The sequence below is a fragment of the Streptopelia decaocto genome (genome assembly GCF_964273445.1).
Source record: "Streptopelia decaocto genome assembly, chromosome: 5".
Classification (NCBI taxonomy): Eukaryota; Metazoa; Chordata; class Aves; order Columbiformes; family Columbidae; genus Streptopelia; species Streptopelia decaocto.
In genome coordinates this window covers 30,988,691-31,042,631 of record NC_138659.1, presented here as the reverse complement: position 1 = coordinate 31,042,631, position 53,941 = coordinate 30,988,691, and the positions used below count along the sequence as shown (strand labels likewise).

General features: G+C 41.7%; 1 long non-coding RNA gene across 1 annotated transcript; it reads right to left on the bottom strand.

Annotated features, from left to right (window-relative positions):
* Positions 1-18,608: 18,608 nt before the first annotated feature.
* On the bottom strand, positions 18,609-53,474 carry LOC309439590. Its single transcript, XR_014184034.1, has 5 exons — positions 53,364-53,474; positions 47,320-47,457; positions 44,221-44,330; positions 20,880-20,989; positions 18,609-18,697 (listed from the first exon to the last, which is right to left on the bottom strand). It is a non-coding gene; the product is annotated as an uncharacterized lncRNA (long non-coding RNA).
* Between the last annotated feature and the right edge of the window lie 467 nt (positions 53,475-53,941).

The window sequence follows — 53,941 nt, the reverse complement described above, 5'->3', positions numbered from 1 at the left end:
ACCCCTCTGTAGTGCTGAGTATTATGATAAGAAGAACTGCAAGAAAAAGTTACTCAGGAGCTTACAGAAGCTATGTTGGAATTTTGTCTTGTGTTTACTTAGCTTAAGTGTTTTTCAACACAGAACATTCATTCTTTTAAATCAGCTCCACAGTCATTAAGTGCATCTACGGACCTCGAGAGGCATATAAAAGGAATATTTTCACTTTCAAGACAATGCAAACCCATGATGTCCATAGGAAAAGCATGGCATAGCCAGCTTTTTTTACATAAACTGCTTGAATTAACATTGCTATAGGATCATTATAATTGCAACACATCATATTCTTAACAGAAGTTGCACTAGATCTATATTCATAAATGCGCAAGTCCTCATCTGCTTGCTCTAGGAAGCCAGGACTATCTCATGGCTCTTTCCCCAGGATGCAGAACAGGATTCCATCAGTTCAGCCCAGCTCTGGAGAACAATGTTTTGCATCAAAACCCAAACGCTGCGCAAAGCTGCCATTGAGGCACGGCCTTCGTTAAGTGCCTGGTTGATCTGGAACAGCTCAACTTTGTGGATGTCTCTGCAGAATGGGCTCGAGAGACACGAAATGGGTGGAAGACAAAGCCCAATCTGCTCGGGTGTGTGTTCCCTAGAGCCAACACATCCCACAGAGAAAGGCGTCCCGTTTCTAGGACTGCCTTTGGACATTTGACAGAAGGAGATGACGTGTCGATGCTGTATAGTTTTGGGATTCTTGAGATTTCCCTATGTACAAAGTCTTCTTTTCTTACATAAATATTGCCAAAAATTAATAAGAAAACTCTTAATAAGGAAATAACAGGTGGCCGTACACAAAGCTGCTTGTGTCATTAGGTCTTCTGCGTCAGGTGAAGTATTATTTTCATGAATACTGGATGTATATATTTAATAAAGCAAAGGCAAACCCTACTCCACCAAAGCCTGTCCTGGAACAGCAGCAAGGCACATGTTTCCACACAACTAATTCACCTCCCTTTACAATTAGTTTTATGTACAATCCGCTCTTGTATTCCAAACACACAGCGTCTCTTTCTCAATATCTGGTTTTGAACACACACCACATATTGAAATCAGCAACTGATAATGTCATGAGCTATAGTATGTATAAGGCTTTGGGTTTATTTTAAACAGAAGCAGAAAAGACTGCATAATATCAGATGGAAGCATAAAACGAAAGGAACGGGGTCAATATATAATGGGGTCACTAACGGTCTTGGAGGGCAGATATGTGAGGTTGAGTTAGATCTTGCAAATAAATGAAAATGAAAGATTTAAAATGAAAGCTTTAAGACAAAAAGCCATAAAAATAAACACATGAAAATACTGATTAAAGGAAATCCAGACCTGTTGTCTCACTGCTGCTCAACCTGTGGCCCATTAGTGTCCCCAGGATATCAGGCAAGTGGTTTCAAAGCCACTACACAGCAAAACAAACCCACGTCCACATTTCCACACGTGTCTGCAAACAAACAAGGAAACCAGAGGAAAACACAGGAACAAATGAAACCATTCAGGCTGATTTTTCAGCTGGCTGTAAATGTAAAAATACAGCATGAACTGCATTAATATGTTGGTATTTTCCCCCAAAAAAGGTAAGTAGTGCTTTTTAAAAGATTGAGAATCTCCTTCCACTGTGCACCAAGGATGGAATTGAGGTTCAAGGTGATATAGGTACAGCCCCCAAAAGTAAATGAACATTTTGCCTCGGTTAGCAATAAAGTGATGACATAGATGGAGCAAAGATGCAGCAAACTTGTGGGGTTGGGGAGGGTCACTGTATCTCCAGAAAGAACTGGATGGCTCAGGATATTGTAGTAAAAATGAGACCACACTTCACAATACGAAGTCATGCACATACACACGAGGAGCAGTTATAAAACTTCCAGATGGAGATAAGAAAGAGATAAAAAATTAGTCACTTGAATGTATTAATCTGAAAAAATATGTCTACAAATTGCTAATGTTGTGCAATGAAAAAAATGAAAGAGCAAATCTAAATATTGGCGTGTTACAAGCAGTTTTCCATGAAAAGCATGGAAGTACTGGGACCGTTGTACTGACACTGTCAGACTTCATTTGTATACAATTTTAGTCATATGAACTTACAAAAAACGTTCCAAATGAAAGCAAGAACAGGGGAAGGCTTGAAGAAAGACCACAAAAGGAGTCAGCTCACAGAACCACAGAATCCCAGAATGTCAGGGGTTGGAAGGGCCCTGGAAAGCTCATCCAGTGCAATCCCCCCATGGAGCAGGAACACCCAGATGAGGTTACACAGGAAGGTGTCCAGGCGGGTTGGAATGTCTGCAGAGAAGGAGACTCCACAACCTCCCTGGGCAGCCTGGGCCAGGCTCTGCCACCCTCACCAGGAACAAGTTTCTTCTCATATTTAACTGGAACCTCTTGTGTTCCAGTTTGAACCCCTTACCCCTTGTCCTATCACTGGTTGTCACCGAGAAGAGCCTGGCTCCATCCTCCTGACACTCACCCTTTAGATATCTGTAAACATGAATGAGGTCACCCCTCATTTACATTGGAAAAAGTTGTAAAGAAAGAAAAATCAAAACAAACAAACCAAACAACCTAAAAACCAAACCACAAACAGAAGGACTGAAGGAAAGAAATCCTTCTTTAGGTTTGAGGTCATTAAGAAGACTGACAGGTCATGAAGGGAGTCAACAAAAGGTCAGTTAAAAACAGAGCCTTGGCATGCATACGGATATGGATATGGATACGGATACGGATATGGATACGGATATGGATATGGATACGGATACAGATATGGATACGGATATGGATACAGATACGGATATGGATATGGATACAGATATGGATACGGATACAGATACGGATACGGATATGGATATGGATATGGATATGGATATGGATACGGATACAGATACGGATATGGATATGGATACGGATATGGATATAGATATGGATTTTTTTATTGTTCTCAATTCTCCATTTCTAGGTTCTGCCAGTTAGAACATTCAGGCATTTTCAACTTCAACACAAGCAGCATGAACACATGTATCTCTCACTATGAATTTATCATGTTAAACACAACGGGCACAGAGTAAACCAGCATTCTCTTTTCTGAAGAAAGGATGTATTTTATTCTCAAAGACTATTTTTTTTCAGGAACTACCTTAAAGATTTCCACTGCAGGAGTTAAATAACCTGGCAAGAGCAATGACCTGCCATATGACTTCAGCATCACTGGGATTAGATATTAAGTATGAATAATTACAGCCATACAATTTTCCTCTTTATTACCCAGATAGCTCCCTTATGCAACACAAATCTAAATAAATCTGAAAACAGTGACTCATACCGATCTACCGTGCACTAAACCCCATGGTATGTAACCCCATTGTTCCGATTTTAATAATTCCATTCACAGCAATCTTTTGTTCCTCTGCTTTGTCAGTCAACCCACTTTAATACCCAGAGAGGCTGTTAAATCTGGTAAGCTGATTTTTGCGGGGCTCATCTTGTTCCAAAAGCTTATTACACAACATAGTGGTTCTTTTCGTGGTACACGCTGATGGAGAATGGATACGTTGCTGGAGCATCAGGCTGCTCCAACCAAGGGACAAGTTCAGGTGAACAAGGTGCATGTTCACCGGCCACAGGTGGTACCCAGCCTCTGTGTTTCACGTACTTTTGCAACTTTGACTGCTTAAGGAAGATTATTTTCTTGGCAAAACATTAGCATGGGATTTATTGTTAATTGTATCAATCTACGTAACGCTCTTTTTGGTAAGGACAGACTTCAAAACTGATCCAGCACAAGTCACCACGTCTACTAAAAGCTCCTTTTGTGAAGCATTTCTTAGGACAGGCTACAGGATAGCGCCTGAAATTCCAGATTTCTGCATACTGTTCTCAGCCCTGGGCCCTGGGTGAGACATTTAACCTCTTTGTGACTCAGGTTCTTTACTTCTCTGCTAAAGATGGCAACAGCAACTTGAGATTTTAATTACTCTTCTCAAGGTACCTCAAAACCAAAGTCTACCGTCTTACATCTCCAAGCAAATGCCAATGAAAAACTCAGCAATGAGTTTCCAGACACCGCATTCCCCAGAACAGAACCCGTCACACTGGAGGGGAGGTTGAAACTATTGGGTTTGTTCAGCTTTATGAGAAGTCTAAGGCGAGATGTCTACAAACACCTCATGGGAAGGTGCAGAGAAGATAAAGCCAGATTCTCTTGGAAGTGCACAATGATATGGAGAGAGGCAACAGACACAGGTTGGAACGTGGGAAATTCCAGATGGCTTCCAGAGGTCCCTTCCAGTCTAAATTATTCTGTGATTCAATGACAAATTATTCCTTTCTTCTTAGATGAATATTCCAGGAAGTCAAAGAGCAGGAAATGTTCATTTGTGCCAACACACCACCTCTCTCCTGTCCCCAGGCCTTTTTCCTATATTTTTTGCCAAACACCAAACAACCTTCTCTAGGAAAAAGTCCAAGATAACTTCAACTTTTCTCCTTTAACGGTGATTAATTCATTACCTGTTGAATAGCATTGTTTGTTTTCCCACTTCATATCGTCAGGCAGAACTCTGAATATATAGTGGGAATCCAGACTTTTTTGCAAACAGTGAGAACAAAAGCCACAGACCCAAGGATGTTCATACTCCGATGATTTCCAAATATAGCACTAAATTCTGTGAGTTGGGCCATTCGGCGTTCTCACCCTGGAATTACGTTAGTTACTGGCAAGAAGTCACAACTCACCCACACTTACTGCATGCATTTGAGGTGCTATTTGCCAGCAGAGGTGTTTTAATTACCTTTTGAACCTGGTTAAACAATAATGAAAATCATAATAAAGAATAAACACAAGAGAAGACAGACTTGTTCATTTTCTTGGATCAAGGTGCACTGATGGTTTCATTTTGCAACAGTCCCAGTGCTTTCAGATGATGCATTTACATTAAAATAGTCTCCATTGTCTCTCCCTTCCCAGAACTCTCATCTATTGTATAACTTGTTTCATTTAGAGATCTCAAAGCGCATTTTATTCACGAAGATACTGAACAAAACAAGCAGTCAAAGAATTTGCCAAAGTCACAATTTGCAGGTTGTTGTTAAAACAACTCGGTACATCCAATTCCCTGCTACTGAGCCCATTCCTCCTCTCACCCAAGTAGCTGCCTCAAAATGCTGCACATCTAGGAATATTGTAACTAGGAATATTGTAACGTAGCAAATCGTTCTTGCTTCAACTAATGGAAGAGAAACTCAGTGCAATTCAAATGGCTGTGAAAACAAAAATGCCATCAGCAGCGGCTCATACAGGTTTAGATTATCTGCACTTCTATATTCAAAGCAGCATTATGAGTATTAAGGAAGAGAAAGAACTGGGAATGTTCCCAAAAGTTCGCTAAATCCTTTTCATCCCAAAATGCAATTTCTCATGCATATCTACACGATGAGCTCTGTATACAGAAAGGACATGACTCTGCTTTCCATGATCATCAACATGCTTACCAGAATTTTTCTCCCTGTTTGCACCAAGCCATTAAAATGTGAGACAGGAAACATCGTGGGCAAACACAGGGGAACCTAACAGAGAGATTTGCTCTCTCCAGTTTCTGTTTGTGCTTCTCAAGCTCACTCCGCAGTTAGAATTATTTTTCCAGATGTTAGATGATATTTGAATAATTGATCTTAGTTTTATAGGAAGATGGGCTCACAATTCCGTGACATAGATTTACTTCTTTTTTTCCCCCTTTAGTTACTTCCAAGCTCCTCCTAAAGGGTATTAGCTTGATGGTTCCAGCTGATAAAGTTATCCTGTTGACACAGCAGGTCAGACGCAGACATTGTCCACGCCAATGGGTCTGTGTCCCACACTCCCCCTTCCACCAAAGTGGAAGGGTTGATGTTGAAATGCCTCATCACACACCCCATGTGCTGTGAATACTAACGAGGATTCCAAATGTTTGTCAACTGGTGGGGCAGAGTCACCACAAGAAACCTCCCCACAGGGTTGCTGGTCCTTGGGCACTGCTGACTTGGGCAAGTCTGATGTAACGATGGAAAGTCTCTTTCTAATAACCTGCCTCTTCCCACTGTCTTCACAGATTTAAGTGACCATGTTGTTCTTTCAAAGCCCTCAATTTTTCTTTTTCTGTTGTATTTTTCAAACTCGATAGCCCACGGTGCAGTAGCCACATGCAGCAGAACTGTCCTCCCCTATCCACACCTCTAGAAAAGTTCTATGAGGTCTTTAAAATCTCCTTGAACAGTGATCATAGAATCATACAATCATAGAATCATTTTGGTTGGAAGAGACCCTCAAGATCATCGAGTCCAACCATAACCCACCCTGGTACTGCCCCATGTCCTGAGAACCTCATGTCCGTCTGTCCAACCCCTCCAGGGATGGTGACTCCAGCACTGCCCTGGGCAGCCTGTTCCAATGCCCCACAGCCCTTCGGGGAAGAAATTGTTCCCCAGATCCAACCTCAACCTCCCCCAGCACAACTTGAGGCTGTTTCCTCTGGTCCTGGCGCTTGTTCCTTGGGAGCAGAGCCCGACCCCCCTGGCTCCAAGCTCCTTTCAGGCAGTTGTAGAGAGTGATCAAATAGAAATAGAAGGAATCAAAGACTAAACTCCATTAGGAAGGACAGAAAGACGAAGCCTTTCTGCTGCTGGTTGGAAGGTAACACCAGCACTGAGCTGAACTCAAGGTCCAGCTCCTAGGAAGTCAGGAGATCAACATGTGTTACAGGGCTATAAGAGATTCTCCACTTGTAGGAAGCCACCTGGTACCTGATGAAGGGGTTTCGCTCTTCACTGCTCCCAAGACCTACAAGAAACTTTAGGGGATTATCCAGTCTTTTATTTTACTTTCCTATTTTTCTCATCTAACAGTGGCGATCTGTCCTCTAAGCAGAATGTGTGTGGCATGGGAAGCTCTCAAAGAAGCCCGTGAGTTCCCATCCCACAAGCTCTTCAGCACAGGTAGATTAGTGGAAATTCAACAGAGACACCAGGACTTTGCAAAATCTGATTTTTGTCCCAAAGCTTCTCAAGAAACCTGTGCTGTTTACAGACGGAAGGCAACTACATCAGTCCTAACAAAAGCTGACCAGACCACTTCATCTGTGAAACTTCAGCCTTTTTAAAGACAGAATGATGGTTACTTGTCACAAATCACTTACACCACAGGGAGGAAAGCAGGGGGAATCTGGCTGCTGCGACTCCAGTTCTTCCTCGAGCGAGAAGGTGCGAGCAGGGGGAACGTCGCCTGTAAAACCATGGAAACAGGTCAGCCCTCAATCCTATTAGCAAGTCTATTTCTTTTAAATAAGAAATATCTTCCTGATTCCACCTAGGGAAGAGGACTGAAGCAGAAGAATATATTAATATAACTCTACATTTCTTCCCAGCTAACTGCAAAGTAAGCTTAGAATTGTTTCCTGCCACGCAGAAAACAATACTTTGGTGGCACTTGTGCCTTTGTCAGTGCCATTGTTTTGCATGTCCATGTGTTTGTGTATATCAATATTAATGAAATAGAGGCCAAACAGGAACCGAGCTCTCGCTGGGAACTGCTCCTTCGTGGCATACCCAGGGAAGCAGAGAATGAAACATTCAGCAACCCTGCAAAAATCACTGGAAAACAAACACTGCTATCTTCTGTTGCGTCTGTCTTTTGTATAAAACAACTCTGAGGAACTAAACAGGGGTGTTTGCGCTGCTCTCAAGTGAGGTTTCTTGTTGGCATTTGTCTTTTGTTTTGTTTTAAACTCTAACTTGATTTAAATACAAGAACAATCCAAAAAGTTATTCTCCCCGAGGAACTTATAAAGCAAACTTGCTTTTCAATACCCAGGGAATTCACTGATACAATTCTGGCTATATCAGCAAATATTTAGGAAAGATTTTACAAAGTAACTCTGCAGGCCTTTTGTATTGCAGAATAAACCTACTCTTATGATTTTCTTAAGAAGAAGCGACTATATCTCAACAGGCAATATTTACAGGGGAAAACTGCATTTCTTGCGCTGTGCAATGAGGCCGTATCTGTTCCGCTGTGTGATGGCCTTTCTGAGGCCACATGAAATGCTTTGTAACTTGCATTGGAGAATTGCTGGAGCTCCAAAGTCACTGGATTTTACAATGCTACACAGACCAACTTTGCCAAACTCCTCTGCTTTGCTGTTCCATCTTTTACTTCTGTTTCCCATCTCTGGCGCGTACGTGTGCTACAAATCGTTGTGCGGCTGTTGTGTGCGCAGACATACCTGATCTGTATTTAGCCATTGGTACCAGAGGTTGAGAAACCACATATATGTGTCCTGTGATGTCCAGAGCTGTCTTTTTTCTCAAACCAGTTTTTTTCTCAAACATATCGCCGCTGCCTTTACAGCAGAACATTAAACACACAGATAGTGTTATTATATAGAAGGGACTCCATTTCCCATACCTCAGACAGGAAAAAATGTGCTTTCTAGGGATTAAAAGAAGCAATTTATTAAAAAAAAAAAAAGCAACTTCCTAAAGGGGAAGTGGGTTGTGTGGGTTTTGTTTTATTTCTAAAAGGCTGATCGAAATTAAGTGCTGAGGCGCTGATTTTGAGAGCGACCAGCTTGCTTCATGTGAGGCCCTTTCTGAGGGCTCTGGATGAACCCGCTGTTTAAAAATCTTTCTTTAATTCTTGCTGTGACTAGTTTTGTAACGATGACAACACTGTCCCATCTGTATGACAGGATCCTGTTATAGTATCCATCTGGTAACTAAAGGATTACTTCACCAAATCTTACATTTCAAAACCCATGAAGTGGGAAACATGTTAACGCCGGGCGGTTGGAACGGAAGGACACAGGACAGCAGAAGAGCTGGAAACTTCCTTGCCCAATGGGACAGACCATCAGCACACACTGAGGTTTTGAGATGGTTAAATGGTTAAAAATGAGCCATTACTCCATCTTTTGTCACATTACACCTCCCTTCTGGCTGAGCTGGAGGGACCTGTGTTACCAACACCTTAATCCAGAGCTCTGGTTTCAAAGAGCTGATGGGCAACACCTAAAGCAACAACAAAGCAGGTCTGGGGAAATGCTGTATTTTAAATATTTCCCCATTAACTGTTTTGTATGAAATACAGAAACCTGAACTCTGGCTTTCACACTTTTTCTGTTCCCATACTTACACAAAAAGGACTCATTAGTGAATTTTACAAGGGGATGAAAGCACCCACAACGAGGAAAGGGATTTATTACACTTTGAAAAGTCATGGGAGGAGGAAGAGAAGCAGACAGAAAGGGAGAGTAAAACAGTTTTAAAGAGGGGCAATCCAGTGACTTTTTGTATCACTTCTGTGGAATTAAAATTAACTTTTAATGTTTCTCAAAGACAAATGAGATAGGCTCTATCCAAGCAGCAGGAAGGTTTAGATCTGCCCCGTATTTGGTATTAGTTCGTCTCTAGTAAGTGAAGCTCTGTGAGAGATGAAGAGATAAAGGAAGAAATAAAGGAAGAGAAGGGAAGGGGAAGGGAAGAGATAAAGGAAGAGGAAGGGAAAGGGAAGGGGAAGGGGAAGGGGAAGGGGGAGGGAAAGGGGAAGAGAAAGGGGAAGGGGAAGGGGAAGGGAAAAGGGAAGGGCAGGGAAAAGGGAAGGGAAGGCGAAGGGAAGGCGAAGGGACGGCGAAGGGAAAAGGAACAGAAATGGGAAGGGAAGGGAAGGGAAGGGAAGGGAAGGGAAGGGAAGGGAATGGAAGGGAAGGGAAGGGAAGGGAAGGGGAAGGGGAAGGGGAAGGGGAGCGAAAAGGAACAGAAAGGGGAAGGGAAGGGAAGGGAAGGGAAGGGAAGGGAAGGGAAGGGAAGGGAAGGGAAGGGAAGGGAAGGGAAGGGAAGGGAAGGGAAGGGAAGGGAAGGGAAGGGAAGGGAAGGGAAGGGAAAGGAAGGGAAGGGAAGGGAAGGGAAGGGAAGGGAAGGGAAGGGAAGGGAAGGGAAGGGAAGGGAAGGGAAGGGGAGGGGAGGGGAGGGGAGGGGAGGGGAGGGGAGGGGAGGGGAGGGGAGGGGAGGGGAGGGGAGGGGAGGGGAGGGGAGGGGAGGGGAGGGGAGGGGAGGGGAGGGGAGGGGAGGGGAGGGGAGAGAAAGGGGAAGGGGAAGGGGGTATGGGGAAGGGGGTATGGGGAAGGGGGAAGGTGGAAGGGGGAAGGGGGAAGGGGGAAGGTGGAAGGGGGAAGGGGGAACGGGAAAGGGGGAAGGGGGAACGGGAAAGGGGGAAGGGGGAAGGGGAGGGGAAGGGGGAAGGGGAGGGGAAGGGGGAAGGGGAGGGTAGGGAAGGGGAGGGGAGCGGAGGAGAGGCAAGGAGAGAATGAGAAAACATCCTCCAAAGCTTTAACACCAAGCAGGATCAGCAAACAGCCCAGTTTGGGGCACACAGGAGTGAGCCAGGTCAAAAGCAGCCTGCTGACAACGTGGTGTCCACCTGGAAGGCTTGGTGACTTCCCCAGCCAACTGTTCCGAGACTTGCAATCCTAATTCACCTGAAAAGTCAAGCCTGAGGGAACTTCAGAGTTCAAGAGGTTGATTCCATCTCAAATGCAGAAGTTGAAAAAAAAATTCTACTAGCCAAGGTACTTTGAGTTGTAATCTCATCAGGTGGCACAAACTTATCACCTTGTGTCACTATTTCTTACTGAAATTAGTAGAAATGTTTTGCATCCAGCTACGATGCCATAAATCTCTATTTTAAGAAGAAGAAAATAAATAAATCTAGTTTCCATCCATAATTAAACACATCGTTGGCATAACCTGCCTCAAAAATACTTTTGTTCTCAAAAAATTTATGAAGAGAACATCTTCCCTGTAGGAATAGTTCCCCCCATCTGCTCTTCCTTGTAAAGTGAAGGAGGTGAGGGAGAGGAATAAAAAAATTGACCTGTGACCACCTTTGGATGGAGCTTTCTGGCACAGAAATGAAGTAGCGCTGCTTCCAAGGCAGACTCGGGACCCTATTTCTGAACAAACTTTGCAGTCCAGGTACATTCTTTTCACAATTTTCATGCACAGATGTTATATTGAGTGGTCCGCATGTTCTTTGATCTTCAAAAGGAAATAAATAGAACGAGGACTTCTCACAGTTTGCTGGCGGAAGGAATCTTATCAGCTTTGTGGGATACAACAGTTGCAGAGGTACCTAAAAATAATGTGGGCTTCACTGATTTTCTACTTGAAAAGCAGTGAAATGTTGCCCTGCATTTAGGGCCCTGGGTTGAACGCATCTCCTCTCTTGGCTGCATCTTCTTGTTTTCTCCAGCTGTGTATCATAAATATTTTACATAATTGGTCACGCTCCTGCCATTCAGTGAAGGTGAGATACGGGTCTACCGCATTTCCTTTCGACTCATCTCCTGATTAAGAAAGTCATCAAAAAGAAAGCTTGCTTGAATTAGTAGTGGTTTATACGGATTTAGAAGAGCCACATAATGCTCAGCATTACAAGAAATGGTCTCCCCTTCCTTTCTAATACCCTAATTTCCAAACACTCACAGGCAGCCAAAACAGCGAGTTGAGCATGCCAGCAATGCTGCTGTAAATCCCTGGCATCGCACATCAATACGCTCTTTCATGTGAAATTAAAACCTCCTCATTGAGCATCAGTGGCAACAAAAGACGGGCACTCGAACAGCCAAAGGAAAAACAGCAAACGGGGAGAGAGGCGATTGGAACAAATTGGACTGAGTTAACCTGTCTGCTCAACTCGAACCAAAGGGCAACTGGAGAAAAACATTTTCTGCTCGTCTGCTATCGTATCAAGCCACAAAAAGTCCCAGGAGGTTTATGAGCAGGTCCTGACCAACCGCAGGTGACGTTTGATGGATTTTGCTGTATTTAAGTCAGTTTTGATGGTAAAGCGGCTTGACATTTCAAACTAAAATGTATTATAGAAATGTTAACAATATTAAGATCAGATGCTTGATTTATTATTGGTTTCAATGAAATGCCCTGAATTCTACACGCATTAACATGCAAACCCCTTTGACTGGAGCGCTGTTTCCAATCACAACCAGTTGATTTCTCCAGTATGTAGGTGAGTCTCAGGATAACACTTTGACTTGGCTTAAGCACCCACCCATCTTGCAATGTCAATTAAGTGCTGACAGTCCTCAATTATAGTCTAGTTCTATGGCTGTGCTTGTGTCCCCAGGAAAAAAAAGAGGAAATTAGGCGAGAAAAGGACCTCCCTGTTCATCAAATCCAATCTCCTTTTGCCACAAACAGTATAATTATTATATAACCCCTTCCATAGCGCATCAAGTTCCCTCAGTCCTCCTCCCGGGAAATGTAAGAAGCTCGTTACTCTGTTTAGGAGCCAATTTCCAGCTTAAGCTTGGACAACTCACAGCCTTTTGCTCTTGTGTCAACATCTGCGTTCGGCTTTATAGCTTTTCCCCCTCTGTTACGTACCCCCCCGCTCTCTCTGTACCCCCAAACCTCTGGGAAAGCACCAAAGGGCTGCTCAGCTCGTTCCAACAAAAAGAACCACAAAATAAACCCAACAGCTCTAAAGACCAAACCAGACAAAAGCAGGAAAACCGGAGTTTTACTGCTGGAACCTGGTGGTGCCACAGGCCACAAAGGACACGGGCACCGAGCAGGATTCGCTGACCCTGGTCTGTCTCATTAATATTGAATCTGCTTGAAGGCTAAGAGTATTTTCCTCCCTTTTTGGCCAGGGTTGTGCCAGGCACAAGGAAATCTTTGCTGCTGCTTGTGCTCGGGAAGAGGAATCTGCAGGGCAGACACCGTTAGCGCTCCAGATCTTCACCAGAGCCGTGACGGATTTGCTGTGAACGTCTGAAACATCAATTACATCCTCAAAACAGTATGAAATGTCCCAGTGGCACTTTGGTGCCCAAAGGTGGAAAAGAAATGGACATGGGACAAAAATCAATGTAGCGATGTGCTCTGGGCTATAGCGGGGGAAGGTAATTTCCCACATTTGAAGAAAATAATTCCAGGAGATGAAAAATCACAACTTTTTTTCCTTCATAAAATCCACAATAAAAACAGAGCATATTAAGCAGAAACGAGCCTACCAGAACTTGTGAATAACTTGCATTCTTCCACTGGAGCCCAGCCAGTTACCCTTGGAAAAAATTCCTGTTTACTTTGTAGTGAATGTGAGAGACACACAGTCTGCCAGGAGCTGCTACGACAGTAAAAACACAGCCAGGGGCTGTCACAAGTGAGGAAATCACAGAGAAAGTTAATTTGTTAACTTCAAGGACAAAGATTAAAATAATATCCATTTGGTTAAAAGTTATTTACTTTATCACATAGAAGACTTGAGTTTACATGAAAGCTATTCTAGTTCAAAGGCAAATTTCAGATACTTCTTCAATAGCTCGCTTGTTTGTTAAATTTTAGTAGATTTGCAAAGAAAACTTCTATTCTTCTTGTTCTCAGCTTGGCTGAGATGAGTATTTTGCACTACAGCTGCATCTTTCTCCCATAAAGCCTCATTAGGAGTGCAGATGCCGGTGTCCTTGCTCAAGGCACCCCCCAAAATCTTGGGGGATGATTAGACACATTTGTACTTCTGGTTCTTCAGCAGTTTACTAAATATATAAATTATGTCCAAAACTGTATGCCTGTCATTTCAGAAATCCCAGAAAACACATATTTCCAGTACCACAAGCCTGAATTCTGAAGCCTAATTAAGACAAGCTCATTCAAGAGAAAAAAGAGGGCAATGTGTAGCCCTTACAGCTCGTGCATTTTTGTACCATAAGTTTAGGTTTGTTCTTTTTTGATCTTCACCAAAGGTGAATGCATTTTTAAATCAGCTTCTGTACTTTTGTGTACAGTATTTTTATCCCTCCTTTCTCAGTAAAGCTTAATGTAAACCATAAGCTGAACATAAATGCACTTTCTCATGTGCATATACGTTCTTAATTCATCTTCTCATTTAACTTCTCTGTCTTTTATAAGCAACTTTCCTCTTCTCCCACATAGTAATCACAGGCTTATGATGTACAGATGGCTGCTGTCTCAAAGCAGCCACGTGCACCCCAGCTGTCATAACTTCTTTCTGGCTCTGATATATTCTCCTATTGTCTATCTCATCCCTTTAAAGCACATTTTCGAGGCTTTGTTGTTTTGCTTTATTCTCAAGACCAAGAGCATGTTTAAGTCTTTTTTCCTGAACCAGAATCCAAGAGCTGGTGATCTGATAACCTTGTGACGGTAGTAAAAACAGGAGACAAATCTCACCTCAAAGAGACACTTGCGCATATCTGGCCTTGTCAGAAACAGGAAATACCAGGACTCTTACGTAAAAGATTTCTAACTTAAATTTCCAGACCCAAGGGGCTGGAACAGCTTAAATACGGTTCAGATAAACATCCAGAAGTTCTGATGATTATCCAAACTCTTTGAGAATCTGGACGTTTGGAGGTTCTACCTTGAGAACATCCTGGAAGCCGCCTGCACCTTGGAGCCAGCAGCGATAAGGCCGTGCCCTTCGGAATAAAATCTCTGTTTAGAAGTCAAGTAACTTTACTTCGACTTTGGAAATGAGGCCAGTTTAATTCTCACGATGATTAACCACCCAGAGGCTCAATGCGGTTTGGCTAATCCATGTTAAAATCACATTTTTAGCTCATTTAGATTATTGCTTAAGTGTTCCTGCAAAGGCGAGTCCTAAACCTCAGCAATATTAATTGGCCAAAAGAAAGGAGGCCTTGCATTTAAATAGTGTTTCTCCATCTGCTTCGTAACATCTTAACTTGGAAATCTGTTCAGCATAGCGTGTTGGAGCATCAAAAAAAACATTTTAGGCTGCGACAGGCAAAAAGCTGGGGGTTTTGGTAAAATTACTCACAAAAATAACAAAGGAAAGTATTTTCAGATCTGGATCTCTGCAGACAGCCGGAGGATTCAGGGGAGACTGGTGAGTTGGGGGTACATACAAATGTTCTGTAATAAGTGGGTGAAGGAAAATTCACTGTCTCTGGCTCCTTGCACTGCTGCTTACTGAAAAAAAAAGAGCCTGAATTTCCATTCGGTCTCAACCACCGATTCACATAGATTTGGATTTTACCTTTAGAGGGCAAAAGTCTAGATGCATACAACTCATCTTCCTCACGCTAGCTCTGTTAGCAAGAAATAACACATTTTTGCCAAGAACCTGACCTATTTTCTTTCAGCTTACTAGTCGTAGCACTCACAAACCTCTGTGCCACCACCAAACCGTAGACACACCAACCCACCTCTTTATTCCCACTTATTTCATGGACTTCAGACAAGGGCTTTTGCATTTGCTGAATACTATTTACAGGCCCAGACCGTCAAACCTGAATCCAAATTGCTCAACTCCAAACCACCTCTTGCCAGCTATTGCTTTTAATGAGCTCAAAGCAATCAGCAGCTCTGCTCATCAAAACCTCCAGAACGGCGTGTCTGACCAAGCCTTTGCCTATTTTTCCCCAATTAGAGTAATTGGTCTCGTAGGGGATGTTGATTCTTCCTTCACACCTTGTGCCTCCTTTCCCATGGACTCTCATAGCATTATTCAAAACATCCAAACCTGTCCATCACATCCCATAACCTCGTATATCTCCCAGATCAGTGACCACCCTTAAGTAACCCTAATTACTGGTTATGTCACTTTCTAGCATTTCTTCAGAAAGAAACAGCATTTATGCTTCTCGTAAGTCAGGATTTTATACACCAGCCCTGCTGGATTTAATATTTTCTCAAAGACGATTGAGAGGAGCAAAACTCTATTTATAGAAAAACTCTTAGGGGGTTTTAACGGGCTCTCACGCAAAGCCATTGTTTTGCTTTCTTATTTGTTGTCCCTGAGGAACTATAACCCCCAGCTCTAAATTGCCCACTCACATCTATTCACATGCGGCAATGAATTCCAAGACACCGCAGCCGGCTGCTAGTGCCAAAACGCTGTACGGATGTCTACTGCCAACTGGAATATTTTAACTTCAAAGGAAAAGATTAATGAAGATTATGGAAATGATGCTCAGTCTCTGCATTTCCACTGACCCGTTTTTCCCCCCACGTATCACACAATGATTTGTTAAACTACGTGTTAGCAGATCCACTGTGAATCCACCGCAGTAGTGGCTTTTACAACTGTGGAGACAGGAGGAAATGGGCAGAGAGAAAACACGGTAACTGTACTTTGATAAGGTATCTAAACACATGAAAGTCAATTTGATCTATGAGATCAGCAATGACAATGTCAGCAATATGCAAACTTTTTATCTTATTTCAGTTCTTCAAAGTATCTTGAAGTTTTGTGACACATTTATTGCATTGATGCCTATTCTATCTATCCCTATCAACCCCATCTTGACCTACGTTACCAAAACATTTATTTAAAGACATGAAGCACGTGCCAAATCCCAGTTACTTGCAGAGACTTGGCACAAGCCACCTGGGGACATATTAACCATGTCCCTGGGAGCATGATCATCTAAGCACTTTTTCAGCTGGATGGCCAACCAGGTGGGTAGACTGTAACTCCTCTTCTGTGTTTCAATGAAAAGTTCTCCCTTCCATGTAACACTAAAAGGGTTTCATTTAGTTTTTCAGTGTATTCTGGAAGATGCTGGTCGAAGGATGTTGGAATCATTCAGATGTGCAAATGTCCTCCATGTGCCATTCAGTGAAGTCAGCGCTGATTTTGACAGAATATTTAACACAATTCATGCAGCTGATTTTATCACTGTAGTGATGTGGAAGAGTTCAAGACATTGTGATAGAAAAATCGCCTGAGAAAATAATTCATAACTAGGTTTTGGTGGGTTTTTTCCTTGTTTGATTGATTGGAGGGGCAAGAGGGTTAAGATCAGCTGTAAACAGAGCAAGCATTGTTGCCACAATGGGTGGAAACCTGCAGGAAAAGGTTGTGGGAAAGTCTTTGTCAGGGTTGCCATATACCCAAGTAATTTGGTTTATAACCAGTCTCTTAGATATGCTAAGTTGTGAAGGAAAAGTGTTGAAAATGTTCCATCAGTCATTTCCCCCAGGGCCTGTTTATTTTCCTCACAATATCAAACTCGACAAACCAGATTGTTTGGCTGAGCCAGGCAGGCAGCAGCCAGTGGTGATGCAGCGTGGAAAGGGAAATCCCCCTTTCCCTGCCTTAATTACCCATACCTTTGATTAGACCAACCCAACAGGACTTACTCAAATACATCGGACGTAACAAATACAGATAGCTCATTGTACAGAACCACCCCTCTTCCAAACAAGTAGAATTGGGGTGGTGTTCACATTCACAGTACAGGATTTGAAAAGCTACTTACGGTCCTTAAATAAAAACAAAAAATAATAATAATTACAAAAAATTTTAGTTATCTAAAATTAGGTATCAGTCATCTCATCCTTAGAATCAAAGTCTTCTTAGTCAGTAAATGAGGTTACCCAGACTTTGCTGGGGTGATACTTTGGTTCTATTTTGTTTAAATGTAGATGTATTTGCATTTCAAAACAACTCTTTAAGTCTTATTGCATATTGATGCAATTGCAAATACAGCAGAGAAGTTTAAAAAGAACTTTTTGTGCTGACATCTATTTTGGAGGGATTTTCAGTGCCAGACAATGTGCCCATATTGGGTAAGTGTTTTTCTTTTCATCTACCTGGTTTCAAGTAATATTTTCTCCAGGATATGTATGCAGCATCTTACAGATAAGAACAGTTACAAAGGTATTCTCAGTGCCAGAGGAAAAAGATGATCAATCCATTGGAGTTTCTCAATAGCCTCCTGTCTACCTAGTGGGCACAAAGTGAAGATTTCCGCTAGTACAGAGACAGCCACGTTATCTAGAGCTTCCTAAACATGTCCTGTGCCAGCCGGGGGGACCCAAAGCTCGATCACGGTGTGATCACAAACTTGATACACTAAGGCAAGCCGGCTTTTAATTTCTGGCACATAAGAATCTGAATGAACAACTTTTTTGTTCCTTGCCAATCAAGACTTACGTGCCCTGCAATTACAATTGACAACAGATGGAAAATTGCAGTGACTAAACCCCAGAAGCTGGTGCTTTTCTAATTTTAAATTAGTAGTTTAGTGGATTAAGGTTAAACATTTGCCTATTGCTGGATCACCCTGAAAGTATGTTAAACACTGGGTTAGGGAACAGCCCTGTGAGTAGCTGAGCAAACACAGAATCTGGAACCAAACCTTGGTTCACGGGTACAAAAAGAGCAGAAAGACTCAAACTCCTACACCCACAAACGAGCTTCTCTGTGTTTTGTTAGAAGCACCATGTAACCGTATGCAAAAAAAAACATGCTCATGAATGTTTTGCACATGCAAATCCAGCCCAGCTGAAGAGCTGACTTGGATTTTGGTCTTTAAAGGCTGAGGAATGGTTCTGATTCCACCATAAGATGGGGAGAGGTATGGAAAGCCCAAAGAAAAGCCGGAGAGATGGCCTGCGGATCCTGCTGCCAGGAATCCATATAAAAGTGGAGGCAGATCCTGGATGATGCACCCAACTCCCTGCCAGGGCAGCAGCCACCCCGTAAAGTAACCAGCAAGGCCACAGCCATCGTGGCTGCTTATTACTTACAGTGAGCAGAATTACAGGAAAAGTTGCCATGAGCTGCCGCATTTCAAAGCAGGACTGATAAGCAGGAGCATATCTGCTGTTTGGCAACCTTCAGAACAGAGGGAAAGGAAACATTTTAGGTCAGGTGAGGGAAAGAGGAACTGAGAGGACAGGAGCAAGATGAAAAGGTAACAAAGTAATCGAGGTATAAGTCTAAAACTAGAAGTTCAGGGGCTTTTGTCATTCATAGCATCAGAATTTCTTTTGTCTTACGCAACTCTCAGCTGGATTTACAAGATGCAAGAGGGAAGTGTTGGAAAGGAGATAACCCCAGCCATAAATAACAGAGAATAAAACAAACAGGAGATTTCAAGGCTTTGCTGATTCAGTAAGAGGCATGAAATTCCTCTCACTGTTTAAACACTTACTCAAAATAGAACTATTAAGAGCTAAAAGTAAGTGTGTTAGGAAACTAGGGTATGCTGACAGTCCTCATTGATCTAATACTCTTGTTTAATCTTTAAAAAGTGTAGGAACGGGAATGTGCAAGCCCTACATTGCAAAGCCAGCATCTGCAAACCTTCATTCAAGGTTCCTAATCGCTGTCTGATTCAACCAGACACGTGGCTCTTTTTATTTCTTATTCGTGCGTATTCAGGCACAATGACTGGTATTATCACATGCCTGGGGAATGGCCTTTTTTTCAGGGAGGTGTTGGCTGATTTCCATTTTGTTTTTAGGAGGTCAGTGGTTTGGGACCGGACTGAAACATTTCAAAGACAGCACAAACAGTTCTTTTCTTTCAAATGAACCTCAGGGAAAAATAACGGTCTGGCCATTGCACAATGTTAAGAGTTACAGCCCGACTTCTGCCAACACTTTGATCCATGACTTACACTAAGGACAATACAATTCCACAACCCTCAAGGTGCAGTTCAGCATCTCGAAATGATCAGAAATTGCTTTGTAGCTCCAAGACCAAAGGCAGACGCTGTTTCCAAGCATGTACGTGTAATACAAGGAAGACAACGAGTGGTACAGAAATAGTCTTCAGAGCCTCTGGATTAATTTTAAAGAGTACAGCAATGCTCTGCAATGCTCTAGGTCATTGGTTTTATATACAAAATTGTACTGTGCTTTAATTGCACTATCTGTGGCAAGTACATAAGCAAAACTCCCTAGGAAGACACTGCAAACACAAAGACAAAAGGGGATGAACAATGTTTTAAGCTCTCTCCTAAAACAACATGATACACTAGATCCACTAAAATACAGATCCAGGCATGTCTCTATTTCACATCAAGATAATGATACCCTAAAACATGGATAATGGCACTAATTTTCCCATGGCAGAGAAGATAAATGTCTGTTAACAATGAACACGGTAACCTCAAGAGACACTGAACACGGTAACCTTTCGAAAGACACTGAGGTGACCCTGGTAGGGCTCTGACTTCCAATGCTGTTAAAATTATTTATTATAGACACTATGCTATTAAACCCCTTTGAGTTACCCAAACAAATCCCCTAATTTGTTATTAGGTCACTAGAAGGAATTAGACCACCGGGATGTTCCTTACTTTAACTGACAGCCAAGCAAATAACTCGGGGACAGATTACTTCACCAAGGGGTGGAGAATGGCTTTAGGTCATCAGAAAGGCAAACACAGCATCAGGAGTGATACCTGAGACCTTAGCAAACCTCCATCCTGCACTCCTCCCCATGGGTCTTAAGCCATCGTCACTCAGCCCTTGGCTCACAAAACCTCCAAAACCGGCGGCAGAACAGAGTGAATTTCTCTAGACGAGCACTGGGAGCAGAAGAAGGAACCAAATACATCTCCCAAGGTTTTATGTATTTCATATGTGCAGCAATTTCGCAGCTATAATTTTGTAAAAGCTATCAGACTGTTTGCGTATGTGCTAAGCTCTAAAAACTCCTTTCTGCAGCCAAACTACGGACTACTTTCGAACACAAAGCAGACGTAATTCCCAGAGATTAGGAGAGATGGATTTTCACCACCTTCACAAGGTGTCTCTCTTGCTTTCACCAAGATCATGTCTGGCTTTTCCACTCATGGATCACAACACTCTCCTCCTCACACTGCTACAAACAGCATTACAACACCCTAGTGTTACTACACCCTGGTGTTACTACACCTTCCAGCTACTGCAATTTTTTTGCTCCTCAGCTTTTTGAACGCAGAATCTCAGCTTTCATTGAAAAAAACCTACTGTAGCCTCATTGTTGGAGACGGGAGCTTGAAAACTACAAAAGATATCGGACTTACATTGTTGTTGACTTTGCAGTCATAACTTGTTAATCATCAGCAACAGGCTGCAGAAGTCCTTCTCCTCCATGTAGGGAAGCTGATTTCTGAGTTGGGCATTGTGACTGCACCTGCAAAAACATACTTTCTTATAGTCATTGGTTTTTTTAAAAAGGGGAAAGTTAGGAGTGAGACTATGCGTGTTATTTCTAAATGGTTTAAGCCAATTTAAATTCTGTGCTGCAAAAAAGGCAGGTACCCACCTCTCCCAATTCCTGCCCTCAGAGCTGCCCCAAGTCAGTAGATCCATCTGCTAATTAACAGGGAAAAAAAATATATATATATATATATATAAATGTATTTCCAGTCAGATCAACTCCCTCATCTGGCTGGCAGTGAAGTCACAGAATCCTTAGTGCTGCTGCTCAAGGAGAGGTATGACTGGCGATTTTAGAGAGAGCAAACTCCAGATCTATTAAGACAATGGTGACAATGTGTGTTCAGTGCATCCCAGAAGAAAAGTGACTTATTTTGCTTGAGCTGAGTCCGGAAAGAATCCATTGGTCTCCCTCCCCTGAAGAGGAACACATTAAAAAAAGGATATATACCACTGAAGAGAAGCATTAATGTTTGAGATATTCTACATGTCATTTGGAGACACAGAGCCAGGGAGTATCTGGGAATGAGAAATAAATGTGATGTGGACTAAAGAGTGAAGTGGGAGGAGAGGCCTTTGGCCATAGGCACGAAAAGTACTAAACAGAATATGTCAGGAGAGAAAAACATCTGAAAGTGGGCCCTGCAAAGATAACACATGCTGGATAGAAAACTACATGTGAGGGTGCAGCCCCAGCTCCTACCCAGCCTAATGGATTTACTCAGTGTTTGGGAACAGCTAGCTCAACTTGAAACCGGCCTTTATTTGTCACGGACTGAAATTATCCACTCAAACAACCAAATATATTTGATATTCTCTACAATTCTATTCCATTTGTATTCTATAAAAGGGTTTAGGACTTCTTATAAAAGCCCAGGTTTCAGAAAAACACAAGCACAGCCCTGTATCCCTAGAAAATAAGTTCACAATATTTCCCAGTGTATTCAGTGAATATTATTGCCAGCACTGTGAAATCTCTTTTCTGCAACTTGAAAAACAAACAAACAAAAAAAATCAGGCATAACCTAAAATAGGAAGAAACAAAGGAAACCACAAGCACACACAACAGCCTGGACTTCCTGCTCCTTCCTCAGCACCGGGTTTGTGTTTCCCCTCGCCGCTGTTCAGATGTCGGGAGAGGTCAGAACGTCAGCTGTAAATCACCCGCGTTCTCAGGCAGCTGAAGGTGCAATAACTCACTGCTCCTCTCTGCATTTGGGAGCAGCGAGCACCCTTTTTTTCCAGCTGTGTTTCACTAACTGCAAAAAGATGCCTGAAGAGGTCTAGGTATGGTCCTACTGGTATCGGTAGCTGATCTCCAATTGATTTCACTGGAGAAAGACCGAATTCAAAATACAGTTTTGTATTCACCCCATCCTTCCCTCGCTCATGCAAGAGCATCCTGTTCCTCAGCGGAAAGTGGAGCAGGCCCTGTGGGCAGAGCAAAGAAAACACAAATCCTCTGGGGGAAAGGGGAAGAAGCAGGGGAAAAGAAAAACAAAAAAGAAGGGATTTTGGGTAGCAGAATAGGCAGGGATAAAGGAGTCTGGTGTATTATCTGTGCAGCTGTGACCACATCATGTGTCATTTGTAGCACACATCCCACATTTGACTAACAGGAGCTGTAGTCATTCTTCTCCTGTACTTTTGTTAACTCTGCACACAGCAAACCCAGCTCAGGGCAACATAGAAAAATGGGACTTATATATACCTGGACACAACTTTTGGTAGTTCCTAAGGATGTACCTGACTTGGTCACAAATTTCTTCCCCATCAGACAATCTGTAAGATCCCAAAGTCCAGCGACTCATGCCGAAGGGTTAACAAGTCCTCAGCTCTCTTGCTTCTATCTATAGAACACAGAGCATTTCAGTCACCAATGTAGTTTCACTGCAATGGGTAGAAAGAGGTGGCTGGTTCTTCAGCACCTTGTGTTTTAATTGCTTGCAGAAGGTCCTATCATGCTAAAAAATATTGAGCAATTCACCTACTTGAATATAAATGCTTATTCCAGGTAAATAAATGCAGCAGGCAGGTAAGTAACAGTTTGATTTCATCAACATCACCCTCACCAAATTATTGAGTACTTTACCTTGGAAATTGTGTGGGTTTAGCTGGGCCTGACACACAACTGCAGAAGTTGGATATCAGCCTCGAGAAAAAGCAAGTCCATATGTTAGATGACTCGGTTGCTTTTTAGGGATGCACAGAAACCTTTCAACATCTTGTGAACCAATATTTCTCATGTTGCACCAGAACAACGGGAGACTGAGTTTGCCTGCAGCAACCCACAGAGAATTCTCCTTATGCAGTGGCTGGTTTTGCCTTGTTTAAACACCGAGAAAACAGTCTGATGTGATTTCAGACCCCTTCCCCTTTTCCACCACTAACCTAGAGCTGTTTGTGGATCCAAAGGAAGAACACACAACATGCACTCAACCACACACAGCTGAACTGCCCGCAGCCAAAATACAAAAGATTGGATATGTAATTTATTTTTTTCTTGGTATTATAATCATTCTGTCATGTATAATGGATGCACAGGCATCCTTTGGGCTTTTGAAAACCTAAAGCAAAGCTTTATTTGATTCCTGTAAATCTCATGGGCTTCAAATTGAAGCATTCCCTTCTGTCAGCAGCACGAAGCTTAGCAATGAAATTCCACAGCCCAAATAGGACTTTTAAGCCTTAATTATATTTTAAAAACAGGTTGTCATTAATGATTTTGTTATTTTCAGCGGCATATGAGCTACAAGAGCTTTAATACGTGTGTAAGCCCATAAGGGGTGTGGGGAGGAAGGGACCAAACAACAGATTACCCCCAAATTCGGGGTTTTTTCAGATGCATTTAAGACTAAAAATTTTGGAAGATCTAAGAGTAGAGGAGGCGACAGGTTTGAGGGGGCGGGGGTGCAGAATTTCTGGCTGTGGAAGCAATTGGTTGGAGTCAGGGGCAATGGGGAGTCGGGGGCAATGGGGAGTGGGGGCAATGGGAGTCAAGGGCAATGGGGAGTTGGGGGCAATGGGGAATGGGGGCAATGGGGAGTCAAGGGCAATTGGGAGTCGGGGACAATGGGGAATCAAGGGCAATGGGGAGTCGGGGACAATGGGGAGTCGGGGGTAATGGGGAGGCGGGGGCAATGGGGAGGCGGGGACAATGGGGAGTCAAGGGCAATGGGGAGTCAGGGGCAATGGGGAGGCGGGGGCAATGGGGAGTCAAGGGCAATGGGGAGTCAGGGACAATGGGGAGGTGGGGGCAATGGGGAGTCAAGGGCAATGGGGAGTCAGGGGCAATGGGGAGGCGGGGGCAATGGGGAGTCAAGGGCAATGGGGAGTCGGGGGCAATGGGGAGGCGGGGGCAATGGGGAGTCAAGGGCAATGGGGAGTTGGGGGCAATGGGGAGGTGGGGCTTTTCGCTTAGAAAAAGCTCGGTGGGAGGCGAAGGGGCCACACGAAGATTCCGAGAACAGACCCTGTAAAGTCCCTCCCTAACCGAAGTGAACAGCCAGGCTTAAAGAAATACATGGATAAAATAATTCAGATAAAAAAACTTTGTTTCTCTGCTTGACAAGACAACTAACATCTCATAACGCCACGCATCAAAGCATCTCAAGTATGTGGCTTCGTTTTCTTCACGGGAAAACCAGAAATGTTGTCAGCCTTGTTTTATAAAAGGGCCATCTGGCCAAAGACCAGGTGACATGCCCAGAATCAGCCGTGACATCTGTGGCTGAGGTGGGAAAGGGTCAGGGTCCATCCTTTTCAGGTGACATAACCGCAAGATCACTGTTGCTTTCCTAAATGAACATTGTGTTTTCACATTGCTGGCTCTGAGCCACAGTGCCCAAATTGTGATCAAAGCTTTGCATGCCAGGCATCTGGGGCATCCAGCACATGATTTCTGCGTGGTTCCTTACAAAGGGAGAGGCCAGTGACCGTGCTTAGATCCAGATTTGCAGTTTTTGAAGCGCTCGGTGCTAAAATGCCAGTTCTGAGAGCCGTGGTTCTTTGTGCCACTGTTGCCTGCAAGAGATACAAGCCCTCCAGCAAATGACAACAACCCTTGTCGTAAGATCTCCAAGGTCATAGGCCTCCGTTTGCAGCCGTAATTTCAGTCCTGATAAGTTTTTAGGCTCAGCAGAGCCAGGAGAAAGTTCCCGCAGCTCAGCGACAACACGACTATCCAGAAGAGGGAGTGCATACATTGCATATACACACGGAAATCAAGATTTTGCCAGGCTACATCCTCACTGCGGAGCGTAGAGCTGCTGCAAACACCCAGCTGGATCTTCCACGCTGCCACATGTTCAGTGCTGCGTACAGCTCAGGGAAATACCCACTGCACAGCTTGGCCAACAACATATTGCTCCTTTTTGCTGTGTGGATGCTTGAGATGTTCTGAAATGTTTTCAAATGAAAACATTATTGATTTTTGCTTTTTGGTAAGCTTGCTTTATATATTGGCTTGCTGATCAAAATTAATTTCTCCAGCTATAATTTAAGTCAGCTTGGTTCCAAGTCCCTCTCAATTGTTCTTGCTCCCTGATTTGATAAGTAACTTGCAGAGTGCAAACTCACAGTTAATTGTCCTGACTTATTCAAGAGTGCAGCTTATAAATTCAGTTTCTGTGCAGAGCAGAGTTTTTGCAGGTAGAACTTGCACTTACCTTTGTCTGGTTTTGCAACTACAGACCCAAACAGTACCCAGACAGCAGAGTAGGTGCCCTTGACAATTAAAATGCAGCTGACCACAAGAATGAAGCCACAGGCAACCACCAGGTACAGACATTAACCTGTTAGACCTGCATTATGAACAGGAAGCAAGAAATGGGCAGGCATATTACAGCAAGTTTCTAAAGAAAACAATTCTGATCATGTTTTCCTTAATTTCTACATTGAGATTTGTCCCCTCCGTCTCCCTTAACACATGGTGTTCAATATCCCACCGAATTATGTTCTTTTTATATTGGGCTAAATCTCTGACTTTGGTTTGACTTTACTCCATTTTGTTCATCTTTCCTTTCTCTCTAGTTCAGAAAAAAAAAACCCCACAAGACTAAATTTTGAAAGAAGGACTGAAAAGCTATATTAACTTTGTTTAGCTGCTGGCAACAGTATAAAAAGTAATAACAGGATTATTTATATCATTATTACCTCTTTTTCTGTGCCTTCCTTACTTAACCTCTCTTTTTTTTAATGTCTTTTACAGATTATCAAGAGCTTGTATTCTGTTGACTTTTGTTATTCATTAAAAGTGAAGTTCAAGGTCATTGTAGCTACAACTGATACATACAGGTTGTTATTATGGTTTTGAAAAGGAGTAACTTTCATTGTAGGGCAGTAAGTTTTTGAAAAGAAAAAAAACGAAAGCACTGCCTGCGCTTCATTATGAAGCAATTCTGTATAACTGGGTTAAAAAGTCACTGCTGTGATTTGAATTATTGCTATGCTATACTGCTTCATCTTGCTCAACTTGCACCCTCTTTCTGCACAGGAACTAAAATAGCAAGGGCAGGTAACAACTCCCGCTTATCTTCAGCAAGGTAAATAACTGAGGAAGTAATCAGTATTAACTTGCAATTTATTAACATTGTTTCAGCTCTGTTATCAAGCCCTGGAAAGTTTAAGGCCCAGGTTGAGATCTCTGGCTTGAGAAGGAGCAAAAGGAGCCCAAGGAGGCGTCTCTTACATTGGTCTTGGTTGCAGAAGGTACTTATTCATATTTCTTTTGGAGGCTGGGAGAAGAGGCAGCAATGGCATGCCACTCTGCCTATGTTTCTATTTCCTTTTAACGTGTTTCTTCTCCCTTTTAACATGTTTCTTCTCCCTTTTAACATGTTTCTTCTCCCTTTTAACAGACCTTCCGCGGTGCTTTTTAGGCAAGAGCCAGCAGTAGATTTTCCTTGCTGATAGAAAGTCATTCTGACGCGTTTCCACAGAACTCCCCAGGTTTTTCTGGCGTAAGCAGCGCAGAACTTGCACCTCAATGCTTGGCAAAGACACTGGCTTTTGTTCAGTAGCGTCCAAAGGGCTAATAAACCACCTAATTATTTGCAATCAAACATGCAGTAAAGCCATCTGCAACAGATTCAGCGGATCAGCTGCCTCAACCCTTCGCTGCGGTTGCTGTGAATGGGGGGGAAGTTCAAAGGCTTGGAAAAAATAATCCTCCTCTGGTTAGATGCATCAAACAAAAGAAAGGAACAGCAGCAAATGACTAGTTGAATAACTAGTATCAATAACAACAGTCATGGAAAGTGGAAAATGACGACAAAACTTGAACGCAGTGCCGTAGAGTGCTTGAATTCTGGTATAGAGCGATGAATTGCCCTCACCTGACTTTGCTTTCTTTCGAAGACCAGGGTATGTTGTCCCTATTATTGCCTGCTCCAAGGATGGATTTGCTAGTTTTCTAGAAGCTGAACCCGTTTCCAGTTGTTATTTTTATTTTACTTCAAGGTCGAGCTAAGGTTCAGCTGAAAAATAAAACCAACACCCACAATAAACATAACATTTACACCATGCTGGAATCCAGTGCAAGCTTTTCTATGGGAGTTTCCCCTGAGAAGAAAACAAGTCTGTGCTTGTTGACCCAATTTCTGGGCTGAAGTGTAGAAAGAACAAAAAGCTCCAGAACATCTCCTTGTCACACAAACCAGCCGTTCTTAGCTTAACGTAGGAGCTGAAGCACTCTGTATAATCATTAGATTCTTCTAAGTTACTCAAACTTTGAGACCTTTCTCCGTCTGTTGAGCCCAGAGGGTGTCTTGGTTCACAGGTTGTAGCGATAACTTCCAAAAATACTTATAAAATAGTTCTCTGGAATAGCTTGCAGGTTTGACCTTTACTCCTTGGGTTTTTGCAGGTATGTTAAAAGCAGGACAATCCATTTACCTGTCTGATCTGATAAGAAAATTCATTTCCTTCTCAGTTTGGATTTTTATAAATATGAATGCATGATGCTCGCTATCAAAGATAATGAACACTTCATAAGGCTTAGGCCCCAGATTTTAACCAGCAAGATGATACTAACACTGACAGTCTGTATTTTATCTTTTGTTTTCAAAGTTGTCAAGTAAACTCAATGCTTCCAAAGACATTCACAGCATATTTGAGGTCCTATCAGGTTGTTTGAAAAAAGAACTACAAAACTTCAACGTATCTTTCTTTGCCTTTATATTACCCGAATGAACAGGACACAGAAAGGTTGAACAGAGGTAAGGAAGAAAATCCTGTTGTACGGTTATTTGCACAATTCTCATCTCCCATGTTTGGAAAGACCACAAACATCGGATGTGTTCCTGGAGAGAGTCCGGAGCTCTTGGGGGTTTAGTTTCATTTGGTTTGGGGGTTTTTAGGAGGCCTTAAACCTTATCAGCTCCCAGCAGAGGACTCCACAAAAAACCCTGAACCAACAATAACAAAAAGCAAGCTCCCCCACACATCCCTGTTCTGTATGTTTGGGGGGGGGGGCTTTTAATTTTTTCAATAGATAATTTGCTAATTTGCCAGAATGACACAAGACATTTAACGAAGCAGATCTGTGCCTTTCCTGCAAAGCTCAGCCACCAGAGCAATAAAATGCAACAACTCGCATTTCAATTCTCCAAGTACTTTCATTATTCCGGTTCTGTGGTAGACCTGTGATTTTGCAGAGAGTTTTCTCTCATTGGAAATCTACTCGAACCACCAGTTCAGCAATAGAGTACAAAAGCAAATGGTTCTCAAAAAGGTCTGAGAAAGGGACAAGAGAAAAAGGCATGGCCAAGCAGATGAAGGGACATCATTAAGCAGGCGTCCTTCAAAAAGCTGAAGTCAAGTTCAAATGAAGCCAACAGGAAGCACCGCAAACTCTGGCAGGTTAAACATAAAACACAACACAAAACATTAAGGCAGGCCAAGCCGAACTTCTTTTTGTAAAAGGCAAAGATGAGGCTATTGAACAAAGACAAAACTGAAGTGTGAGCTGATGTCAGGATCAGATGGTGTTCCCCCAAGCGACTGGTGACACATTGGGAAGGACGTCAGGGATGTGACGGATGGATTAGTAACAACGGCACAGAGTGTCTCTCTTGAACCTGGGAACCTGGGAAGAGCAAGTAACGCATCAACTTGTAACACGGGTATTCGCAGAGATCTGGAAAACTCCGGAGCAGGATATCTGACATCTGAACCAGACATTTTAATTTCAAAAGCTTTGGGTTTAAGACTAAGGATCTGAAGTCTGACAAAACCCAGTGGGAGGCGCAGGGTGGGCACGTTGCTCTCGTGGGCTTCTCCTCAAATCTGGATAACCATGGACTGGAACAGAGGGGTTTTGTGTATTTTCCAGTTAACCCCCACCTGCAACAGTATTACAGTAGTAGTGTCTTGAAGTAAGTCATAAATTACTAGGACTAGCTTTCTGGTCTCTGAAATAAAGGATCATTTCTTCTTCTCTTTTGAGGTACCCCAGCAGTGTTGCAGGCATTGGTTTTAATGTTTGATTTTGGAAGCTTCAAGGTGACCACATACCAGAGCCATTCAGAAGATCAATGTTTCTCCCGTTACTTTTGAATCTTTTGAATACGTATGTTTGTGCGTTTCTTTTTTTCTTTTTAAAGTAGTAAGTTCCTTCAGTTTGACACAGGCATTCTGTCTCACAACACTTTTCAGAACTAGTTCTTCACATTTTGTAACATGTAGTGCAATTAAATACACTTAAAGGACAAATATATTTCATATTCAATCTATTCTGGCTGGAGTCTGTTTCCCACAAGTTCTAAGAATGAATCAGGTCTTGCTTTGCACTTTCTCCTCTACCAAACTCAGTCCATGAAGACAGATCGATTTATAATTTTCTCCTCCTTATTAATAGATCTTAGCTATCCATATAATTTGCATCTATTTTGTCCAGTTATACTTGAGTTCTCTTGATTTTATACAGATGAACTGCAATCAGTTATGAGAGGGGAAAAACAGTATAAACTTGTTCAAGAAAAAGATCAGTGTTGCTACACTCAAGATGTTAAAAGCACCTGGGTCCCTTTATAGTCATCCCCATGTGTGTACACGGTTTGAAGAGCTGCTATAATTACCCAGAACAAAAACGCACCATCAATTTGTGTGCGAGTGGGTAGACCTCATCTGCTATTCTGAGCAAAATGGGTGTGGAAAGAAAAATACTGGAGAAGTTACTCCTGAAACAAGAAAAAGACTGATTAAAGTAAGCACACAAACCCTTTGTCACGTGAGTAATCCTTTCCCCTGCAAATCATTTCACTGACGTCAGGTGACGCTCCCTGTGTGAGGCCGGATTAGTTACGTAACCAAAGGCTTCCAGGGTTAGGTCCAAACATTATTCCAGAAAGAGTCCTTACAGGTCTCCAAGATTATCTTAATTATTTTGCCCTTTGGAAAGTACTCATTCAACTGCAAGTCCCTCTGATAAATCTAATCTCTTCTCTAGGTTTTCTATTGGGTTTAGTTATTTTCTTGCACTCATAGTGATTGTAACAGTGAGGTAAGGTTTAATTCACAAAGACAAGGGAACCCTGTTGCAAGAATAGCTTACATTTAACTTCTGATATAAGCCTGGCTTTAGTTCATCATTACAAAGGATCAGAGGTGTTCAAGCAATGGCAGTATATTGCTAATATTTCCCTTGAACTGCTCGATATAAAATGCCAGTGTCAAATTATTACATCATAAATACACAAATCTGGCTTGCATGAAGCTTTAGAGCTTTTAATAGATAAACATCAGAAAAGTCTCCTTTTCTCATATAGTTTCAATAATATTGTGCCCCTACAGTAAAAAAGGACGGTCTGTATTGTGACAGCACTTAATACATTATCAGCAATGTATCATCATAATAAAGTCACTTATCATATTCATCCTTTTTTACTCAATTTTTAGCCTTGCTCCAATCTTATGCTATTTTATTATTAACTATATAGCCGTGTATTTAGAAGATCACTACCACAATCTTAGCTCAATAGTGTATATTTTTTATTACGTACAATGAAAAAGAGAAAACGGTTTTTGCCTATTAGAAACTATCTTCTTTGACACTTGTCGCAATAGTGTTGGCCCTTCAAATTGAGTGTATTTGATTATTTATCTAGTAGAATACTGTAACAGATGAATGGTATGAAATGGTTCACACCGTGGCCCTTTAAACCCTCTCTCTTAAGCATCAAAAGAGAGCTGGACATGTTCTTGTGTCCCCACCTGGAGCTGGACATGGGACCTGTGGATGTACACATGGTTATGTACCTTTGAGTTCAAGTGCACGAGCTTTCCCAGAAATGGGGCAGTTTTTAGTTCTGTCTCCTGCTGTAAATCCCAGCACAGGACTGCTCTGATGGATCTTGCAGAATACTCCTTAAATGGCCTCAAAACAGAGAAGGCAGAAGAAAATGGACTCTTAGTTTTAATCTTGATACCAAAGAAAAGTATACGCTGGCATCTCTTACCAATTAAGTCATCGTCTGACGTCCGTTTTCCCCCACAGCCACGCAAAAAACTGCTGATCAAGTCCAGGATAGACAGAACTCCCACTGCTTTCCAGAACAGCACTGGCTACAGGACTGATAACATTCAGAGAAACTCAGATCAAACCACCCAATAGATGTAAACCCCAGATCTGCAGTTAGAAGTAACCTCAGTTATTACACCATACCTAACACTGTTTCTAGATTTCACACGTACGCACACACTGAGCTTCAGGAAAATTCTGTTACGCCAAAGAGGACTTGGAGTCCAGATTTTTGCAGTGTCCATTTTGAAGGGGTAGAGTTTGTTCTGCGATTTTGGCTGATGACCCATCAATCATTTCCACAATTGCTAAAGCAGTAGAAGATACACAGTGCTAACCAAGGGCAAGAATGGATGAGTAACAAGGCATTTAACATCATTTTTTGAGGAATCTGTATCTCAAAGGAACTCAGCTGGCACAAATCTTGATAATGACTAAAATGAACTTGTAAATGATAAGTTTCCACCATCGCAACGTTGGATTCCGGCTTCAGCACAAGAGAAAAACCATTCTCAGTTAAGAGTCTGATCAGCTGGATTCCCTGTGCACTGTCAGGTTTACATGTTGTCCTTAAACCAGAGGCACACAGGGTACTCATTGACCTGCAGGAGTAACTTTTGCTATATTATTGGTATGTAATAGTAAATAGTGTAAACTGGCTAATGGCATGGGACCAAAATGTAGCAACGCTTCCTCCTTGCACCTGCAACCAAATACACCTATTTCATAGGACAGCAAGGCTGCTTAAAACTAACACTAACCAGATACAGGGGGTTTGCATTGCAACAGCTCAAGAAAATATTAATGCAAAGGGGGTGTAACTGTAAAATGGGGATCCACAGCTAGATGCTCAAGCTAGTTGATATTGTGTTCAGTGATGCTCAGATCCTGATTTTGACTTTTTTTTTAAAAAAAAAGAGTTACTTGCTAAACACAGATTAGACAGGGTCTCAAATACCTACCCATTTAAGAGTGGTGAACAGTGAAACACTGGGTTGAGCAGTGAAACTAAGATGTAGGTATATATGTGTCAGAGTGAGGAAGATGTACCTGAAAATGCAGGGCTTTTTATGGGTTTAGAGGGGGAAAAGAAATTCCATCTTGCACAGAATGCATCATCAAGGATCATAAAATACCTCATGGACGGACAATGGGCCATAGATGAAGAACTGCAAAGCAAGAAGCTCTGTCGTGGCTCAGAGCCACTGTGGCTTTAAGATGTTTCTTTTGGATTCCTTTTAGCCCCATCTTCTCCAAAAGTGAATTTTAGTGATAACACCAAAAGTCTTGGCTTATATTCACACAAACCACTGTGAACCCTAAAATGAACACAGTCCTCTAGGCAACTGGATCAGTGTCACAGAATAAGCCTGTAAAAGACTCAAGAACAAGTATTCAGGAGTTTCACTTGCAATCTATGTGGTATTTGATTTCATTTCTTATGTTGGTTGGTTGGTTGTGTTTTGTGTTGGGGTTTTTTTAAGTGTTCCAAGCTGTAATTCTGCCCCAAATGGCAATACGCCGTATGTAAATGAGAGGGGGAAAGGATAACACACAAGGTAAATGTGGAAAAATACCTCACAGCGCAAGTGGCCAAGTACCCCCTTTGTCACCAAAGGCTGGGTTAACGAGTAATACTGCATTTATGTGGTTTAAAATAATCTTTGGGACTGAAGAAGCGGTGCAGCAGGGCTGCCATGGGGTTAGGGACATTCACATCCATGCAGCGATACTGCTTGAGCACTTGGCCAAATGTTTGAAATGAGTCATTTGTTTATTGTCAGCTTTAGCAGATGAATCAATGACCCTGTGTATCAAAGTCTCTAACGGTGATTTGGTTTGTTTTCTTTCTAAAATGTTAAATTGAAGCATCTAGTCCATTCACCAGGTGATCTTGCAAATTATTAACGCTGCAATCCATAATAAAATAAATCATCAACAGCAAAGCAAAAAGGTCTTACGAGGATAAAACCAAGCATTTAATAAAAACCCAAGCAATAAACATGAAATGATTTCTTTTTAATTTGAGTTGCTTGTATTTCTGTTTAGAAAACGTGATCCCAAAGGCAAAGCTTTCCCAGAACAGACCAGCAGCAGCTCACTCTCTAGCCAGCATCTTTACCAGCTTGAGCAAGAGGAAAGCAGGACAACAAATCTCCCAAAATCTGTGATGTTGATATCATTTCAGCTCAATGTAACTGATGGAAAACTGATCACAATGTTCCTTCCCTTCTTCCCTCCATAATATTGTTTAAATTCAGCTAACATCAGCTAAAAAAACCCATTCATAGGCTATTTTTCTGGACTTGTGCTTCATCTGAACTAATAATTTCTTTCCAATGAGAGCACAGCTTATCAGCAAAGTAACCCCATGGGAGATTTCAATGCAGAATTCTAAAAGAAAGCAGCAGACTCTGAAAATATTTTCCTTCTAGGACCAACACAGTCATTTTTATCAATATAACAAAGGAAACATTTGCTGTGAGAAAATGCCTTCACTGTATTACAAACATAATGAGCTAGGGCTGATTGGTTGGAATTCTAATTTCATTTAGGCCACTAAAATAAACCTGCAAACATTTAATTTGCCTGAACTCTAACGATTTGTTCTTTCTCTGAGGATACTAATGCAGGAAGACCCAAAACTCCCACCTATACCTCTGTTTCTTTCTATTTACCTCTTAACAATAGAAAAGTGTCTGATCAGCGATGCCTTGTGTTGGCTTTTGGTGTCGGCCCTTCCTCACCTTACCAAGCTCTTTAGAGACAGACAAAAGTCCTAAAAGGTTAAGGTAAGGTTCCAAATAGGATTTCAGATTAAGTTTTGATACTGCATTCAGATCTACATCCAAGTCTCTCTCTTTTAACATAAGCACAGGCTTTTAAATGAGATTTTCGGTGAGCTCTCAACACAGGCCTTTCAGGTCATCCTGCCTTATAAACAGTGATGAAATGGACACCAAGGAGTATTTTTGCTTCTCTAGAGCCACTGGCAACCACTGCAAAGTATTCAAACTCTTACACCAAACTTTGTCCAAGAAGGGGAAACAGTGAAACCACTGAGTTACTACCAGATATATTTGCATAACAGCTAAAAGAAGCAGCGTGTTAGAGGCTCCGTCTGCAAATTCAAGTATTTCCTCTCTAATCCTCAGTTTGTTTGACATTTGTACTTAGAGAGTAAAAGGAATAACTTTATATAACTCATTAAATTCACATTTTTGCAACAGTTCGCTTCCCTTCATGAAAAAAAGTTTTCCAAGTTGTTTTTCTTTACCACAACAAATATTGATATATTTCCCAAGCCTGAAAGCCTCATGTATTTTGTCTTTCTGCCTTATCGGACTTGGACACGTGGCCTATTTAGTGTGTCATGCCTTTCACAAAAGTAAATTTTTAATCAACTGCAGTCTTAGTGACCTCGTTTGGAGCATTCAAAGTACAATCCAGGCTTGGTTTACATATTGATAGGTCACTCCAGCACAAGACCAGTGAGCCATGGAAGTGTTTCCACGTGAACCTGAGCCAATGGCATTTGCTGCCAACATTGAAAAACATCCCGAGCACGCATGGTAACCACATTTTCTAGCTGATACCAGTGGGAACTACTTATCATAGTAGGCAAATGACTGATGTGATACATGTAAAACTGCTGGCGGAGACTCAGCCTCAGCTCCTACCACCCGGAGATGTGTGAAAGCAGCAGGAGATGTGGAAGCAGCAAGAAGTTTCCATAACATTTGGATATTGTTGGGTTTTGGCAGCCTGAGAGTCAGAAATGAGCAGCCATAAGGACACATTTCCATTGAAGAACCGCTTTGTCCTTTGGTGGTTGTACTCCGCAGAGAAACAGAGAAGAAGCCAGGGATAGAAAAACATATCATAAACCCCATAAAAACACCTACATATTACAGCAAGAACTGTTATTAAAACAGGTGACCCAAGCAGAAATAGATTAACACAGAGGCAAGGGAAAATATGAGCACAGACTCCTCAAAGCAAATGAGAAGTTTGCTCTTTCTGTAGCTATCATAGATTATCCCATAGCCGTTCCTGGACACTGTTGTAATATTTGTCTTGAATGCAGAGTAAGGAGAAATATGGTGTCTTCTGTTTATTGGAAGAATTTCCCCAAACAACTAGCAGGTTTATTTTATTCTATAGAAGTTTATTCAAGGCTACTCTGTACAGCTAAGGAGAGAGATGGATGGAAATCTTGCATCTCCCTGTCTTTAGCCAGCTTGCTGTCAGCTACTTTCAAAGTGCCTTGAACATCTGATGAATGGCAAAAATCCAGAGTGCTACATAAAATTGGATCTACTTCAATGCTAATTGAACTGTGCTACCTCCCACCACTTGTTTTGTACACAATAGATAAATAGTAGCAATAGTTTAGCGGAGTTACTATGGGAATAGGCTATTTCTGTTTCCCTTCCCAAGGCCGCACAGAGTGTTCCCTCAGCTTCACACTTCACCTACTCCTTGTGCTCACATTGTGTTGATGTTTTTGATCACCTGAAATCTATTTGTTTTAACGACCCTTATCCTGATGTCAACCCGGCCACAAAATAAGCAAGTCTATAAAAAATCCGCTGGGAAGCAGAAGGTAAGAGTTCAAAGGCAGAAGTTTCTGTTTTGCCTGGGTTAAGGCCATGCTGGCAGGGATCCAGGGAGCAATGGTTGCATCTCGAGGACACGGAGCTGAGCAGATAACCCACTCCTGCCACAGGTATTTGAATTCCTGCTGTCCAGTGGGGAAAGGAGCAAGCAAAGGGAGCTGGTGTTCGGCAAGGTCATTTTTCCCATCGTCAGAGAAAAACTGCCCCTCCTCCTCGAGGTTTGTTTTCAGTTTGAATCAAGATTGCACTCTCGGAAGTGCCAGCTCCACTCCTGGAACTTGGAAACACTCCTGTTTCCTTTGAAATACGTACAGTGGAACAGAAAACAGCACAAGTTCTGGTCAGGTTGCCCCAAAAGTGTGTACAACCACTGTGCAGTTCCAATATTCATTCTTGGACTCACCCCACTCCCATCCAGAACGTAGCTCTGTGCAGCACTTTCTGCAAAGAAAAGGGCTAAACCATTCCCTTTTTTTTACTCGGATCACTAGATGAGGCCTGTCCAATAAAGTACAACGTGTGTTGTGTCCTTGCAGAGATATGGGCTGTTTACCTAAGCGTTCTAAACCAGGATTTGATTTGCAATATGTTGAGTAAATACACCACTACCTTAAAACAAAACAAAACAAAACAAAGGTAAAAGGAAATCTGAGGTAATGTATCAGATCCCTTTAATCCCTCAAAAACTCATGCACAAATATGAAACAAGAAGACAGGTCAACTTTAAAAAGGCAACAAGTTATTTCCAAGCAACGTACTGACTTTCTTGGATGGGACAAGTGGTCCAGTGGCAGGAGGGGAAGCCACAGAGGATTTTCCCTGCCCTGGTAAGGCACATTCCCCCAGGACATTCTCATACGGATGTGCAACTCACTGAAAAGAATTCATCTCTAAATGTAGAAGATTGATTATCAAACCCAAAGATTATCGCAAGCGGAATCATATCAGACGTAGGGTGAGTTTAGAAGTCATCTCTTAATGCAGTGGCTGGGATGAGAACAGAGAAAGCCTGCTTACAGAATTTGCAAAGCAATTGCATATGCTTTGGAGCACAGAACTCAAAGGTGTCTTGACAAATTGAAAAGCAGGTCAAAAAGGAAAGAAACAGGACCCTAAAGTGACTATCGTATCTACCCCTTTGACCCGCACGATCAGTTCTGTCAATACTATTGCTTCCAGTTGTTTGTCAAACTTATTCTCAAAATCCTCTTATGGTAAAGTGATTCCACATGCTCCCTATGTCTTCCCTGCCCCCCCCCCCCAAGCTTAATCACGTTTACCCCTAGAAGAACTTTTCCAAAAAACAACCCAAATCTCACTTAATGTTATTAGAGGGTGGGTTTTTTAGTCTTGTACACTGCAGACATAGAGGACACAATGTTTACCTTTCTTTTTGCAGCAGCTTTTTAACGTCTTACAGCTTTATGCCCCACTCCCTTCAGTTGTTTGTAAACTGAAAGAATCAGAGTTGGTTTAACCTTTCCCTAAGAACTGTATTTCTTAGAGCTCTGACTCACTGTGTCTCTCCAATCAGCCCACGTCTTTCCTGAAATGCAGCATCCAAAGCTGGACCTCTGTCTCCAGCCAAGCTCTTACTAATGCTAAGTGGAGCAGATCCATGACTACACTTTTCAAGTAACGTTCCTTATTCATAGTCTCATACAATCTTTACCTGCTCGGTCACAGCAGATCACTGCTGATTAGCACTCCATTTGTGATTCCCGCTACCGGCCTCAATTCCTTTGCTGCAGAACAGCTTCCTCAGTGCACGGGGTCGCACTAAATGATCTGTTGTAACCAAACGAAAATCTGAGGGCTCTAAAGCCAGATGTCCACGTCTCCATTTTGCCAGGGGAAGGCCAGATCACACAGGTAGGTATAAGCCTGCTTGGTGGTATAGCTGTGATGTTTAGCAGGATTGGTAAATACTGCTGCTTTTGGGGTACCAGTAGGCAGAGATTTTGCTGGTTTACGCAAGTGGATTAATCCTTGCGATGCGGAGCTGATTTGCCAAAATCAAGACAGTGCAAAAACAGAAACACATTCCTTGTCTGTGACATTTCCTTCAAGAACCTGCATAAACCTGACTAACCCTGTCATCCAAGTGACACCCTGCCTACCGAGGAACTCGATTCAATCAGTACATGTCATATCACCGCAGGCAACAACCTCTCCCGTCGTGTCTTTCAGGAAGACTTTTGTCCGGGCAGTGTCTCCTTTGATCCCTAAGCTTTGGCAAAGCAGCACCCGGGTCAAATCAGGTAATCTGAATCTTTAGATCTCTTACCTTGCTGGGGTTTCAAAGAGCATTGTTTGCTTCACTCCTTATCAGGCATTACACTGCGCTGCCTGAGAGGTTTCCTCCTGCTGTCCAGGCCTTCAACATACAAGGGATTGCACAAGATTATTTTTCCCTTTGTTTTGTTTTCTTTTCCTGTACTTCTTTCCCTTTTTTTCACCCCTATTCTTCTTTTTCACTCTCTTTTGCTCTTTCTCTCTTCCATATATAAATGCACACACCCTGCCCATATATCTTATCAGCTACAGCTAATACTAATTAAGAAGCCCAGTATGTTAAAGACTTAATTATTCAGCCTTATATTCCATAAGCCACAGCATGCAAGCATCCCACTTCCCATTTTCAGTGATGTCAAAAAGTCAATGCTTTAAAAGCCCACAGGCATCCTTGGCGAATACCGTAATCCCATGATGGATGGGATTTCTATTCAATTAGATAAACAAGCACGCAAAATAGCACAACACCCCCGCCCCTACCCCCCAAGTCACGCTGGCACCTACTGCTATTCCCGCTTTAAATCGATATTTATTATTAAAGACGCTTTGCAAATGCGACCCCACAAGACTCCAGGCCTAAACTTATCCACAGGAGGGTGATGGATACAAACACAAGCATTTCCACACTGCCCTGTCATTATAGTCCAAACTTTTACAGGTAAAAGAGCAACTCAGATGCTGTCAAGGTGACTAATAATTAGTCAGTGAGAGCGCTAAATGGAGCACTAATAGTGCAAAAACGGATATTTGGATTTCCATTCAGACCTTTTTTTGCCCTCAAGCATAATGAAAGTGTTGGTTTGCCACTTCTTCACCTCCCTCTTTTTTCCCCAAAAAAGTCTCTTTTCCAATTGTCTTTCCAATCTGCAGAAGTAACGATGTCAAAAGGAAAACATGTAAAGGAAAACATGTAGGAGACCTAAATATCATCTTGCAAGCCTTGTCCAAATGAAAAAAAAAAAATAGTAGAAGGAAGGAAAGGAAGAATGCAAGAGTAATAATTAAAAATACCTGAATTTATGAACATAAGAACATTAAATTCACTTTCAAACAGTGAATCATAAAAATTCACACAGGTGAGTAAAAGTTTCCACAAAGAATTTTTCATTCTTACTTCTGCAGGAGAAAATTGATTTTTCAGGGACCCTTAGCCACAAAATGCAATGCCCGAGAAGACAATACATATAATAAAACTTATTATATCCTCTCATCTTACTCCATCAGACACAAGAAAAGGTCCAATCTTTTTCTTAGCAGCTTCCAAATCATGCTACTGTGTAATGTTAAATCAATAGAAAACAACCAGAAGAACTATTGGTTTTTCGTCTTTCTTCCTAAGAAACCATGCAATCAATATAGCCCATAGTAATCGATCCAGAAGAGTGATCCAATTCTATTTCACTTGAAGAGAAGGGCATTGGCTCACATAACACCTCTTGAAGAAAACTGATCTTGGTCTAGGAACAAGATTTGCAAATACATATATATATATATAAAAACTAAATAAGTAGTCTTAGCAGGACTCTTATTGCTGAGGATTAAGCTACAACAGAAAACAACTTCTTCCCCAGCTTTTAATTAATTTACATCCCAAAACAGTGTGAACCTGTCAAAACCCAAACATTTTGGGTAGATGTTTTAATTGTTTAAGAATATACTCAAACAACACAACCGATATTTTGCCGAGTGCATCTAAATTACCCTGAGGACACGGTCCTTGTTCGTACTACATACAAGACACCCTCCTCTGTGCTAGAAGTCAACTCCTTCACACAGGATTAAGATTATGCACATGGTAAATTATCTGATCTGCATCAAAGTCGTTTTCCCACCTAGGAAATAAGAGGTTTCATCATGTTCACTCTTCTTCACGTGGGTAGTTTCAGCGGAGTTTAAAAAGACAATTGGTATCTCTTTTGCTAGAGATACCTTTGGTTTTTTTTCTAGAGAGTCTTTTTGATTTTGCCAGAGCAATTTGCCCCTTAAATATGATGATCCCATTTTCTAAGCATGGCAGTTACTACTTTCCTTATCTGTGTTGCCTTGGAAACACAGACAAAGATTAATTTTCTTAAGCAGGCTATTGATTTCCTCTCCCTTATGTACTTATCCAATGTTACAGCTGCAAGAGTTACGCTCCAATAAACTGAAAGCTCCCTTTAATGTCATCCAAACAGTTGGTATCACAAAGTGCTACTGATACGATTCTTCCATTCCTACGCTTCATCCATGCTTGAAATACTAGCACAGAAGAAAGACTGACATGCACATCCAAATCTTCAGAAATTTTGGGGAAAGAACACAGTTGTCCTTTCCTTCCTGTTAATAACCTTACGAACGTGGGTAATTGGAAACCCCAACATTTAATCTTAAACTCCACAGACTGGTCGACTCTGAACTGGACACTGAATCCGACACAGCTCATGGAAGCAACTTGTGGATGACACCGACTGTATTTCTATTAGCAGCGGAAAACACAAAAGACCTGGAAAATGCCAATATCTCTAGTTTCTCAAGTAGCTGCAAACAAAAGCTTTTCCTATATCACCAGATTAGTAGGCATGACTGAGCAACAGCCGAAAACTCCTTCCAAAATGCTGCATTTCAGAACCACCTGCATCAGGTCCCCATAAAACAGCACAAAAAAAGGATCAGAATTTGTACCTCATCGTGCCAAGTGCCATTTAAGTCAGTAGAGCTAAGTGAAAATTTGCACTGAAGCTGAATTAGTCCCAAAGATCACATCTTTAGTTCCACAGCCAGTATTAGGACTTGTAATGAAGAAGCACCAAATGCACTTATATGTCCATATTAAAAACTAAGCATTAAAAAGGAAAAGAAAACCAAAACATACAAGGAAAAGCACTGAGATTTAGCCTATATAGGGCTACAGAATGCACGGGGAAGACAAACAAAATGCACACACTTTGCTGCTGATTTAGGGAGAGTAATGTATAGCTGAGCATTTGCATCAAGATGTGTATGTAACCTATGTCCAACGAGGGACCTGGAAGAACTAAGAGAAGCAAGGAAAACAAACAGAAAAAAAATCTTGTAAAATTCAGGTTTTCAGCACAACGGCAGAGCTCAAGAAGCTCAGAGTCAGTGATTTGTACCCGCTCAGCATTAAACAGTAAGAGATAGTAAGTATTCCAAGTAAAGGTTTAGCTATGTTGCGGGAAATAACAGCGATGGAGATACTGGAAACCTGTCACTAGGAAATACTGCAGTCTAGATTTATGAGTAAATAAAAAATTGAAAACCAATGTGAGGTTATTAAATGGAATCAGATGATTCTGTGATTTTTAAAACATCTCTAAAATCCCTATATTAGTGTGATATCCATTTGATTATTACTGATTTTTAACTGTAACGGCACACAGGGTGAAAGTGCTGTATCTCAGGCAAACAGGGCTTTAAGCACCCAAACAAGTTTTTTTATGAATGGTATTAGGTAATTTGTGAAACAATCTTATTACAGGATGACGTTCACGCACTGAGCTCAGCACATTAACGTACATACCCTGCTCTTTGTACTATCTCCCAACAGTTACTGACATGACGATACCCCGAGTCCCACGATGTCTCAGAAAATAGAGTCCCAGAGAACACCAGTGCATTTATATTGATTTAGAGACAGCGGAGGCAAAGCAGCATTGACAGCTAGAGATGAACGCAACCCACAGCTGGCAAGGGCCACGTGGGAAAAACCAGAGAATTGCAGCAACAAAAAGCCAACCTCAATTAGCTTGTATTGATCCTGTTGCATAAACAGAGCAGACAGTAACAGAGTAGAGCTCTAGGTGTATTTTTTCCTTTGTCGTTTTTCTAAAATGTCCAAGAGAGCAGAGATACCAAGAATATTCCACCCTAGCTGCATGTGGGGCACAGCACAGAGCCACCTTAACACACTCTGAACACAGAACAAGCCCAGAGAGCAGCTGAATCATAGTCTGGGCACAGGCTTGAGCAACTTCAGGGGAAAAAGAAGTACAAATATAGACTCAAAAATGAATCTCAGGTGAGGAGCTTTCTTACGGTTCCACAATATTTTTCAAAGGCAGGAGACCAGCATTACAACCTCCCATCAAGCTGCAGCGTTCTCCTTTTGTAACCATTCATCTTCCTGTTTCCTCAGCTGCATCCAAATTCTTGCCTGTCAAACTTCACAAATTTTCTTCAATTATCTTTTTTGGAGTGAAAAAAAGCTACTCAAGAAAGGATCTCAAACCCTGTGCCCTGTGGCAACCTGTGCCAGCTTTCAATATGTAACTCAGGCCAGTACAGAAATGAACGTGCTAAAAAATCAAAACAACATGGTTCTAAAAATAAGCATCCAAAAAATCAAGCTCCTCACGAGCAGTGTTGTTGTGATTCGGCTGTATGTTGTTGTTGTGCATCCACTCACACTTTTGGAAAAGCGTTCCTGGCTACACCACCTCCACAAATTTTAAAAAGACCTCATTTGAACAATTAATATAAGAGCCAGATCATGGAAGAACTTTGTAGAACTTACATAGATTCTCACAGGATTTTCCTTTTTTTAGTAGCCATTTCAGAGAAGGTTGTCTTAAGATTTATGTCTATATTTTTACGTTCATTGCAGCAAGACATCAAATTAACATGTACACTAATATTGCTTCCCGGTTTTAGATTTCTATGATTAATCATAAGCATGTGAATATACTTTCAACAACGTGAAGGTATTAATAATATCTCATTAATTATCCATGACAAAGCTCGTGTAATTGCAGATGGCGTAGCTCTGTTTCATGTATTCGGTGTTACACAGCTATGATTATGGTGACCCCAAACTGCCAGAACAAGATATTTAATGCTCATTTCAGGCCAAATGTAGAAAAGATCTTAAGACGCCAAAAGATGCAGATTGAAATCACTCAACCTATTAAAGTTAATTAAATTCAGCATGGATATGCGAGTATGATCTTGTAAATAGCTGTAATGAAAAATACTATTCATTAGTTTTGGGATTATTAAATCAACATTTTGAGCAACTACGGGAAAACAGACACAGCAAGCACGAGGGTTTAGATGCAGATTTTCATAAACTCATCAGCTCGGTGGCTGGCAGCTGTCAGAAAGGATAGCCATGCCTCGGGAGTTATTACGAAAGCAATACACCATGAAACAGAAAATAACACGATGCCATTACATCCAGCCGGGGTTCTTTCACACTGAGCGCTCTGTGAAGCTTTGGTGAAACGTAAAGCATTTAAAAGGTTCACGAGAGAGCAATGAGGATGATTAAATGTATGAAACAACTTCTATATGAAGAATGATTGAGTGGAAACTCTACAGCACAGAAAACATTTGACTTAAAGGGGATATTTTAGCTGTTTACGTATGGAGGAGGTGAATAAGAGTCAACTATTCATCTTATGCACCAGTTCTTGTGCTGGAAGAACCTGTGAAGATGGAAGAAGTCAACTTCAGAACAAACCAAGATTGCTGGGCCTTTCCAAAGCACTTGTCCAAATATATTTCAAACGAACGTTAATTTTGTGCACGTACAGCACCCTTTGGTGAAGAGTTGCACAGGTCTACCATAAGCTACGTAATGAACTGTCTCTTTCTGGGTTTTGGCTGTGGAGTTCTACTCTGTCGAATCTCACATGGATGTTCTCTGTACCTTTGTTGCTCTTTCCATTTGCTGCCTTTTCCATTTTTAATAAGCAAAATCTCAAGGCATCTGGCAGAGTACATGCGATAGGCAGGGGGAAGAGAGGGAAAGATGATATATATTATACTTACCCTCTTTTTACTTCTTTCTTGTCATCCATCCACTTCTGTCCAATACTGGAGTCAAAGTAAGAGGCTGTGCAAGACCTTGGTCCGAATCAGCATGTCTATTCTCATGATGCCTAAAAAACAATAATTTAATGTACTTTTACCTCCCAATATACAGCATTTACTGTTCTGTCTTGAGTTGATAGGCTTGGAGCACAGTGCTTATGGTAGCTAGTAATTAACAACTAGTAATTGGTAAATAATTATTGAGAGCATTGGGAATCTTGCTGTACAGTTTATGATTTCTCAAGATGTTTTGTGAAGATGTGTTCTCAAGACTCAGTTTTCCAAGATCATTTTTTCCTTCAGGACTCCTGTAAATTCGCTGTGATGACTCATTCCTGTTATTTATTTCTCATGCTGAGGGCACAGCTGTTTTGTGAGAACAACTGACCAGCCTGATGGATTATCACCCAGGTCGAAGCAAAAGGGGGATGGACGGCTCCAACCTTTCACACAGTTTTAATGTTATGAGACAAACTGACCATAAACTGATCAAAAAGACACAAACCACGTCACTCCAGATTTTGGGGTATGTCCAATATTCTGAAAGACAGACGTTAAGAGACATCTTACTCCCTATCTTTGGTAAGGCAAAGGCCAGAAAAGTGTGATTTTGTGTTGTAAGAAAGCACACACAGATGCTTCCTGCTTGATATTGCCAAAGATCGAAAGAGCCCCCAGTAGCACCGGTAAGACCTGACATTGGCAAACAAACTCTTTTATCTTTGCTGATATTTTGATTCCTTTGATCCTCTTATTTCAAATCTGGATCCAAAAATTCCCAATTTAGCTTTATTTTAGGCTCCACTGAGAGAAAACAATCTTTCAAGATCCATGAAACTTCTGAGCACTGATGAAACGATATATTGTGAAAACATGTTTTCAAACCCAGCAGCATTCAGAGGGCAAGGCTGAGCTCAAGAGCAGGACTACTGCCCGTGCCAGCACGTCTCAGGAAAATTTGGTGCCCTGTTGTAGCAACACATTGATTGTTATTGCCTCTTGCAATAAACAGGTTCATTGCAAGTACCGGACAAGCCTGACACATCTTAGGACTCTGCTGTTCAGATTTGCTCTGAAGTTTTCACATCAAGAACTTCCACATACAAAAGAGGAATGTGAACCAACGCTTCAGTGTTTTTCTATCAGGAAAACGAACACTTTTGCGCAGTTCTTATATTTGCAAGGCTACATTAGTTTACACATCAGAGTGCTGCATTCATAAATTCCTTTGCATGGCAATATTTGGGGAGAAGCAGGATGAAAACTTTCCATAGGCACAGGAAGCCAGGAAAACCTTGCCGTGGAACAACAGTGTCAGCTGCGTAAGCAGTTTTACTGTTCAAGTCGGAGATAAGCAAACAAGAGAATTTCTAGGTCTAAAAAGGGAACGACAGATCCAAGTGGATGAAAAATGTATTTACTGGATGCCCTTCGGAAACTTCCTTCCCGTGAGACTGCACGTGGTGTCACCAGCAATCATTCACAGGGAGGCAATTGCCGTTATGTATTACATAAGTCAATGGTGGCAGCACACATCTCAGAAAACAGAGGCTGTAAATTAGATTCCTCTATTTATAAAGTGGCTGAAACAAGTGAACCAAGCTCCAACGCATCAGAAGCAAGACCTTATTTCTAGTATAAACATCAGCAAAGTGACATCGCAGAGGAGAGACGTCACCATAAATCCAATTCACATTGTCTGATCTTCTCCAGAGACAAAGACACTTAATTCCTGGAGAGGTAACCTCAAAGCAGTTTACGAGGCTGATCACCTTGCCTTTGTAGGCCAGCCTGTCTCTCCTACCCCAAGAGCTGTGATACTGACCTCACCTGGATATCTGGGTCACTTGTACTTTGTCTTTGTGATTACACACACTTCATTTATTCCGCCTCAGGGTAAAGCAAAGTGCGTACAGAGACCAACAGCCCCTCTCTCAAAGGAGGGAAAGTAGGAGAGAACAGCAGAGGAAAAGAGATTTACCTGTAAAGATCATTCAATAAGGAAGCAATAAAATAATGTAGTTATGCAGCATTTCTGCTGCAGGTAGCAATCTGGCAACAGAACAGATATTAGCAGGAAAACAGATTGTATGGCACAATATTATTTCACAGAATGCACCATTTTTTTACGTAGTCTTTCTATGCAAGTATTGTGCTTTATTATACTAAATTTAAAAGCTTAAAATCTGATTTTTTCCTGAGCCACAAACACAATATTTTGCCACGCTATTTATTTAAACCACCACAATCAAAACTGTCACTTGCTGTGGCCAGACGCTTCGGAAACGCAACAGTTCCCAAAAGTCTGCGGAAAGGTTTATTTTTTCCTTTGACTGCTTAGACAGTATTTCCTTTTGGCCCTGTCATACTGCTCTTTCCACCAGATGGTTTGCTGGTTCCTATTCTAGCTAAGAAGGATTTCACCAGCTTGAATTAATCCTTACAGTTGTCATCAACTAAGTGTTAATGCCGTGACACTGATATAATCCCTCAGGATTTCTTCCCTCTCTGTGCCTGCCGTGCCTTTTGGGAGGGACGGAGGGAGGGCAACGCTTGTGCTGTTGAGCTGACAGAACAAAATAAGGTTGTGCTCCATTTCAGCAACAAGGTTACGGGCACCCACCAGCACGGCCTGGATAATCTAACTGGGTACAGTCTCATGGGAGATACGGATGACTGGGAAAGAGTTAATCATATACTACGAAAACCTAATAATTTAAGCGATTATATGTGAAGCAGAAGCCAACAGAAGTGCAAATCTTGCTTATTTGGTTTACTGAGGCTATTTAGTGTCTTTCACACTGTTCTAGTCATTTTGTTTTCCTCTTTTAATATATTCCTTTTTAACTTCCAAAACTATCGTCTCTTTTAAAATAACTTCAGCTCTGTTTTCTTTCCTTCTGAAGTCCATATTTGCTCCTGTACTGCCGAGACTCTGAATCCAATATACCCGCATGCCCTCTGTGTGCACTAAGAACAACTCTTGGAATTTGGGTCATTAGCATATCACTAATCTCTGGAAACTAATTATAAAACGCATGCCCAATTTACACTGACCTTTTCACCATGTGACTCAGAATCCAACTAAACAATTGATGAGCTCTTAGTTCTGTGCTTCCCGCTGTCCCTCAGGGAACGTTGGATTACTGGGTGTTTCCAGAAAGTGCAGCTGTCATCTGCTGGGTGTTTAACATTCTGTAAGACATGGAAATGTTGGTCACTTAAAGAAGTTAATATTCAGGGGAAAATAAAGATATTAGAAGCAGCTTTGATTGATAGGCTTATAATCTTCCCCAGGTAAATTGTCTCAACAGCAACCAGTCAACCCCACAGTTCCCAGCTTTAGTAAACTAAACATGAAGTAGTTTAGCAGAATTTAGACAGTGATCTCACATCCACTGAAATTAATAACCACTCGCAAGTATGAAATTAATACTTCTAGATGTTTGCGGGATGAAGTTTTAAAATAAACTGGTACTGAATGAGCAGTTTCAAAAGAAAACATAAATCTTCTCTGGTTATGGCTGGGATCCTGAAAGAGTCAATCGCATTTCCAATTCTGTCTTTTCTTTCAGTTGCTGTGGGGTTTTTTGTTTGTTTGTTTTACTTTCTGCACTAGCGTTTTAAGAACCATAACTCCAGTGTTTTTACAATAGGAGAAGTGTATATTTATTCTACTTTTCTGCAATGGTTTCAAGAAGAAGCAAAGAAATTTTTGCTCGGGATTTCTAACACTAATCTTCAAACAGCAACAGGTCATGCAGGACTTCTGGCCAAAAACGAAGCAGGTAAAAACATGTTGGTATAACGGAGACTTTAGCAAGACTGCAGCTGCTCTGACCAAGTTCCAGTATTAGGGTTTAGGTTATATTTATGTGTATTATTTTCAAAGCCTTCTCCTATCCCTTCACATGTTTATACACTTTGTTGTATGCCCTGCTTTAACGTGACCGCTTTTCTTCCCCACCGCAATGCCTGGGCTCTGGTCTCTCATTCCTTCCGCAAAGGAAAAGACAAACAAGCACAGCTTTTCTATCCATTTATGTGAATTAAGGCTCCTGAATTTATACAGCATAGTTAATTTTAAGCATATTCTTGAACAGGGATGCTAGAAGAGAAAAAGGTGATGCAAGTACAAATGGGGGGAAGGTTTAGTGTGCTAGGACAGCTTTTATTACCCATTTTCACAGTACACAGAAGTTTGTTGTGTACTTTTAGCTCAGATCGACCTTTTTTCCTCCTACTGCTCCATTCCAAATAATACCTTATGATGTAAAGATCCTCACTGAACTGGAGTTAGGCTGAGACCAATTTCAGTGGGCTTTGGGTCAGGCTGAAACTGTTAAGACTGAACCATTTTAAGGTCTGAAATCCCTTTTTCCTCCCTCATGTAACAGAAAGTTTGCTTAAAGTCAGGAATTGGCTCTCCTCTCTCAGTTTTTGTGTTCAAGGGCCTTTTGTAAGCGAGCAGAAGCAGCTCAGGCAGGGTTTGCGATGGTCCTGGCTTAGCAAAGCATGGCTGCATGACTGATTTTCAACACCTACGTAGGCCCAGCTCAAGCACAATCATTATTCACGCAGTTACAGGTACGGCTGCGGTGCCTGCATGAGATATACAAGTGCATCAATCACAAACACCACCCTTCCTCTCACGTCACTGATCCTTTTTTCCTAGAATTTGAAAGTATAAATCGAAACATTAAAAGGAAAATTGGGGTTTTGCTCTTGTAATGGAGACACGAACGGCAGTTGCAGCACAAGCCTCACGCACTTGCAGCAAGAAATGCGCTTTGACTCGAGCTACATGAGCTCTCATAAGAAAAAAAAAAAAGCCTGATGATAATAATTAATTTAGCCAAAATTTAATGACAGGCTGTTCCTGGGGGGGGAAGCTGCAAGAAACCCCATCTCTGGAGTGCTCCCCGGCCCCCATGCAGCAGATGAACCCACCTCCAGCCCCAGATCCGCCGTATTTTTGCATTTCCACCATTCTATGTGACAGAGTAGATGATGGGACTCACTCAATGCCAACAGTAGGGAAAATTCTAGCTAATCTATCATTAAAAGCATTTGCAGTTCTTAACGGTTGTTCAACAGGTATGATTAGTTACCTACTACCCCTAGTTTAATCATCCATAGCGTCAATCACTGTCAACTTGTTTTATTCATGTGAATACGTTTATGCAGATACTCACTGCACCTCCTGCCACTGAATTCCCTGCGTGTCCATTAAGTACTGTAAGCCTATAAATAAAAACTCAACAGCAGCAAGTAATCACGGTGCAAATAATCACAAGAACCAGTGCTCCATCAAAGTTATTACATCCAGCGCTGAAGAAAGCCGGGGCCAAACACCTTGAGTCTGCGTGGCAATAGCTTAGTCTGATAAAATAGTGTTGACCTACGGATGGATGTAGGGTGATCTAATATATATTATTTCCCCGATGGAAATAGCGTTCCCCTTTAGGAGGACAACCCTTTTATAGTAATGCCCCACCTCCTTAAACTGAGCTCCTAATACTGTTTTTTCTCTGCTGTGCTCCAGAGGTTGAGTAGATTTACTTTGGTTGTGTACAGCACCCTTGCAAATGTTTTAAAATTTATGGCCATGATTCTTATCCCCTGAAGACTGTTAATTAAAAAAAATCTACTCATTAACATTGCAGCATTGTTTTGCTTGATGTCAGTGATTACCTCTGCTATTACTCAGGACAACGTCTTGTGTGAACCTGTGTCTCACAATTAATAAGATGGTAACTCCTGGTCAAGAAAGGGAGCCAACAATTATTCTGCTCACATTCTTCACTGAATTTAAGCCCTGACATGTACACCTGCTCACGTTAAATACCACTGTGTGTATGATCTTTTATTCAAACTAAGTATAAACATATATTATTTTAACCAAACACGGAGATCTGGCTAGAACATGTTATAACTAAGATTCTTGGTCTTGTTGTAACCTGCGATGCTCACCATACTTTCCAACAGCCTGGTTTGATGTTTGCTCTTATGAATATTTTCCCTCTGCTCTCTGGTTCAAACAGAGATGGAGTGCACCCGTGCTAGGGGGTGCGCGCTGCTCGACGTGCCCCCTCATCTGCTGCGGCGAGATGCAAGAAAGGGGACAACGGAGCACGCATGCAGGGCTGGACAGCGAGGGGAAAAAGCACACGCATGGCAAAAGATACGTCCTGGTGCTGCAGCCCCTGGTAGAAAGCAGAAAAAAAGACTTCACAGAGCAGTTGGCTTCCCCGCAGCGGGGACAGAATACAGCAAAAAGTGATTTCTGCACCCATGGGAGTCAAAGCCTGTTCCTCTCAAGTGACCCTCACAGGAGGAAGATTTGGAGAAGATAAGAGACAACAGATGTCTTCTGCATTAAAAACACCAACCTGAGCTTTATTTAACAGACACCAGGAAAGGAAATTCTGCACTCTATAGCATAACCCCTCTGGCTGAAATATCCTTGTGCCTGGAGCAGCTGGCGGAGCTCCGGGCAGCACAGCCCACCATACTCATCCATCCAAAAAATTCCAGTGGGCTCAACAACTACTGTTTGATTTAGACATTTTCCCAGACCTCTATCCTTTCTTGCCCTGCTAAGGCTTGACATAATCTCACAACCTCAGTGTCTGTTTGGGTTGGTAAGTCCCACATGGCTCTGGACTAACCAGTTACCCGTAGGACCATACGTACTTAAAGCCCCTTTTTAGAGGTCTTCAGCCAAAAAAAAATCACAGGTAAATTAAAATGTATGGTTACGCTATACTCCACCGCAGGTACTAATAGGAAATTGCAGAACCTGTGTCGGATACTTTGTTTTGTCAAGTTCACAACAGGTTTTTACATCCATGGCTTTATTACAGAAATCTAGAGCTCTGCTTTCAAAGGAAATAGCTTTAGGCTGCATCATATGTTATAGCTCCATATGGTGATAGTTATAAAACCCTTTTCTTAGATATATCCAGGAAGACTCAGAGTTGCTGTCAAGGGTGACATAACAGTCTGTTTTATCTCCTTAGTGGATGAACAGACTGAAATAGCCTTTTTCTCACAGAATGCTAATACAGTTCTATATATAAGCGCATGGAATTATTGCAAATCTGCTGATAAAACTAGCATTACAATAACTTCTGCACACTACTGAGCGATTTTCTTCCCTTTTAGAATATTTGAATATACACCGAGTACTTCTTATTTTCAATATTTTTAGAAGTTGCTTTAGGAAAACAACATGTTTTCAGTGCACTCCAACATTTCCTGATTTGACAAGCATCCTGGAAAACAAACATGAACCAAACAATGCTAATTTGGGTATTTGGGCTGAATCTGTCAGCTAGATAAGTGAAATTAAAGTTGTATATATGCCTTAACTTATCAAATGTCCATCTAATAATATTGTGCCCATACCAGTTGCCAGCTTTGGTGACAGTGGCAATTCCTAACCCCATCTGGCCAGAATTTAAACTAGTGGCCACACCACTGCCAGAGGCACTAGTAAATCTTCCTTTTAGACAAATATTCTGCATACTTTTACTAGCTGATGGTATGCCAGCACCCTTCTCCTCACCTATTTCCAGCTCACCAAACAAACCCTTATGCAAATCTTTTTAATAACTTGGAAAAAAAGGGGGGAGGGTAAGCTTTCCATAGTTTTTCTTCTACTTTCTTCTTCCAAATTTCTCCTTTCTCTCTGCTGACGTTACTGGCAGGTTCTAACTGCTTCCTCTCTGTGGATGCAAGTTCAAGATCTGATATAATCCTGACAATAGACCACACCTTGCCATGGAAAGTTTCGAAGGTGTGGTAACAATTACTGTGCCTTGCGCTTGGAGGGATGGGTAAATAGGTAAAATGCGGCTGGATTTGTAAGTGTATATATATAATAGATAATGCACCCAACTTGAGCTCCAATTATGTAATAATGCACTATTTGTTTGTTTCCTTAAAGTTCTTCTGAGTAAGTGGGTTTTTTTAATGGAGCATGTTAGATCAACACAGGCTTTAAATATGAGATTCGTCCTTTAATGCTATTCAGCAACCATTTTCCATTTCCTGGTAATTAGTAAATGCTGGCCTAGATATGCCAGAACGAGAGCAAAACAAAGGCGAAAGAAGCCTTGGATAAAGCCAGAGGGGAGGGGTACTGTGTCTTGTTTTCTATTTCAGCAACTTGTTTATGGTGCTCCTTTCTTTTTGAATTTGTATGTGAGTTTTAGGGATTGTTGTTGGTTGTTTTGTTTTTTAAATGACTTAATTTTCCCTAAGTACAGAAGATCATGCAGTGATATCACAAGCGCAGGCCGTGGTGCTGGCTGTCACCTCCACATGCTTACACCAGATGCAAGTCTGCGAGGAAAAATCTTGGCTAGCCAGACATCCAAAGCAGACAGAAATTCAGGAGGAGATGGAGACGGTTTGCATGTCAGGTCTGGTAACATGATACTGGCGTTCTCCTTTATTGCTCACACACTGACTACCTAGAAATCACTTTTAATTCAGATAATTATACTCCTTTCAGCTCTGATATATTGCTTTTAATGCTGCTGTATCTTGCTTACCTCCATTTACTGAGGTGACATTGGTTTTTAGGAAGGGCAGTTCAAAAACTGTCACAGAAACTGAAGCTGAGCCATCCAGGAAAGTGCAAGATGTTCCCTTCCCTTCCTTAAAAAAACATCAAGCAGAATAAACATGAAGAACAGATCTGGAAGCACAGTTTGCTGTTCCCATTATTATTTGCACTGTCTGTGTGTTGGAGATGGCATGAGAAAATAAGCCTGCTCTGAAATCTCTTTTCATTGCTCCTGAATAGCCCGGTTTGTCCGTATATCCAAACCTCTCATTATCCAGACAGACACTCCTGCTATTTTCACCTCCTTGCTTTGTTTATTCGCAATAGCATGACTGACTACTTTTCTCCCCTACCATGCAAGTAGGTGTTATGATTTATGCTTTGTTTTCTCAAATAACCTCCTACGACAGACTCATTCGTCTTCAAAACACCACTGCGCTTTTATTTTTTCACAGGAATCAGATCAGGTACCGTTCACGCTGTCATTTCTCTAACCTCAACAGAGGTGGAACTGGGCAGTACTTACTCAGCACTAACTTAGAGCTGTCGGTCGGCCACAACCTTGATGTCAAATCTGACCGAGGGGCCACGGAGAAAAGGGAAGAGCTCAGTCTTCAAACCTCTGCAATCCTTGTCCTTTTTACCGGAACGTTTGGGAGTGGAAATGCTTGTCCCTCTGGAACAGAACAGAAATCCCATTTCTATCTGGCCAAACCAAATCATGCCAAACCAAATGGAAACTGATAGCGCTAAAGATAAAAGTAATAAAATCTCATCCTTCAAAACAATGATTCTTTACCATTGAACACTGCGTTTTCGACTCTTGAATAGAATTAAATCATTGTGGTTTCTGCCCATAGCAATTTCACATTGCAAATACTAGTGCTGATGTATGACTTGTGCTGTTTTACAAGTCAAGATGACACAAATCTTCCATAATACAGTACAGGAATTTCCAAATCAGCTAAAAAATATGCACCTTTGCAGATGAAAAAAGGTATTACATTACTGCAGAATAAAAAAAAATCTACTTGACAGCTACTGCTGAAATAAAGGAGAGGAAATACAGAAGGACTGTCACACTGTGCTTATTATTGGATACAC